Source organism: Elgaria multicarinata, chromosome 11 (genome assembly GCF_023053635.1).
Source record: "Elgaria multicarinata webbii isolate HBS135686 ecotype San Diego chromosome 11, rElgMul1.1.pri, whole genome shotgun sequence".
NCBI classification, from domain to species: domain Eukaryota; kingdom Metazoa; phylum Chordata; class Lepidosauria; order Squamata; family Anguidae; genus Elgaria; species Elgaria multicarinata.
In genome coordinates this window covers 19,995,908-20,067,730 of record NC_086181.1, presented here as the reverse complement: position 1 = coordinate 20,067,730, position 71,823 = coordinate 19,995,908, and the positions used below count along the sequence as shown (strand labels likewise).

Below are 71,823 nucleotides of genomic sequence, written 5' to 3'. Positions count from 1 at the left end.
CCCCAGATTCCCCTGTGCGTCATCTGGACGCACAGCAGGGAAACCGGGCCTCACAACGCGCTAAGGCCTCGTCTAGCAAGGCCCTGGGTGGTATGAGGGATTGACCTGGTTGGGCCCAATCCCATCCACCATGGCACTTTTAGGAAGAGTACAAATCAATGGATGAAAGGATGAGATGGCCACTTCTGCTATGACCAACTCTCTCTATTTCTCTGCTCAGAGTGAGATGGGTGAGTGAGCAGGCCGAGATGTCTACTCACAGTTTCATTCTAGGTAGTATTGTGAGCCCTATCCTTTTTGTTGTGTTGTCCAGAGAGGGAGAGCAAAGCAGAGGAGGTAAGAGAAGTCACTTCCCTGTCTTGCTTGCGTGGTTCCATGCCTGTCCCGAGAAATGGCAAAACTAAGAGGGAGCATCATTATTGGAGGGGTCTGGTGGGTTCCTGGCTTTGGAGTTCCCCTCCCCACGTTCTTTTCTAATGACGGGCCAAGAAAGAGAAGGACAGATCCATTCATTGTTTACGATTGCTTCTCCTCGCCTAATAAACTTTTTTTTTTCATTCAAAAATAAAAGCAGACATCTTAAGCATTAATTTTCAAATATGTGTTTCATGTCACATATAGTTAGGTCTTTAGATTATCAACTGCACTGTGGTAATGTGGAATACTGGGTTTGAAAATGACTGTTCATAGTTACAATAAGTTTTTTTTTTAAAAAAAAAATGAATGAGAGGGAGGAGGGGAAACTATTGGTTAGATCCTGACAATGATAGTTGAATTTAGGCAACCATTAAATCAATGAGGGAAGTGATACTGTATTTTTTTAATACTGTATTTTGTATTTGTGTTTTTAGACTGTTGGTTGTTTTATTATGGTTTTAATTTTTGTGAACTGCCCAGAGAGCTTTGACTACTGGGCGGTATAAAAGTGTAATAAATAAATAAATAAATACAATCATAGAATCATAAAGCTCAAAGGGGGCATTTACTATTGGTTCAAGTGTGCAAATTTTTCAAAGGTACACATTTTTATGCATATTTCTCAAAACTATGCATATTGTCAACAATCTGAACTAATTTCTCATGCAACTCTACCACAATCTATTTGAAAACAGACAAACCTTGAGGCTTTAAAATGGATAATAACTTACTGGTTCCTTGTTTCCCTAGGTAATATGATGGTAATATGATTATCAACTACACTGTGGTAATGTGGAATACTGGGTTTGAAAATGATTGTTCATAGTTACAATAAGGTTTTTTTTAAATAAAATGAATGAGAGGGAGGAGTGGAAACTATTGGTTAGATCCTGACTATGTTAGTTGAATTTAGGCCCCATTAAATCAATGAGGGAAGTGATACAATCATAGACTCATAAAGCTCGAAGGGGGCATTAAATGTAGTCTGTTGGTTTAAGCATGCTTATGTGCATTTTTCGAAGATACAGATTTTTATGCATATTTCTCAAAAGTAAACATATTGTCAAGAATTTTTATTTTTATTTTTGGTCCACAAATCACATTACATGCTTGGAAATATATGAACTTCCACTGCAGAATGTGTTTGAGTCCATTTTCAGTTCCAGGGGTGCAGACTGAGTAAATCCTAATAAAAGCAATCTGAAACTAATTTCTCATGCAACTCTACCACAATCTATTTTGAAAACAGACAAAACGTGAGGCTTTTAAAATGGATAATTACTTTCAGGTTCTCTATATTTACTCCCATTTCCCTAGGTAATATGATCGTGAACATGGAAATAAAAAACCAAACAGAGATTGCCGAATTCATCCTTCTTGGATTTGGAGACCTCCAGGATCTGCAGATTCCTCTCTTCCTGCTCTTCCTATTAATCTACATTTTGACCATGGCTGGAAACCTTCTCATAGTTTTGCTCATTGTAGCTGACCGACATCTTCACACTCCCATGTATTTCTTCTTAGGGAACTTGTCTTGTCTGGAAGTTTGCTACAGTTCAACAATCCTGCCCAGGATGCTAATTAGTTTTCTAACTAGCAATAAAGTCATTTTCTTTAGAGTCTGTATCATGCAATATTATTTCTTTGCTAGCTTGGCTGGCACAGAATGTTACTTACTATCTGTGATGTCTTATGACCGGTATTTAGCAATATGCAGACCACTACATTATGCAGCACTCATGAACAGCAAGGTCTGTCGAAATCTGGTGTGTGGATCATGGTTAAATGCTTTTCTTTGCAGTGCCATAGTAACACTGTTCATGTCTCAACTAACTTTCTGTGGCCCCAACATAATCAACCATTTCTTCTGTGACTCTTTTCCAATTATAAAACTATCCTGCAGTAACACACAGCTGATTTTTACATTAATAGTCCTTCTGTCTTCAGGATTCACTCTTCCTCCCTTTGTCCTAACATTGACGTCTTATGTTTGTATTATTTCTAAAATCTTGAGAATTTCATCTTTAGCAGGGAGGCAAAAGACCTTCTCTACATGTTCCTCTCATCTCACTGTCGTGACAATTTTCTATGGGTCCCTTGTGATTGTGTACATGTTACCAGAACTCAATGGACTGATAGATCTGAACAAAGCTTTCTCTCTTGGTTATACCATTGTGACACCTTTGGTGAACCCTCTCATCTACAGCCTGAGAAACCGAGAGGTCAAGGAAGCTCTGAGGAGGTTTCTTCATAGATGTTGGACATAAATACCAGAGGTTGAAAAATGAATGAAATAAAAGGGGATGAAGTAAAAAAAAAAAGTTCTATGTTCATTCTTTGTGAAATGTTCTGCAGTAAAATGGCTGAGATGCTAATGTGTAAAACAGGAAGTCTCTGGTCCACATCTTGCTACTGCCATGACTTCAGTAGGTGGTCTCAGACAAGTTACCATCTCTCAGCCTCATCAATAGTGCTTAATCATCTCTTCCCTGATTGGCTTTGAATTTCAATGTGGCAAAAGGAGCTACTTCCCAATAAAACTGAAATATAGGGGGATCTGAATCTCTTTCGCCATGACCCCCAACTTTTCTTATCTTGTCTTTGGTGACCAGGAGTGCTGTCTGTCCAGCCCTTCTCCCTTGCTTTCATTATCCGTACTGTGTCTTCCAGCTTGTTTCTTTGCCTTGCCCCCCCTTGCACTTTAATTGCTGCTATGGTAGACTGCGTGCTTCATTGAAGGTGCAAAATGTTGTTTTCCAGCACCTCCATCACTGTGATACCATAGTGTTAGAATTTCAAGGGTCAAGGAGAGCAGGAAAGGGAGAAGAACCTTCTGTCCTACCATTACTGCAACCTAGCCTGGAGGGACCAAGCATTGTAATCTGTTCTTACAAATTTCCTAAGGGTTGAGGAGGGAGTATGGATTTTCTGGGCAGCCATCCAGTTCCCAGAGCTACCCGCACCCTCTTCCTGGTAGAATGCAACTAACCACTGGTTGCCTTCCACCAGGCTACACTCCCGGATTGGTCCCAGTTTGGCTGCACAGTAACATTACATGGTGGATGCATCAAGTTGACGTCACTTGCTTTGAAAAAGTTGGGGCAAATCCCTGGCTTTTTCAAAACAAAGCATTGTGGGGAAGCCCTGCGGTTTCTGCAGACCTGCACCTTTTTCTTCTAACCAACGGGGTACAAATTCATGGGGCTTTCCACCACATGTAGATAGCCCCCCAGACATGAACAGGAATGAGAATGGAGGTTCAGCTATTGTATTAATAGCAGTAAGGTGGAACTCTTGAGATATTGCATCAATGGCAGGGAGGAGAAAACCTTACCTAGGGTGACCATATGGAAAGGAGGACAGGGCTCCTGCATCTTTAACAGTTGCATAGAAAAGGGAATTTCAGCAGGTGTCATTTGTATATATGGAGAACCTGGTGAAATTCCCTCTTCACAACCACAGTTAAGGGTGCAGGAACTATACTAGAGTGACCAGATTTAAAGGAGGGCAGGGCACCTGCAGCTTTAACTGTTGTGATGAAGAGGAAATGTCACCAGGTTCTCCATATATACAAATGACACCTGCTGAAATTCCCTTTTCTATGCAACTGTTAAAGATACAGGAGTCCTGTCCTCCTTTTCATATGGTCACCCTACCTTACCTGCATGCTCAGAACCATTTTCTATGAAAGTCTAATCATTTTATCATTAGACTCTGATGGATAGATTCCCAGATTTCATTTTGTAGGCCATATTTGTATGACCCTTTCTCTCCTACCCTACTTTAATTAAATGTGTTTTCTTCTCTCAGCCTGTTGTAGTATTGCCATAATAAAAGCCATACTAGAAAACTCTAGTGTAGACCCCTAGTTGTGGGCAAAACACAGGAGAGAGGCCACAGCCCGAGAAAGCTCGGTAGAGAGCTTATTGCTTTAATACAAATTTGGTTCTGTGGAGTTTTGAAACCCCTGTCATGGTAATCCTACTCACGTTCTCCCATGAGAACCGTACCTAAACCTTCCACCCACCTAAATCACCATCAGGCATTGTCCCAATGAGAAACTTAGGGCCTTGCTAAACCTACCTTTAAATCCTGGCAGACACATGACACGGGATGGGTAAAGGAAAGCCCCGTTGCATCGGCCATTTTTTTTTAGCTTAAAGGGGCCATGTGCCCAGTGTGCAGCTTCTCCCAGCTACTTGCGAGTAAGCCGCGTAGCCGGGAAAAGCCTCAGAATGTGCTAGACCTTCTGCAGCCCAGGGCTGTGGAAATACTGGATCACAAACAGTGCCAGTGATCCTGGGGCAAGGGAGTGTTTAGCCTGGGCTGACCCCAGGATCCCCTGTGCATCATCTGGACACACAGCGGTGACCCCAGGTATCAGCCCGGGCTAAACCCTCATCTAGCAACAGCCTTCATCTCTCTGGCATTTTTCTCATTGTAGTATCAATGGCCTATCCCTGAACTGTTGATGGATCAGTCTTTTCCCCATGAGAAAGTCAAATAATTAATTCAGATGGGAATCCGTGCAACAATAAGTGAAGGGATGGGAAGCTAACTGAAGATAAGAACAGAATCAGGACATTGGAAGTTCATAACATCACACTTAATTGAGAGAGATGAATATCTCTGAGACTTAGATGGGAATGAAAGACAGCTGGGATTCATTGTCAACCCCCTTTAATTTCAGTAACAAGGTAAAGATGTTTCCTTGAAAGAATAAAATGTTTCAGATCTTCAAATACAGTTGGATCCAGTGAAGCTTTCTTTAACTGAGGAAGATGGCAGCAGATTATATGTGTTGGTGCATGGAAAGGGGAGGTGCAAGCTGACTATTTCTTGTCCTATCTTTAGTTTGAGAGTGACACAGACTACCAGATCAAGGAGATATACCTTCTCTCACACTCAGTGTGTGTGAAAGGGGGGGGGGAGAGAGAGAGAGAGAAAATGGGGGGGGGAGAGAAAATGCAAGCAATTATTTTTCTCAGTGTGTTTTATTTTATATATGACCTTTCCCATACAATCTAGGTCTTTAGATTATCAACTACACTGTGGTAATGTGGAATACTGGGTTTGAAAATGATTGTTCATAGTTACAATAAGGTTTTTTTAAAATAAAATGAATGAGAGGGAGGAGTGGAAACTATTGGTTAGATCCTGACTATGTTAGTTGAATTTAGGCCCCATTAAATCAATGAGGGAAGTGATACAATCATAGACTCATAAAGCTCGAAGGGGGCATTAAATGTAGTCTGTTGGTTTAAGCATGCTTATGTGCATTTTTCGAAGATATAGATTTTTATGCATATTTCTCAAAAGTACGCATATTGTCAAGAATTTTTATTTTTATTTTTGGTCCACAAATCACATTACATGCTTGGAAATGTATGAACTTCCACTGCAGAATGTGTTTGAGTCCATTTTCAGTTCCAGGGGTGCAGACTGAGTAAATCCTAATAAAAGCAATCTGAAACTAATTTCTCATGCAACTCTACCACAATCTATTTTGAAAACAGACAAAACTTGAGGCTTTTAAAATGGATAATTACTTTCAGGTTCTCTGTATTTACTCCCATTTCCCTAGGTAATATGATGGTGAACATGGAAATAAAAAACCAAACAGAGATTGCCGAATTCATCCTTCTTGGATTTGGAGACCTCCAGGATCTGCAGATTCCTCTCTTCCTGCTCTTCCTATTAATCTACATTGTGACCATGGCTGGGAACCTTCTCATAGTTTTGCTCATTGTAGCTGACCGACATCTTCACACCCCCATGTATTTCTTCTTAGGGAACTTGTCTTGTCTGGAAGTTTGCTACAGTTCAACAATCCTGCCCAGAATGCTGGCAAGTTTCCTATCTAGCAATACAAACATTTTCATTAGGATGTGCATCATGCAATATTTTTTCTTTGGTGGCTTGGCTGGCACAGAATGTTACTTACTATCTGTAATGTCTTATGACCGGTATTTAGCAATATGCAAACCACTGCATTATGCAGTACTCATGAACAGCAGGACCTGTCGACATCTGGCATGTGTATCTTGGTTAAATGGCTTTTTTGCCAGTGCCATGGTAACATCATTGATGTCACAGCTGATTTTCTGTGGTCCAAACATAATCAACCATTTCTTTTGTGACTCATCCCCAGTTCTAAAACTCTCCTGCAGTGACACACTACTGATTTCTATGTTGATTTTCTTTCTATCTTCTGCATTTACTCTTCCTCCTTTTCTCCTGACTTTGACTTCTTATGTCTGTATCATTTCTAAAATCTTGAGAATTTCTTCTGTAGCAGGGAGGCAGAAGACTTTCTCTACATGTTCCACTCATCTCGTTGTTGTGACCATTTTCTATGGGACGCTTACGGTGGTGTATGTGCTACCTGAAGCCCAGGAGCTGATCAATCTGAACAAAGTCTTCTCTGTGTGCTACACCATTTTGACACCTTTGGTGAATCCTCTTATCTATAGCCTAAGAAATCGAGAGGTCAAGGAGGCCTTAAGAAGAGTTCTTCAAAAGTGCCAGACATGTAATGATCAGAAGTGAAAGTGACAGACAGACAGACAGACAGACAGACAGACAGACAGACAGTCTCTCTCTCTCTCTCTCTCTCTCTCTCTCTCTCTCTCTCTCTCTCTCTCTCTCTCTCTCTCTCACACACACACACACACACCACACACACACACACACACACACACACACACACACACACACACACACAGAGAGAGAGAGAGAGAGAGAGAGGAGAGAGAGAGAGAGAGAGAGAGAGAGAGAGAGAGAGAGAGAGAGAGAGAAAGAGAGAGAGAGAGAGAGAGAGAGAGAACAACAACAACAACATTGGTTTTGATGCAGTTTCTGTGATATGTTCTGTAGTGGCTAAGAGGTTGATCATTTCTGGTTCAACTCCTCCTTGTAGAAGCACATAGTTGATGCTCTTAGGCAAGCTAATATCTTTCAGTCTTGACACTCCCTCTCCTGTTTGAATTATACTTGACATCAGCAGCTATTTCACATGTAGGATTTCAGTTTCTCATTTATTCCAGTGTGCATCAATAAATTTATAGCTTATTCATACCTAAAGAACAAAATGGCATTGTTCCCTTTAAACCTTAAAGTGATAGGGTTCCACATTGAAGTATAACAAATATCTTCTAAACTGGCACTGAAGTTTTGCATGTTGTGAAATAGCAGTTGATGAAATTTAAGTTGAAGTGCACTCAACAATTCTCATTGGATCCAATGAACTTTTGATATCAAAATTGTCCCTTTTACTTTTTTTATATCTGAATTATTTTATTCATTAAATTGATAGGCTTTATGAAAGTTATTTCCCCCTTCATATTACAGGGAAGGATCTGATATACATTTTATTATGCTGCTGTCAAGATCAAGGAAGGAAGGAAGGAAGGAAGGAAGGAAGGAAGGAAGGAAGGAATATTGTGTTTTCATAAAGTCTAGGGATAAGGTCTTTGGTGAGGTGGGGTCAAATCAGGGATGGAACCCAGCAGGTTGGCACTGGTCAAGCCATAGAGAACAGTGGCTTCAGGTGAGTTCAGAGACAGGTCTGAGAGTGGAAGTCAGCCCATTAGCTGTCAATTTTATTTTCTTCCCAGCTGCCCATATATGTATGCTGTTTAGAGCAGCTGAAGGCATAGTGAACAAGAAAACAGTAGAGCCATATTGAAATTCCTTTACAGTATACACACATGATTTGGACTGTTCCATATTATTCACATTGGATTTGTGAACTCATTCCAGATACTAAGTAAAAAAAAAAAGACACCCCTACAATTCTTGTCCTTTGGAGTTTCCCCAATCAAAAAACTGATGCATAGCACCTAGTGTGCCGATCCATCGTGCACCTCAGCCAGGATGGCATCCCCTTGGGAAGGACATGGGGCAAGCAAAACAGAGCCTGCTCAGTTTCCTTTGTTCTTCCAAGGAGATGAAACCATCTTCACTTGGCTTCACTCTGCCCAGGCTTTCTTTTTGTTTCCCATTGGGGAAGGGATGCCAAGGTGAAGTTGAAGGACTCTGTCAGCACATTAAATAATGGGGCCTCCATGTAATGGCTAAATGTGGTACCTCCTTCTCATGCTGATTGCCTTCCCCATGTGAGCAGAAAATGGCAAATCTCCAATGTTATTTATTTATGTGGGAGGGAAACTCTATTAACCAGTTGGCTGGATTAAACCAACAGGCTTGGGTTCCAGCATCCCTATCCTAACTAATCAATGGTTGGGCTCCATTATGTATATATTTATTTCTCTTCTATATTTTGTTATATTGGTATGCATTTAATCACATGGGTCCCAATAAAGGTATCCCACTAAAGCTGCTGATTCCCTGTAAAGGGCATTTTAGTCATCCCTGCTGATGTGTTCCCCACTTCACTCAAGCTTCCATCCTTGCCTCTATCCTCTATAGCTCTGCGAAGATCTGATTCACTGTTGCACTGTGCCAAACTGAGACTAGGGCCACAGCTAGACCTAAGGTTTATCCTGGGATCATCCAGGGTTCGCCCCTGCCTGAGCACTGGATCCCCTGTGTGTCACCTAGATGAACAGGTTTGACTACTGGACGATCCAGGGATAAACCTTAGGTCTAGCTGTGTCCCAGGATGTGAGTATCTAAGCTAACACATCCCAACAAAGCTCACCTACTGCCTATTAGCTACCAAGCCACACATAAGGTTCTGTTATTGTCTTACACAGCCCTAAACAACTTGAGACCAGAATAGCAAGCAGACTGCCTTCCAGACACCCTTCAAGATTAGGGTGGCCATATTTTGGAAACCAAAAAGGAGGACAACATGGTCCGCCCCCAAGGGGGCGTGTCCAGCACCAAGAGGGTGTGCCCACCCGAATGTAGCCTTCGTCAAATGTCTGATTTTACAGCACACATTTAAGACAAATCTGTTCTACATAACATCTTAATGTTAAAATCACTGAAATAAAGAACAAGTGAGACATTCAATGTATCTGAAATTAACTTCACTCACTACTACTTTTGTAGCTTTTGATGTACTTTGAAGCTTTTGCTATACTCTGTGTGATACATTCTCCCCTTCCCTCAAATATCTTTTCTGACTGTATCCTCACTTGTTGCAAGCTGCTGCTGTTGTTAATGGGGTTCGCTACTGGCCAGCCGGATGGCTGGCTTTTTTATTTTAAAATTTCAATTTTTTTAAAAAAAATGTTTGTATAATTGTCACAAGTTTCTCTACTCTAACATTAGGGTGGTGGTTGTGGTAGTGAACAGTACTTTGCCCATTCACACTTCTCACTTATATAAATTAGCTTCTCAAGGCTTGTGCATTGGCACTAGGGCTGTGCACAGACCCCCCCCCCAACTGCTTCGTGGCCTGATCCGGAACTTCCAGATCGGGCCCGAACCACTTCAGGTCGATCAGCCTATCCCCTTCTCCGCTCTGCAGAGCGATATCCGGTGGCGCTAGAGAAGCCACCAGGTAAGCCAACCCCCTGACCCCCTTACCTGTGTTTGTCACGGTCTGGGCTTCAATTGAGGCCCTGGTTGAAGCCAAAAGAGAAGGCTGCGGCCTCTTCCAGCTTCAAGACAGGGCCTCAATTGAAGCCCATGACGGAGGCAGGTAAGTCCCCTCCCGCCTGCCCCCTTACCTGGCTCAACTGCCACCGCCACATGGATGGTGGAGGTGGAGGCAGGCAAGCTCATCTCCCCACCTCACCCCCTTACCTGTGTCCATCGCAGGCTTCAATTGAGGCCCCAGCTTCAAGTCAGAAGAGAAGGCCTCTTCTGGCTTGAAGCTGGGGCCTCAATTGAAGCCCACAACGGACACAGGTAAGCCCCCCCTCCCCATGCCCCCTTACCTGGCTCCATCACTGTCACCACACGGACTGCAGCGGCACTGGCACTGCCAGATGAGTTTCCCTCCCCCCCACTTACCTGAGTCTGGATCTCTGGATTGAGGCAAATTGATTTGCCTCGATCCGCAGCCCCCCAACCCGATTCATCTCCACCTTTGTCAGAGGCGAATCAGGCCACTCCACTATCACTTCTCCGAATCGAATCGAAGCGGACAACAGCCCTAGTTGGCACCACTTCACATATCCAGACTTTGAACTCCTGCCTACTTCCTGCACAAACACGCAACTCTGAGACCCTTTTCCTAATGCCCTGCATCGCATGCCAGCACCATGGGGCTAAGTTACAATAGACATCTCTGGGTTGTCTGTGCAGCCTCTGTTGTCTTTTACTCTAAGTCATTGCAGACAAACCAAAGCCTCGAGCCTCAAACAATCTCTCTCTCTCTGTGCCAAAGTCTCCCAATGGTCCAGTTAGGGTTAGGGTTAGGCTGCACACTTGTGGCTTGGGATATTGCTTATTGCAGGTTATTGCTTGGTCATGTCATCAGAGGAGGCCTTGCTGGCCATTTCAAAATTAATGGAAACCTGTTTGGGCTGAATAGTATTGCCAGCTGTTGAAACAAACAAACAAACAAACACTGTGTTCATTTAAAGTAGGGTGACCCTATGAAAAGGAGGACAGGGCTCCTGTATCTTTAACAGTTGCATAGAAAAGGGAATTTCAACAGGTGTCATTTGTATACATGGAGAACCTGGTGAAATTCCCTCTTCATCACAACAGTAAAAGCTGCAGGAACTCTACTAGAGTGACTAGATTTAAAAGAGGGCAGGACACCTGCAGCTTTAACTGTGGTGATGATGAGGGAATTTCACCAGGTTCTCCATACATACAAATGACACCTGCTGAAATTCCCTTTTCAATACAACTGTTAAAGATACAGGAGCCCTGTCCTCCTTTTAATATGGTCAGCCTATTTAAAGTTTAGGGATAGAGTCTACAGCAATTTGGATGGATGGAGGACCAGAGTCAGGGATGCACCTCAGCTTGTCTGGTGGGGTCAGGCTACTGGTGTGTTCAGAAACAGACCCAGAAGTAGAATTCACCCTATAACCTGTCTATGAAATGTCTGTCGGTATTAAAGAATCATCAGCTCACATGGAAATGTTGCAGCCCCAACTAATATGAAGAGCTGACTACACCCTGGCAGGAGAAGCCAGATTTTGGTGGACCAGCAGGAGCCAAAGGAGGAAACTTGTAAATAGGGCCACACCCTGAAGTACTCCTGTGCCTTTAACTGCTATGTAGAGGATGGAATTCTGCAGAAAGGGCCATTTCCTGTTATTACAGAAAAGGTCAACCCTCTGTTGAGGAACAAGGTATGCCTCTACCCACCCACCCCGCTTACTGGAAGCCCTAAAAATTCTTGTTTATTCTTATTGCCCATTGTTACCAGTTTATTATACAGCAATTTCCATTTAGCTTTATTATCATTTTATTTTACAGCATAAGTTATCAGTTTACTATACAGCAATAAGAGCACGAGAAGAGCCACGATGGATCATTCTGTTCACACAGTAGCCAATCCTATGCCTGTTGAAAACCCATAAGTGGGACGTGAGTGCAATAGCACTCTCCTAGGCATGTGCCCATCACCTGTTAACGTAGGTGTATTGCCTCTGATACTGGAGGTAACATATAGCCATCAGACCAATAGCTATTGATTGTTTTCTCCAGGAATTTGAAATGCGTTCAGCAATTCTCAATCGATCAAATCGACCTTGCAGATTAGAAATGTTCTTTTAAATGTTGTTTATACTCAGATCATTTCATTTATTAACTTGATAGGCTTCGTTAAACTTCTATTGTATTTTGAGTTGCATTGACTCCCAAGACAGGGAAACTGCCTGACACATAGCTGGAATTTTAAGCTGATCCATTAATTGCGTGAGTGGAGTGCGTAAATAAAGAGACGACAAACAGAAAATGGATTTTAAATAAGGGCCACTTTTATTGAAAATTCAGCAAGAGGTGGAGGCCTAAGCGGGCATCCTATCTTGGCCATCCATCTGGCCTTAAAGGGATCGGGCGAGACATTTGTAGCCAGAGAGGTGTGGCCTGTATTCCACCACCCCCTCTGGCTTCCCCAGGATGGGGTTGGTAGGCCTTCCGGTGTCGCTCCCCCCGTGTTACAAAACTCCGGGTGAGTGAGAAAGGTTGGCCTCAGAGGTAAGCCCTATCTCACCAGCTGTTGCCACAGGGCTCCCAGCTGTGAGCCTCAGACGTTACCCCTCACCACTAACGGTGCCAAAGAATGCTCACCATTCCTATGCTCGCCCACAATGCCCGCAAATAACCGCCGAATCAAAATTGTGACCAGTAACGCCAGATTAACTTAATTATTACTCCCCCCTTGTCTCACAGTGTGAAGTAGGCGAAAAAACTCATAGCCAACTTAGGATATGAGCAAAAAATTCCTACTTGGCCCCCAAACGGGCAACCGGAGAACCCACACTGCCTACAAGGGCGGGAGGGAGGGAGACTCGCGCCGAAGAGGGCGCTGGGAGGGGCAAAGCGCTTTAAATCCTCCGCTGCCTCCTCCCCCGAGTGGCACCACTGAGGGCGCGCCAATAGCTTGCCCCCAGCGCCGCGTCTCTCCGCCCCCACTCGCAACGGCCCCCGCACGCCCATGTGCCAGGGCGTGGCGGATAGGCAATTCTACGGTGATCATGGTGGTGATGGTGATAGAATCTCTGACAAAGAAGAAATGCACTATAATTATAAAACTGAAAGTTGTTCAGAAAAAAGTTGTCATTTAATATATGTCTATGGTAGAGAGAGCAGGATGTGATGTAACATTTTACTGTGCTGCCATCTGGTGGACAGCTATATATCTTTGGAAAGGCAAACCTTGATTATTTACCTTTTCTTGGGAGATTGACTTTTTTTTGCTTGGATTTACCTCTAGTTTTACATGGGGAAACAGATTATGCAAGTTGAAGTCATATGACTGACCTTTCTCTACTCCTCTCCATATCACTGGAAAGACAAACCACCAAGTTAGATTTGCTGATTTGAGCTGGCCCTTTCTAAGCAAACTCTGGAAACAAACAACTCTTCTGCTCGCATGAAGTCTAGGGATGGAGTCTACAGCAGGTTGGGGGGGCTGGACAGAATCGGGGATGGACCCCAGCAGTTTTGGGTGGATTCAGGTATAGATCAGTGGCCACAGAAGCAGATCCAGGAGTACAACACACTCCATCATCTGTCTATGGAACCATCATTCTCTTCTGAGCTGCCCATGCATGTGTGCTGAACAGAACATAGACACAAATAGTTGAAGCCATAGTGAACAACACACATCTGAAACCATATTGTCAATATGCACACAGAGCTTGGGTTGATTCATACTATATAGGCTACATTTGTGAACTGGTTCCCAATCCATCAGCTCACTTGGAAATGTAGCAGCCCCAACTATTATGGAAAGCTGGCTACAGCCTGGCAAGAGAAACTGGATTTTGGTGGACCAGCAGGAGCCAAAGGGGGAAACATGTAAATAGGGCCACACCTTGAAGTACTCCTGTGCCTTTAACTGCTACGTAGAGGATGGAATTCTACAGAAAGGGCCATTTCCTGTTATTACAGAAAAGGTCAACCCTCTGTTGAGGAACAAGGTACGCCTCTACCCACCCCGCTTAGTTGGAAGCCCTAAAAATGCTTGTTTATTCTTATTGCCCATTGTTACCAGTTTATTATACAGCAACTTCTGTTTACCTTTGTTATCAGTTTATTTTACAGCATCTTCAGTTGGTTTTCAACTGGAGATAACTAAGCAAAGAACACTCTGCAAGCTATTTCTAGAAAGCAATACTTTCTCATGAATTCTTTTCAAAGTATACTTGTTGTTTTTTGCTACTACAGGAATTCTTCCCCTGCCCCCTGAAACTGAAGTTATCATCACTGGTAGAGATTCACAAATCTCCTTCATTTCCCCTGTTTTTAAATATCAAATTAAAAATAAAATTAAAATAAATTTTAAAGGGGGGACTTTTAAATGGGAGACTTGGTGGCAGACAAAATGGGTTCTGCTGCCACATCCCCTGAGATGCTGCACAGAGCCAGCTGGTGGGATGAGGGGGAAGCAGGCAAGGACCCACTCCAGTCCCAATCATCTGTAAAGGCCACCAACCACACACTGTGGCTTGTTTACAAAAGAATCCACAGTGTGGAGGTGGTCACTCATGGTGGGTCGGCTTGTGCGAATGTGCCCAATATATCTCTGCTTTGTTATCCTGTCCATTGGATCAGGTGCAGTTCTTGATCCAATGAGAACTGCTGAACACTTTTCAACGTCCACCTTCATCTGTGCATTTTTCAGAACATGCAGGGTTTTGTTAACTGGTTCCCAACCCCAAGTATATTAAAAAAATGCAAAAAAAATTCCCCTATTTTGGAGGAGAGCACCCCATTTATGCACTCCAGTTTTCCCAAACACACATTTGTAGCAATTGTGAAAGGATTCGGTTATCTCTTCTGAAGGGAAACACTACTAGTAATGTAGAATTTAAGAATGAGCCAAAGTGCCCTCATGGAATTTTAGTTCCCCCATTCACAGGCAATGCAATGGAGGACAATTAAATGTGTGTGTGTGTGTGTGTGTGTGTGTGTGTGTGTGTGTGTGTGTGTGTGTGTGTGTGTGTCAAAGAGAGAGAGAGAGAGAGAGAGAGAGAGAGAGAAAGAACAGTGGGGTGCAAAAAGGAGGAGTACTGGCAGTGATGCACTTCTTTACACCTGGTAACTACAGTTCTAATTCTCTGTAAGTCCCCTGGGAACAAAAGATTTATTAATGTTAAATTATCCCCAGTGCATGCATGGGAAATTAAAATGGTGGCAGCCAGCTGCCTAGAAAACCATCATTATTTTGAAATTTATAGGGACTATGGTGCTTTGGGGAAACTCACCCCGCTCTCAACGTTTCTCAATCTTCACTGGGATCAGAAATTGGTAGAAAAATGGCAAGTGGGAAGCACTTTGAGGAGAAAAACATGGTGCTTTGGGGGGGAAAGGGTTTCAGCACCCTCTTTGCTCTCATCCCCACAACACTCAGAATAACCCCAGCTTCCACTCCACAGTGATTTGCCATGACCTACATTCTCACCCATAGTCCATACTGCCTTTGTGGCTATTTGACCCATGTATGGAATCTGTATTTGGGAATCTTCTATCAAGTACAAAATGTATTTTATCTGTTGGCCCCTTCAGGCTTCTATGCTTTCCCCCGCATTGGGCCTTTCCACATTCACTACTGGTGAATCTGTAATTTAATCCTTCCCCTCTGACCCATGTTTCATAAAGCTCAATGAAACAGCACAATCTAGTAGCAAAAAATAATCCTGTGATTATTTGAGATACTGGATTATCTCTCGTTGTTGTTGTTGTTAGCAAATTTTCCAGGGGAGGGTGGGAGAGATGTCCTGGATGTTGATGTTGTCATGTAATGGACCCACAAACATCTGTGAGTGACCAATCATGAGTGTGCAATAAATCACTCATGTAGAGAATCCCATATAGTGTCTTAGTGCAGGAGAATTACAGTAAATTCATATAGGCATACAAAGAAGTTCTAAAAGACAGATTTCATAGATGAAATGGAGCAATGGATTCCAATTAACTGCAAATACTGGTTCAGCAGCAGGATTGCAGACATCCAGAAAACTTAGCTCCCATTATAATTTAATGATGCTATTCAACTCCGATCAGGAGAAAGCCAAACGGATTGGGGTCAGAAAATGAACTGTGACCATTCTTATCTTAAACACACATGTAATTCCAAGGATGAAGTTTTAGTAGTTTCATCTGTTTATTAATGATTATGCAAAAGGTAAATACAGTTTGTTCACACAGTACAATATGAAGACTTTAATCTGTTAGCAAATTCTGATTAGAAGCACTAGTATTTACAGTGGGGGGAATATCATATTTCTTTAAAATACTAAAAAAAGCAACAGCTTGAAAACTAGCACATGTTATAAAGCAAAATCTTATTTGCAAGCAAATTTAATTCAACTTAAACCAATTGGTGATGATGGTGGTGGTGATATCAATGTGTTTTGAAATGTGAAGCAACTGAATAGAAAAAAGACGTAGAGTCTGAAAATACAGTTAAATGCATAGATCTGCAGCAAGCATCCCATTCACTTAAAGAGACAATTACAGTTTTAACCCATAAAAGCTTGTGCTAATTTATTAAAATATCTGAACAAATAAAGCAGGTAGTCTACATGTGTGCTACAATTAACCCTTGAATTGGATTTAAGTTAGTCACAATTAATGTAAATCCCACTGGTGTCAGTGGGATCATTCTAAGTATGATTAAATCTAAGTATGACTACACAATATTTTCAAGTGGAGAAGTTAAGGATATGCTACATAAAACATCTGGAGCTAAATGGTTTCCGTTCTGACAAGAGGGAAAATGAAGCATTGAGCAGAATCACAAAATCCAAATCTCGGATGAAAAGCTGTTAAAGAACTAATAGCTTTTTCATTTCCTGCAGAATTATTTCTTTGTTATTCCTCACATTTATTTTTGCTGCTTCTAGAAGGTTTTTGATTTCCTGCTCCTCATAAGAAAAATTACTGGTGGAATATTTGTGTCGCCAGTCAGCTACGTCACCTTTAAAACAAAATGCAAGATGAAGAAGCAAACCCTTCATTGTTCATTTTGAAACACTTCACATCTTATTTCAAAGGATGTTGCAGAATAACCTCATTATAATTCCATAAATCAATTTCACAAGGTAGCAACTTGACCAGGGCTATTGAATTTGCCTTATAAATTAAGCAGGGATTTGAACCTAGGTCTTCTTGGTCCAAAGCCACCATGGCTTTGATCTAGACAGCTGCCATAGAGGGGACAGATGTACAAGAATTGGATTTCAGTTTGTAAATTTCAGTTTTGTAAACCTCCGAGAGGGCTTCGGCTATTGGGCAGTATAGAAATGCAGTAAATAAATAAATAAATAATAAAATAAATCATCAGCCCTTCCTTGATCCCAATCCCAAATGTAAATGCAAATGGGATTACATGGGTACATGTTTTGAAAAATGTTCCCCCATTCCCAAGCTTGTGATCATGTTTGAAGAATGTGTATTGTTTCAAAAATGTGCACTTTAAGATGCACATCTCTCTCTCTCTCTCTCTCTCTCTCTCTCTCTCTCTCTCTCTCTCACACACACACACACACACACACACACACACACACACACACATATATATATATATATATATATATATATATATATATATATATTAGTCAATGAGTGGGATGGGGTGGGAAAACTTTAAAAATAACTGTTCTATGCACACTTTACCTATTCATAGAATCATAGAATAGTAGATTTGGAAGGGGCCTATAAGGCCATAGAATCCAACCCTCTGCTCAATGGAGGAATCTTCCCTAAAGCATCCCTGACAGATGGTTGTCCAGCTGCCTCTTGAATGCCTCTAGGGTGGGAGAGCCCATGACCTCCCAAGGCAATTGGTTCCATTGCCGTACTGCTCTAACAGCCAGGAATTCAAACAAATGAAAACAACAACTCACAGGCAAAAACAGGAGTGAGGGACCCAAGCTACAAACTGGAATTCAGAGAATCACAGCAAGCTCAGGCAGCCCTGGTACTCCTATCCCTAATCATGCTTAGAGTAGACCCATTTCAAACAATTGGGGCTCAAGCTAATTATTACCAAATTAAGTTGGATTGAGTTCAATAACTAAGCATGACTAAGTCTGTATTCAACCAATGTAATGAATGCCATTAATAAGCACAACCAAGACATGATGTACCTTCACAGTTCACACTATTGAAGAGGGGGAAGTGCATGACAACTGGAGAATTGCCTTTACTTGGAAAAACGTAGCAGTCAAGAGGGTTGTCTTTGCTCTTTTCCAACTCTGACTCATTGATATCAGGAAAGGGAAGCTGATTTTCTTCGCAGTACATGGCTGCTTGCTTGACAGTCTGTAAAAATAGGGAAATGATTGGAGGTGGTCTTTATAGAAATTGCTGCCATTGCAGGGCTTCACATTACAGATGTGTAGACATGTGTGTGAAATTTCCTTCATTTTCTTTTTAATCAGAATCTGCCATATTTGCACGTCCTGGACCCAAAAATGGATTCAAAAGCAATCTGCAGTCAAGGGCCATACATTTCTGAGCTTGTGATGTGATTCTCGGACAAAAGAAATGGATTTGATAACATACGCATGGATGCTTCTGGACAGCCTTGCAATGAACCCACAGCACCATGGGGTATCCATCCTCTTAGCAAGCCACCATTTTGATTAAAACTAGCAGTTCAGGCTATTCCGGGAAGATAATGTTACACAAATGGTGGCTGTAAAGGGGAAATTTATGCAACATTACAGGCCTGAATAGAGCATTCACACCTATAATGTTGCACGAATAGTCACTTTACAGCCAGTATTTAGAAAACATTAATTTTATGGAAAAGGATGAGTTGCCATCTCTGTGGGCGCCCCACAGTTCAGCAAACAGGGACCAGGAAGCTGAGCATGGGGAAGCCCATCCAACTATCATGGCATCCTTATCACTGTCTAGCTCCTTCCTATCTCTCCTCTCTCATCTCACACTATTGCCCCGCTCGGGCTCTTCACTCCTCTGATGCCATGTTTCTCACCTGCCCAAGGGTCTCTACTTTCCTTGCTCGGCTTCGTCCATTTTCTTCTGCTGCCCCTTACGCCTGGAACGCTCTTCCAGAACATTTGAGAACTACAAGTTCAATCGCAGCTTTTAAAGCTCAGCTAAAAACTTTTCTTTTTCCTAAAGCTTTTAAAACTTGATTTTGCTCTGACTTTATACTGTTAGTTTTACCCTACCCTGTGCCTGTTTGGTGCATTCTCTTCCCCTTCTTATTGTTTTATTATGATTTTATTAGAACGTAAGCCTATGCGGCAGGGTCTTGCTATTTACTGTTTGACTCTGTACAGCACCATGTACATTGATGGTGCTATATAAATAATAATAATAATAATAATAATAATAATAATAATAATAATAATCTATAATGGGAACATTTCAGAGTTCCCATTACCTCATTTTCTATCATGCTGAGGTCCTGAAGCTTATATCCAGCTTTATGCCTGGGGATTTTTGCTGGTGTCTATAATTGAAAGCATGATATAGCACTAAAAGGTAATCCAGCATAACAAACTTACTGCAAAAGGATCTCCATCACTGAAATCAAAAGACAGGATGAGTTTCACCTCTCTTTCTGGACGCAGGACAAGGGGGTAAGCAGAATTTATGGCTAAGCCAGCATCAACCAAATGAAAGTCTTCCTTATCTGACAGATCCTTGTCATCCAGATCAGCTGAAGGGAAAGTATGAAGTATGTCCTTGGTCATGTATTTTTAGGAATAACTTCAAATAGTCAGTCATTTGGTACAGTCCTTTCATGGCACTGTAAACACTTCAGCAAAACACAGCTTTGTGAATATCTCCCATGCCAGTATCTTACATGTCAGGCAATAGACTAGCCATCTAGTATACCTGTCTTCTCAGAGGTGAGTCCCCCTGAGTTCAGTGGGGCTTACTCTCAGATACGTGGGTATAGGATTGCAACCTTCATCTCATGAATTCTTAGTTCTGAGAAACATGATCCTTTCCTAAATAATACACTCTGATGCAAACAACTTTTATGATTAGCATCTAGGGCAAGAGTGAGCAGCAAGTGGCCCACAGGTTGCATGTGGACCCCATTGCACCCTGGTGTGCTCCCTACCCCCACCCCACTGAAATTCACAGCAACAACAAAATTAGTCATTTGATACGGAGCTTCTGCACCAAAGCACTCTAGAGAGGTAATCATTTGTCTAGATTGGATTTTGCCTGAATTTGTCAAAACTCCAACTGTATCTGATGTCTGAATTACTTAAGACTGCAGGATAACCTGTAAAATGTCCCACATTTCAAGTGTAAAGGGGCACATTTTATAGAACCCATAATTCCCCAAACTGTCAAATTCCAATGTAGCAGCATGGGCTGTGCAGCCATTAAAGGTACAAGCCCTTTGGACACTTCCGCCTTTATTTCAATTTTTCTTCATTATGTGGTGCAGGTTCTAATCTGAAATTACTTGCCCTCGGCTCTCATGCAGATCATTAAATGGAATAAACCATTCGCTTTCTTTTCCATGAAATATAGGCCTCACCTACACCAAGCAGGATATTGCACTATGGAAACAGTATGAAAGCAGTATATGGTATGTGCCAACAGGCCCCAACAGTTGTCAGTGCACTTCAATACCACTATAAAGCCGTAGTGTGGCTCCTGCTTTTATATACTGCTTTCATACCACTTTCATAGTGGAATATCCTGCTTGGAATATCCATCGTCTCCTCCCATCACAAAAGGCTCCCCCAAATATTGAGAGATGACATTTAAAGGACATATACATGAGTATTTGTGTGTTTCTTACTGTATTTATAAAGATAGTTAGGGATGGTCCCCCAATCCCATGTAAAGAGACAAGACAAGATTTTTCCCAGAATTCTCAGTTTATCACATGGATCTGCAAAATAGTAATGAGGTTAAACCACAAAATATCTAAATGCAAGACTTGTATTAGTATTACTAATCTATATAGCACACTAGAACAAACGGTAAATGATAAAAAGTCTCATACAAAAGCTACAAGAAGCAAACTCTGCATGGTGTCTGCTTCACACATAGCATGCAGTGTAGCTCATCACAGTAATTGCCCCCATTGCATAGCAAGCTACTTTTCTACTTGTTGTGGCTGAGGCTCTAGCTACATATTACACTCATATTAGCATTCCACTGGCGGGTTCCCCATTCCTTACTGATCAGTGCCACACGCACATAAGACTAGAGGAGGAGGGGAAGTGAATAGAGGAGGAGGGGAAGTGTGTCTCTGGTCCCAGCCCTTATGTTGTTCATCCCACTTGCCCTTCTCCTCTGACTTATTATTATTGTTTATTTATATAGCACCATCAATGTACATGGTGCTGTACAGAGTCAAACAGTAAATAGCAAGACCCTGCCGCATAGGCTTACATTCTAATAAAATCATAATAAAACAATAAGGAGGGGAAGAGAATGCACCAAACAGGCACAGGGTAGGGTAAAACTAACATGGAGAGTTGAAGCTCTCAAGTAACCCCTACCCCTTACATTCGGGTGAAGCCAGTCTTACCAAACAGTGTATAGATTGGGCATATGAAGTCTAATGGTTATTATTATTATTATTATTATTATTATTATTATTATTATTATTATTATTATTATTTATTTATATAGCACCATCAATGTACATGGTGCTGAACAGAGTAAAACAGTAAATAGCAAGACCCTGCCGCATAGGCTTACAATCTAATAAGTTAGTGCTGTGTGGTATCACCTGTGTTTGATTTGGAACTGGTTCCAAATCAATTTGGAACTGGTTCAACATTTGTAAGTGCCTCAGTGACCATTTGGTAGAGATGGGTGGGAATAGCATTTCAGTTCAGTTTTGATAAGTATTTACCAAAATTAGCAAAGGGTTTTGAGTGATTTCCACAACGTTAGTGCTAAATTAGGGTTGCCACCTCCCTTTTTTCCCCCTGACAGGCTTCTCATCTTTAACAGCAACATAGTAGGCAGGCATATCATGGTCCTGTACATGCAGGGAATAGCTGCACTTATTAAATTTGGCTGGTGCAGATGGGTAAGAATTTTGTTTCAGTTCGTTTCTGATAAGAAGTTACCAAAAATTGCAAAGCTTTTCATATAAGGCCTTAAACATCTGAATGCAGGACAAAACACAACTGACACATCTGTCCATCTCTGCCACTTTGGAAAGAGAGGTCACCTATTTCAGAGAATTCTCACTTAACATATAGTGGAGTTGTGCTAGGTATGATGGAGCACTTTGCACCTGGTATTAAAGCTATATGTTTTAGAAACTGTGTGCATGTACCTTAGATAAAGAAATTGTTAACTGTTTTAGAGTTAAGAAATTAAATGGCTATATGCAGCTACTAAAGAAGAAGACATCTCCAAAATGCATAGAGCAGAATACATTTTCTTTTTCTGAGCACCGGAGTTCACCTTCTTTTTGTTGTGAACCCAAAAAGGGCCAGATCAGAGAATTAAATGTGAAGCAACAAATTTAAATTAGAACTATCCCATAAAAGATAGTTACATGGGAGGTTGTGGGCTCACCCACACTAGATGCATTCAAGAGGCAGCTGGACAACCATCTGTCAGGTCTGCTTTAGGGTGGATTCCTGCACTGAGCAGGGGGTTGGACTCAATGGCCTTGTAGGCCCCTTCCAACTCTGCTATTCTATGATTCTAAGAACTGAAATAATGATCAAAATCGTTGTAAAAACAAGAACTTTTTTTCATATCTCAGAAATAATCTGGCTTTCATATTTTCATCCCTAAACCTTGTGTCCCAATAACTGAACTCACTCTTCAAACCTGAATGTCATTGTGTTCTCATTTGTTCACAAACATTATGCTTGAACCTGATGGATGTGTGAGTTAATATACTTACTTCCCAGCAAATCTTCATGCATGAGGAGTGTCGAATTTTCAACTATCAAAAAGGAAGAATCACACCACCAAGGTTAAAGGATAAAGCTAAAAGGATTGCAAAGTAAGAAAGATACATTACGCTTCTTGTAAAAGAAGCAGAAGTGAATTGGTTTTGGAATCTTACAAACCAGGGGTGAAGAAATCTTTCAGCCTGGGGGTCAAATTCTATTTTGGAGAAATGGGCACATTCCAGTGGTGGGAAGGGATGGAGCCACAATATCTGAAATGCCATTATATTTTAGCTTAAAGCTCTTACTGCCAGTAAATGAGCCTTGGGAGTGGTATTTTAACCTTTTAGAATGGGGAAGTGCACAAAAACTGGGAAACCACCAACCAGTGGTTAGGGAAAGGGAGTGGAGCAATAGAAAGGCAGTGTTGTGCCTCCATTTGGGTTGAAGGAGGAAAACAAAACAGTTGAGCCTGAGAGTGTTTGGGGAGGGGCCCAGCACATGAGCAAGTCGAAGATAGCTGCAGCTCAACCCAGCTGGACTCACTTATCCATCAGCCTCACAATATAAGGCAAACCTCAGACTGGTTTGGTTGCTGGAAGCAATTGTTGTTTCTGTTGATCCATCACAGTAGCATTCCTGCCAGCTCCTTGACTCAGCTCAGATTATTCCTGAACATGGAATGACTTTCACCATTCCTCAGCATGTCCCTAAAAGCTCCATCTGATGAGCGTTTTATTGCATGCTTGTTACTGGGCACTCGTGGAGTTTTCTCAGGACCCTCACATGACGTTGTCTGCCTCCCACGCCCCTTCCGCCCCTTCTGGCCTTCCTTGCGTAACAAAAAAACCCCTCTTTAAGTCAGATTTTTTTTAAACTCAGAATTGCTGCTTTCTCCTGCAGTGTGCAGGAGAAGCAGCGTCATTGGAACAGCAGACTGAATGGGTCTTGTGCTCGTTGTGCACCTCCCCTTCTTGAAAGAGAAAGTAACTTGTTAACCCCCGGTGTGATGGAGCTTTAAATCTGGCGTTGTTTGCCTTGTCTCCTGACAGATATCTTTGGCTTATTGAGCTTGGACTGTTTAATGACCACTCTAGTGGCTGCTCATCTTGCAACTCCTGCAATTTACAGCAGGCAGCATGGTCCTGTGGGGAGTCCCGGGGTGGGGGGGAGATTGGAATGATGGAAAGGTTGTACTTGTCCCATGGGCCTAAAGTTCTGCACATGTGTTATACACAGATGTGGGATCTACTGAACTTAATGGGACACTTCTGTGCAAACATGCATAGGATGGTCTATATAAGTCTTGTGCTTTTTAATTTAAGTTTTCAAACTGTGGGTCACTTACCTGTAAATTCTATATACAAAGTCTGAGCCAGTGTCAATGTCTTTGACAACCGTTCAGATTTAGCAAAAGTACTGTGTCTTTCCTTCAGGGATATGCAAAGCTTATACGTATTGCTGTCCTTTTTATCTGTAGAAGAAGATAAGATGTGATCAGAACAATGAAAAACATACCCAGCTGATCCAGTTGGATTAAAATCAAGTTGGCCAAAACTATAATCATCACAACATTTATGAAATTTGGTTTCAGGGTTCACTGTCTAAAGACTTCATTCTCAAATATTCTTTCAAATATGAATGGTAAATTCTGGGATGAGGAAGAGACTTGCAGCTTGAACATTACCAGTGAAACAATTAATTTTATTTATAGGCTTGAAATTCCCAAAACTCACTCAGCATCATTGGGGTGATGGAATGCATGGGATTACATCTCTTGCAGTTTGACAAGAGGGGGAATAGTACCTGACATGCCTCTACTATTTCAATCTGTGAGACAACCCTCAGCAAGGCAATCCCCATTGATTTCAATAGGCCTACTCTAAGTAGTAGGCTGGATCCAATCCTTTACATCCCCCCCCCATTTATTTGAAAGAGGGCATGGTCCACACAAGGACTTTAAAGTCCCCATTATCTCGGTGGGTGAATGAATCAGTGGAAATCAAAACAGCTTACTTTAGATGGGCAATGTCCTCATTAATTAATTAATTTATTATTTTATTTACATATCCTGCCTTTTTTCCTCCAAGGAACCCAAGGCAGCATACATAATCCTCCTCTTTATTTTTATCCTCACAACAACCACCCTGTGAGGTAGGTTGGGCTGGGAGTCTGTGACTGGCCCAAAGTCACCCAGTGGGTTTCCATGGCTGAGTGGGGACTAGAACCCAGATCTCCCAACTCCCAGTCCAACACTTCAGCCACTACACCACCCTGGCTCTTAAGAAATGAATAACCATTGAGAAAGAAAGAGAGTATGGTAGAGAGATTCAAATGATCACTTCCAAGCCTTGTGGGTTTTTTGGGGGGTGGGTGGGTGGGTGGGGACACTATCCAGATGGTATATGCTGGTATGAATGATCACCTCTTTCCAGGCCTTCAATTGAATGTGCTAAGGTGAGAACAGGGATCATGGCAGCAGTCCCTACCCATGGACTATTCTTGTACATGAAGAAGAACATAAACAGTGTACCAATCATGTGCAGCTGGACATGCATATATTTCCATAAGCTTGAGGTCATGAGTGCGACCCACTCCCATAATGTCTCTCTCTATCTCTATCTCTCACACACACACACTCATCTATCTATCTATCTATCTATCTATCTATCTATCTATCTATCTGGACCTGTTTGAGGGGGCCCTGGGCAAAGTTCCCTCCATGGACCTCTTCTGAGGTTTCCCTATGGGCTTACCTATGGGCTTACCCCTCCTTCCAAGTTTACTAGACACTGATGTTGGTTTATTTGGAATAATGTAAAAACCCCACTACAGCTCTGGACCCTGCTGTAGCTTTACTTGTTTTTTCTTTCTTTCTTTCTTTCATGTGGTCCACTGAGTAGTCAGGAATGGGGTGAATGTAAAGGTACCGGGGAGGACAGAGTAGGACAGGCCACAGCATTTCTTCTAGGCAACCATTGCCATCTGTCCATCTCAAGTTCTACTGGCTCTGCCTACTCAAATGAAAAATGTGGATAGTGGCATGGAGGCTACTGTGAGCAGCCAAGGATGGCAGAAGTGGTGGTGGACAGCTAGCAATGGTTCTAGAGGAGAAGTATCACTGCCTGCACTACTCTGGCCTCACGTCATCATTGTTCACCCAGAGTAGTACAGTAAGGAGCACTTCCCCTTTGTTCCATTGCTAGCTAAACACAGGGCTGTTGCCACACCACCATGAACTTGCTCATAAAAGTCTGGTTTTAAGTGCCTTGCTCTTAAAAGTCTGTTTTTTTTTAATCCCAGTGTATTCAGCCATATTATGCTTAGTTAGGATAGCCACCTCACAAGTCCCCCCTCTTTAACAGCTATATGGCAGGCTATATAGTACATCATGGTCATGCCTAGGGTGACCAACTGTCAGGATTTCCCTGGATTTGTCCTGGTTTTTGTTCTTTCCATGGTGTCAGGGGGGATTTTCTATAATTTTCAATAATGTCCTGGAATGACACACCTTCCTCTTTAAGGCTGCCATTAGCATGGCAGGAGGGAATGACATGCTTTCTTGAGGCACATCATTCCCCCACCCCAAGCTCCAATTGAGGTCTTAAAGGAGAAAGTGGGTCATTCGTGGACATTATAGAAAAGGCCCCAATTGGAGTGGATTGTGGTGGTGCAGAATGAAATCCTTTCCCCTCCTCCATTCCAATCGGGTTCTTTAAGGTGGTGGGGGAATAACGTACTTTCTGCAGGACTCAGAAAGCTGCTTCCCCCCCACACACACACACACTAGGTGTCCTCTTTTTTGGTTTACCAAATATGGTCACCCTAGTCATGCCCATGCTGGGAGAAGCTGTACCTATTGAATTTGGCCAGTGAAGATGGGTGAGAATTTGGTTTCAGTTTGTTTTTTATAAGAATTTACCAAAAAAAAAGTAGTGGTGGAGGGGATGGAGAATACATCATATTTAGGATAGAAAGGAGTTCATATTTTAAAATTGTGAATGCAAGAGAAAGCAGAACTGACAGAGTTGCCCACTCCCTATGGGACTGGGTTGATCTGTCTAAAAGCCCCCTCAGCAGTCCCTCAATTTCTACTTGCATTTTATGAGTTCCATGAGGCTTGTGATGTGCTCCTCATAGTATTCATTCTCCTCCTCTTCTTTAGCAATCATCAGGAGCTTTATGACATACAAAGCACACTGGCAATGCAGGCAAGAACATCCGGCAGCTTCAAAGAGAGCAGAGGGGAATGAAAGAAGGAAAGAACAACATTTCTATAGTATGATACGTAGTAGAAAAAAAAAAATCCCTTGGCCACATAGGCCATGGCTAGACCAGGCCTATATCTCGGGATTGTCCCTGTGCATCTAAGTGACACACAGGGGATCCCAGGAGCATGCAAGGACGACCCCTCCATTTGCCTGGGATAAACCTTAGGTCTAGCTAAGGCCATTGTTTTAAATGTAAGATCACCCTGCCCAGACCTTGAAGTGTTTTAGAAGATTATTTGATTGTGTGTGTTTTTCTGTGTGTGTAATAGTAAAAAGAGCCAAATTAAGCAAAGTTGGGCTGAATATTTTAATTAAATGTTAACATTGCAAGATTCCTCTCTTAAGACACATGATGACTGGGTTTGCACAACACAATAACCCATCATGGTTGTTTGTCATGTTGTTTGAAAATGAAGCCTCTTCTGTGGGGTGCCTTCTTTTTTCCAAACAAGCTATTCTGAGATCCCGTGGCTTGTTGTCAGATTGTTCATTCCTATGATGGGTTGTCACGTCATACAAACCCAGGAGACCATTTTATTATTTACTCTGTTCTGCTAAATTGAGATAAGGAAGTGGGCTTCCAGCTAATATATCCCACCAAAGGTCATCTCCTATTGGCCAGTCTGCAGGAGGCTAGTGCAGCCAGACAACAATGCTTCTGACCACCTCTGATGAATGCTATCCAATCATAGTGTAATAGACAGGGGATGATAGGAAATCTGTGTGGTGGTAGTTCCTGTTTATGTGTTAGAGCAGCAATCCCCATCCTGGTGCCCTCCAGAAGTGTTTGAATAATTTCCATCAGTCCCAGTCAGCATGGCCATCGAACATGCTGATTGGGAATGATGGGAGTTGCAGTCCGCCATCTGGAAATCACCAGATTTAGGAAGGCTGTGATAGAGGGTCTAGAAAAGGACTACAGTGGTCCCACACCTTCCTCAAGTTTCTCAGTCCTATATCTCTGTCCCACACTTTCCTGAAAGCCTTTATCTTATAGTATCAGTTCTTTCCTGATACTAAAATGTTTGCCTAACTTAAATATTGGCCAAGGCTGCTTCCTTACAAGTTGACCTTCCTACCTTTGACCCCTTAGCCTGTGCTACGTAGAGCAAATATATCTATATAGGATTGCAAAAACCCTGAATTCAGGAGGCCATAGAGTTATCTCACAGCTGGAATTTCAAAGGATTTGGGGGGATTTACCTGAAGCTTGGGTTCCAAAAATCAGCTGCATAATATGATCTGAAAAATGTGATTTAGTGAAACAGTTCAGTTCATAAATACTTCCAAAGCTATAATACTGTTGTCTAAGAAAACAGCATATCACAGATCATTTTCCCCATATGAACCTCCCCAGTCTTTAAGATTATTAAGTAAAATCTTGCCATCTGTACTCCCTTGACAAACATGATGGTGACTAATAAAAGGCAAGACTTTTTCTGTGTTAGGGCTATTCTTATGCATTTTCTTCTCTTCAGTTACTCACTAGGCATACTAATTTGTTATTTCAATAGAAATAGGTAGGTTCTACTAGACTTTGGAGGAGAGCTAATTATTCTGCTATTGTTACTGCTGTTTCATTGTTAATATTTAATGTCACCATAATATATATGCATACATTTAACCACAAAGAGCCTTGTGGCATCTCAACAATTAACAAATTTATTCTACTGGTAGTATTAGTAGCACAAGTGGTCCTACTGGTACTATTAATGGTGAACCCCAGACCTAAGAAACTGATGAAAAATTGCTCCTCCCCCTGGAGCAATTTGGTGAAATGATCCACCCCAACAAATAGGAAGGAAGTCTACACCAAGCAGGATATGATACTCTGAAAATGGTTTGAAAATTGTATATGGAGGCCCTTTCTATACTGTGGATTTCCCGGGGTCATCCCTGGATCATCCCTGTGCATCCAAATGATGCACACGGGATCCTGAGAGCAAGCAGGGACATCCCCTCCATTTTTCCAACTGCTTCTAGTTATCCCGATTTCCCCCACCCCCAGTCCCGGGATGATCCCGAGGACCACAGTTAGTGTGGGTGCCCATCCTGGGAAGGAGCCGGGCTGGGGTGGGGGAGTCCAGGGACATCAAGGGTAGGGGAGCAGGGTCAGGGCTTTCCCTTTTTTTATATTCTTATATTTCACTGGAGCACAATTGCACTTCCAGCTCATGTGTGTGTGTGTGTGTGTGTGTGTGTGTGTGTGTGTATATATATATATATATATATATATATATATATATATATATATATAGGCAGGTACAACATCCCTCTTCCTTTCCGGGATCAGGGAAGCAGGTAAGTCCGTGATCCTCCCTGGGCTCATCTACACCAAGCAGGATATTCCACTATGAAAGTGGTATATAAAAGGCAGGAGCCACACTATTGCTTTATGGTGGTACTGAACTGCACTGACAACTGTTGGGGTGCATTACACATCTACACCAAGCAGGATATAATACTATGAAAGTGGTATGAAAGCAGTATATGGCATGTGTTAATGGGCCCCAACGGTTGTCAGTGCAATACCGCTATAAAGCCGTAGTGTGGCTCCTGCCTTTTATATACCGCTTTCATGCCACTTTCATAGTGGAATATCCTGCTTGGTTTAGATGAACCCCCTCCTTCTACATCCTTAGGTGTAGAAAGGGCCAGAGTGTGTCCTGGGCCTAAATAGTTGTCGCTACTGTTATAAACCATTTTAAAGCAGTAAGTATATCCTGCCTATTCTCTAATTCAATTTATTCATTTATTTTCTCATCAAAGCTTTCATTGGAAGTAATAAATATAAAATACCTATTATAAAATCCATGTCTTTGTGGAGATCTGCAATGGCACTTCCCCATAAGCCTAAAAGAAGAAACAGAACTTTGTAGGAACATAACATTTCTAAGGAAATGCAAGATGTTAATTTGTGGTGGTGTGGTGGTGGTTTTTATGGTTTCAGAAGTAGGGATGGATGGACTCACCTCTGTCCTTTCCAGTTGGAACACCACAACTTGCTGTACCACCACAGCTTGCCCACCCTGGACCCACTCACAGAGTTTCCACACAAACCCTGACCTGCTCACTGAATGGCTGCATGCCGCACAGTTTGATAAGCAGACTCAAGTCTGTTTGACTCTACCTCCATATCAGATACCCACAAACCCCCTATTCAAAAGTTATACAGATGATATCAGAAAAAAAGAAACAGGAGAGTTGGTTGGTCTGCACATGGAGGTGAGGATAAAAAGCAATGGTTCAAAGATGAGGTAGGTAAGATCGTAAGAACATAAGAAGTGCCATACTGGATCAGACCAAGGGTCCATCTAGTCCAGCACTCTGTTCACACAGTGGCCAACCAGCTGTCGACCAGGGACCAATAAAGCAGGACATGGTGTCACTCACTCTGCTAGTGTAAATAATGTTCCAAATATGTGAAAGATGAGAATACAACTAATGTATTCACAAATCATTACACAAGTGGTTGCGGATTACCCTTGTACAAGTCATTGTGTTACCAGTTGTGCAAACCATTGTGCACCAGTTGTGCAAGCCATTGTGCAAGCCATTGTGAAAGCAGTTGCACAGTAATGCAGAATAGAAAGTTCCGGCTACCTGTGGGATCACCTTGTCCCGAACAATCCAACCCGTACACTCAGGTCCTCTGGGAAGAATTTACTCCAGCCAACAAAAACAAGGCTGACAACTATTACCCAGAGGACCTTTTCTTCTGCCGCTCCCAGTTTGTGGAATGGCCTGCTGGGAAAGATTCGTCAACTTAACAGCCTTCCAGAATTTAAGAAAGCCATAAAGACTGATCTCTTCTGGCAAGCAGACCCAGTTGAATTTAAGATGCCTTTTTAATAATGTGCTGCTTTTAATAATGTATTAGTTTTAAATGTTTTAATCAGTTATATGTATTATATGGTGTTTGCATTTGTGTTGTACCCCGCCTCAATCCAGAGGGAGAGGCTTGTAACAAATATTATTATTATTATTATTAATAATAATAATAATAATAGTATTTGAATTTGCAAAATGACAGTGTTGGATAGTATCCATTGTTACACACATACACACGTAAAATATGACAATTAAAAAGAAGGGGGAAAATAAAAGACTTTTAAAAAAATATTCCTCAAATTTAGGGAGAAAAAGATGAAACATGACCATCTTTTAAATATTAGTCATTCACCCCATTAGTTTTAAAATAAGGGATAAAATTCAGATTTACTGTGCAGTTCTAGGCATATTAATTCAAAAGGGCATCCTAGTGGGTTCAATGGGATTTACACCTAGGCATGTGGGCAAAGGGTTACATCCACACTATGAATATGACCTATTTCTAAAATAGGTTGTTTTGAAGCCTTCTGGAAAAGCACGGTGTCAGTCATCATGCTCATGTGCAGACTTAGTGGTTTCTTTATGATTGCTTTCAGGAGACCCTTTTTGACCTGTTGCATTTACCACAATTACAGTGGATAGCAGAGAACCATACAACTGATGCCTGCAAATGACTCCAAGCAGGTCACAAGTGCACCAGTGTCCATGGGGAGAAGGTGTCACCCAGCATCTTAACTGAACTCAAGGTTGGGCTGTGAAGGTTTGAGACCTACACAGGCTTAGGTTTTGTTTAAGCCCGAAGGCCCAAAAATCTCCTGATGGGAAGGGGCATCCCTGAGTTTCATTTCCCCAGTTTTTATGGTTTCAGTTCTGGGGGAGGGTATAAAAAGGGGTGGAGTTAACTGTACAAGAGAGAGGGGAAGAGCTGCAGAGAGAGCCAAGGAGAAAGACTGACAAAGAACAGGCAAGAGAAGGCTGGAAAGGACTCTAGGTCAAAGCCTACAGGTGAAAGAGTAGCTAGGCAAGAGGAAACTGTTTTTATTTCTTTTTTAATTGCCTTTTAAAGTCTTACAGCTCTGTTTGAGTAAATGCCTTAAGTTTATGTGTCTTTGCCTTATATCATATAATCTATATAATCATATATATTAGGGGTGTGCTCTGCTCCGATTAGAATCGGAGAATCAGAAGCGAATTGGCCTGCTCCACCTTGCCCAGAGGTGGAGTAGAAGCAGACCGTGGACCCTTAGAAGCACAGCGAAGAGAAGCAGCCATAGGAGGAGCGCTTCTCTTTTTGCGGAGCAATTCGCCTGCCATTTTGGATCATTTCGCCCATAGGATTGCATTGCGGAAAAGAATAGGGGATAACTGTGCTGTTTTTTAAGCTATCTTTCTGAAATTTCTTGTGCTTAGAGAGTCGTGGCTGGGGGTCATTTTGAGCCTACTCTCAGCATTCTGCGTGGTGTGGTTCACTTGCTATATATTTTTAAAAAATCGGGTAAAAAAAGCAGGAAAGGTACCTTTTTGAAGTGCTGAGAGGCAGAGTCAACTCCCAGTCATGATCACATGATCCCAAAGTTGGAGGAGGAAATAGGCAAAATGGGATACTAGTAACTTGGGATACTGGGAAACTTCTCTTTCTTAGTCTGAACGGACTTTTTCCAGTGTTTTTTTAAAACAGTAGCCCCACCAAATGCACAAACACAACCTGAAATCATATACTAAGCAAATAAATAACAGATAGGAAACACAGCACTGCTACCCACCCTAACCTTGGTGAACAACTGAATAGATGTGGTGCAAGGGGATGAGGTCCCCTAGGGCATGTGGAAGTGCCTAGTGCACACACACTGTGTCCTGCCCTTGGAGGGTCATCAGAGCCCTCCAAAGAGTAACCAGTGGAGACTAATGCCTATCATGAGTTGAAGTGACAGGTAGCTTCTTAAGACTGGTACTTACTTAGGGCCAGTCAAAAATTGGCATATCCCCCTCCCCCTGGGCACATCCACTTTCCTCTTACTGGTAAAAGACAGACATAGCCTTTTTTTAAAAAAAAAAAAAAATATTCTTGTTGTTTATTCAGCAACACTGCTGCTTTTAATTCCACCCCTCCTTTGTTTATTTATTTATTTATTTATTCCATTTTATATTTACACCCCATAGCCCAAGCTCTCCTGGCTTTTCCTCTTCAGTGAAGTCAGGCAGGCTTTCATTGTGGTTCAACTCCTTGTTGTTGTTGTTATTATTATTCCTATTAATATTAATTAGTACTGCTATTATTAGTGTTACTATTGTTGTTTAATAATGGCTGTGATCACAGTGCAGCCAATCAACTCTGAAGCAAGGATCACAAAGCTTTACTCTTATCCTCCTAGCCTCCTAGTTATGGGATGCAAAAGAAAAGGCATCTCTCTGTGCTGCTCCCACCTCACAGGGATGGTTTGCATTACTGGCTTTGAAACTATCCTTGGCTCACTTTCTTTTGCCCCCAGAAATGTCTGCTGCCTGCCTGCCTTCCCTCCCTCCTCCCCTGCCCACCTCGCAGGGATGGTTTGTGTCTTGCTTTGACTCAGGGGAGAAGTCCTTCCTGCGCTCACTTAGACTTTTTAAAGTTCCAAATCAATTTTTCAAGTGTGGAAGAAGATTCATATAGATTTATCTACTCCCCAATTCATGGCATGTTGGGATTTCCTTTGAAATGGCCCCATTGAGCTGTCTGCAGCTTTAAATCCCTGAGATACTGGGGTGTCCTGTTTTCAAAAATTCCCCAAAATCAGGGGAGGCTTGGATTGGCTTGAGTCTTGGCACACGTGTGTATACGTCCATGAGGTGTCATGGTGCCGAACTTGAGGTTTCTAACATGAAAATTGATGTAGTTCTATCATGGGACTTGATTTGGGGTGAGTTAGAAGGTTAAAGCCCCGCCAAAAATCAGGGGATGATGAGATTTGCTTGAAACTTGCCATGAATGTGGATCTAGATGGCATATGTGAGGGTGCCCACTTCAAAAAAAATTATCTGTCAAAATGTCAGAGCAAATCCCATGTCTGAAAATGGGGTGTCCAGTTTTCAAAAATTCCCCCCAAATCAGGGGAGGCTTGGATTTGCTTGAGGCTTGGCACACATGTGTATACATGGATAAGTTATCACAGTTCCGAGTTTGAGGTTTCTAATGTGAAAATTGATGGAGATATCGAAAGGGGTGTGAATTGGGGTTACGGGTGCTGCGTTAGAGGTTAAAGCCCCTCCAAAAATCAGGGGATGATGGGATTTGCTTGAAACTTGCCATAAATGTGGATCTAGATGGCAGCTGTGAGGGTGCCTGCTTCCAAGTTTTTATCTGTCAAAATGTCGGAGTACAGTCCATGTCTGAAAATGGGGTGTCCGATTTTCAAAATTTCCCCGAAAATCAGGGAATGCTTGGATTGGATTGAGTCTTGGCATGCGTGTGTATATGTCCATGAAGTGTCATGGTGCCAAACTTGAGGTTTCTAACTTTAACAAAAAAAAGTTGTAGACTTTTTTGGATTTCAATGCAAGCCTATGGGGGGGAAGCGGAGCTCCGATCCGGATCTGGAGCTGCGCAGCAAACCTGAGCGGACTATAGGCGGAGCGGAGCAGACCCGATCCGGAAGTTGCAGATCTGGAAGAGAAGCAGATCCGGGGGGGGGGGGTGTCCGTGCACACCCCTAATATATATCATTAGGCGGTTCACAAAAATTAAAAACATTCAAAGTATAAAACAACAGTATAAAACCATAATATAAAAAAAATATAATCTAGTAAATATTTGTTGTTAAAACCTGGTGTTCAGGAGTGTCATTTACACCACACCTAAGGCCTAAACCCAACATTATTAAGAGGGGAAGGTAGAAACTTGACATCTGATGGAAAGAAGGGCTCTTAAAGAGGCAAGATATCTTTAAGGAGCTCATCAAGGGGTCCAGGTAAAGGAGAAACCTTGACATGGGCACTGCATGAATTTGATTAGAGTTGCATCCATGCACGTGAGCACTCTATCCCAGCATACTGCTCTCTCCCCTCACCCATTAAGCCCAGCATTACCTCTCAAATAGGAAATCCTTTTTTCTTCCTTATGCGACATCAGCTTGCCATTTTTAAATTTGTTTCCAAATACCTTCATGTCCACAAATGCACCAGGGCTAAAGAATCCAGCCTCATGGGGAGTAAATTCAAACCACATGTCTTAATTGAAAACAAATAAACAACATTAGAAATTGCAGCTGGAAAATGTTGGAAATTGATTACTTTGCTTATAATTAGGTGTCTCTTTTCAACATTGTACTTTTGTATTTAAAAAATGGCATTAAGTAATTCCACTGAAACACTCTGTGCTTTTTGGGCTGCTAGTGAAAGAACAGCCATTTTTCTTCTGTTTTGTAAAATACTATTCTGTAAAGTTGAACATGCACACATTCATTAGGCCATCTTGCTGTGATCTCTTGTGCTGTCCCTGGTTTCAAAGCCAAAGCAGAAACTTCATTAATTGCCTGAATGAGTGCAGCTGAATATGGGTGAGAACTTTCTGCCCCCAAGAGAGCCTGAGCAGATTGTTTCCAGCTAGTTTCTGATTGGCTAACAGGAATAATCTCAGATTTGCTTAGGCTTTTAGGTATAAAACCAGGTGTTGGGGGGTGTACTTTGGTCTTCACAAGCTTTTGTTTTGCCCTGTCCAGTCTCCGCTTTGCATGGTTCACTTCCTAAGGTCCTGTTCTGCTGAAGACCTATGGTTCTGGTACATACAAACAGGTTTAGCCAGTTTTGTTGTTTTGCTTGTTAATGTTCTCTCCAAACATTGTGCTGGTTATTTTCTACATTATCACTTTCCCCTTTTTTTATTTATTTGTTCCATTTATATCCTGCTTTTTTTCCTCCTGGGAACCCAAGGCAGCGTACGTAACCCTCTTTCTCTCCATTTTATCCTCACAACAACAACCTTGTGAGGTAGGTTGGGCTGAGAGTCTATGACTGGCTCAAAGTCACCCAATGAGCTTCCATGGCCGAGTGGGGACTAGAATCCAGATCTCCCATCTCCTAGTCCATCACTCTAGCCGCCACACCACACTGTCTCTCTTTTGTAAATAAACTGACTGCCTATCATAATTGAATGTGTGTGCTTTATTCCAATTGGCCTTGGTATTAAGTCTAGAGATTTCCTCTTGGTTATAGCTGCTGTTTAAGGCTTCAGGCCTAGGGCTTTGAAGTAGAGGGTGCTGGCTTGCGCCCTTGTTTCATAAGCCTTAAAGATATGCTGTAAAGTCTAAGAGTCCCCTGGCTCAGGCTGAGATGGCAGCTGACCTTGCTGGGCTGGTGTTCAGTCTGAGCAACCATTATCTCTGCCAATACTGCTACGACTTAGGGTACCCTCTTACTCCCTTCACTATGGTATTGTTGGACAAATACATACAGGAAGTACTGGTAAAATGGAATAATACATACAATTAACGTAGAGGTCCTGCAAAGATATGGCCAACTCAAGAACATTTAAAAATCGTATAAGCTTTGAAGATCAGGTAAGACATTACAGAGGGAGGATAACAGTTTGTGTGTTGGGGGCCACTTGATGTTAAAGTCATGAAGTCTGCATTGTCAGTGTCTTAATGGCATCAATTTGGCACTACTCCACCACCAAGCCCCACGGTATCACTGATACAGGGTAGCAGCGAATAATCCCCACTGGGGGAGGCAGCACAGGCTTTGTGGCATCGCCTTCCACCCGGGAATGCCCAAGCAAAGACAGATGCTGGAAGAGCTGTGTTGACCTGGCTCAGATGGAAAATTTGGGTTAAGTCCTTGACTTCTCAGCTGCAGATTGGATTCTGAGGCACCTGGGGCAAAGATGGCATATATAGACAGCCCCTTTGCAATATTACACTAATACGTTCAGTTACCTTTGCAGTTTGTACAAATATGTGGAGATGATCCAGCCCTAGTTAAACACTTTAAAGTCCACATGATTTCAAGCTTGATGAGAAACAGCCATATGTAATTGTTCACTTGTTTTTACCTGAGCGGTATTTATTATTGTCATCTAATTTTTCCAAATCCACCGCTGCATAGATGGGATAAGGCACTTTCCCATTAACAGAAACTGTCCTTTCCTCAGTCAAACAGTTATTATCCAGCTGAAGAGAAAAGCAACACATCAGTGTGGGGGTGGCAGGCTTTAGCACCCCAAATCCAGGCCATGGTACCTATAAAGAAAACTACAAGGGCACCATTGGAATACCCAATGTTAATTCCTGCTTTGCAGGAGGGATTTTTCTCAGGGCCACAGCAAGGCAGGGAAAGTCTAGACCTGCTGTGATTAGATTGTAAGCCTATGCGGCAGGGTCTTGCTATTTACTGTGTTATCTGTACAGCACCATGTACATTGATGGTGCTATATAAATAAATAAATAAATAAATAATAATAATAATAATAATAATAATAATAATAATAATAATAATAATACAGATAATCAGCAGCAGCAACCCCCACCCTAGCTGATGCTATTTGTAGCATTTTAGAAACCTGCATATGGAATATGGAAAGACACTTCAACGTTATGAAGAATTTGGCTCTGGAGTGTGGACAGAAGTGTAGTCAAAACACGACCGTTAAAAAAAAGAGAGAAATAACAGCATGCTTAAGGCTTTCCTGAGGTTCAAAGAAGTGCATTATTCTTAACACACCCACCAAAAAAACCACAAAGCTGGGCAGGATCTACACTACTGCCTCATAATGGTTTATAATGGTATTGACAATTGTTTGAGCCCAGGACACATTCCATATACCATTTTCAAATCATTTTCAAAGTGTTATATCCTGCTTGGTGTAGATCTGGCCCTGGCAACCCCTCCCCACAAAACACATTCCAATGAAGAGTGGGCATATTCAGGGGACACAGATTGCTGAGTTGGGGATGGATGCATCTGTTCACCACAGAATTTAAGGTTCAGATCACTCCAGCTTGTGTCCTCACAAGCTTGTCATTCTTTCTTTTTCTTTTTTGTAATCCATAAGAAAAATAAATGCGCTTTTTTGGGCATGTTTTTTGCAGAATGTACACATTAATGCATGCATTTCTTGGGCGCATTTCTAAATACATGCATTTTTACACATTGCTGAAGTAATGTTTTGTGTGCGTCTTTCTTAAAAATACACATTTTATGCACACTTTCCACTAATATGTACATCTTTGTGTGCATTTTTCCTAACGTGAGCTGCATTGGAAGGTCACAAAAGTTTGGATTTGAGAACACAACAGTCTCTAGGCTTGATGCTCTTCGCTCCTCTGGTGCCATGTTTCTCACCTGCCCAAGGGTCTCTACTTCCCTTGCTCGGCTTCGTCCCTTCTCTTCTGCTGCCCCTTACGCCTGGAATGCTCTCCCAGAACATCTGAGATCTACAAGTTCAATCTCAGCTTTTAAAGCTCAGCTAAAAACTTTTCTTTTCCCTAAAGCTTTTAAAACTTGATGTTACTCGGACTTTAGACTGTTAGTTATACTGTTAGTTTTTCCCTACCCTGTGCCTGTTTACCCTACCCAGTGCCTCTTTGCATTCTCTCCCCCTCCTTATTGCTTTACTATGACTTTATTAGAATGTAAGCCTATGCGGCAGGGACTTGCTATTTACTGTTTTACTCAGTACAGCACCATGTACATTGATGGTGCTATATAAATAAATAATAATAATAATAACAAATTGGGTAAATCTGTAAACAAAACAAAAACTGAAAGTCATAGAATGATAGAATAATAGATTTGGAAGGGGCCTATAAGGCCATCGAGTCCATCGAGGGGGAATATGAAAGGTGCAAAAAGGGGAGAAATGAGTTCTCAAGATGCTGAACTTTTTTAAAAAACATTATATTTGGTTGAAAAGCCTGATGCATTTCAGCCTGTATTTTTGCTAGGCCTTCCTCAGGGGGTTGAGAGAAGTAGTCTGCAGAGTTCTTCTTAACAACACAATGTCTTTCACTGATTATTATAATTTGAACTAGGGTGAGGCTGACTAGCTAGAACCTGAACAGAAAAACTCTATGCTACAACACTGTGTTGCAGTCCCACTGATTAAGTTATTTATTAAAGTTATTTATTAATTTTAAGTTATGTTTCTTACTACTGGAACTTTATTCTAGAGTAGCTGATGCATTGTTTGCTGTTTTGGTTGAAATTATGGGAAATGCCTGGAGGTTTTCTTGCAGGTTGTGTCTTGTCAGCATGATGCAGGTCACAGAAACCATTTTCGGCATTTCCTGTCGTTTCATTGTGTCTCTAATGCACATGGTTTAATTTATTTTTAGCTGTGTATATTTATTGTTTTATACTGTATGCTTTTATCTGTATGCTGCCCTGAGATCTTAATGATATAGGGTGGGATTTGGGTAACAATTTGGGTAACAACAAAGTACCTATTGAAAGGAGATCTTATACTTACCTCATGAACCATTGCATAGACAATAACACTGCCCCAGAAATCTGTCAAGGAGAACGTATCATCTTTACTTGGCTCTATAAGGGCCTCAAAGGCTTTCAAGCGATCCCAGCATGAGTTTGCAAGTTTGTCACACAGCTGCTCTTCCAAAATGGGAAGTTCTTTGGTCCATTCCTCTTTTTCATAGATTTGTGACATACACCTTGAAAACAGAGAAATCCCGATAAATGGGGAACAAAACTTTGAAGATCAAATAGGGTCATCTATAGATTTTCAAGATTCAATTCTGAGCCAGGGATGTTTGAGGAATTTGATCTTTGTGAATGCCTATAGAAAATACCTTCATCTGCACCTCTTAGACTAATGTGTGAATTAGAGCTTTTCTATCCACTTGCTGCCCTTCTCTTCTATTATTGTCTTCTGCCAGGACACCTTGGTTAAATGGGACTATTGCACTAGCACAGACCTCAGTCTCACACCCATTTTGGAGGGAGAGTGGGTGGTCACCTCTGATATTGCAAGGGTAGGGCATCAATGCTTACAGTACAGACACTAATCCATCCTATCTTCTCCTGCCATGTAGTTTCCCATATATGGACAGCCCACTTTACAAATAGGACTGATGACGAATGCACAGTTCACAATGCCATCCTTCACACATCTACCAAGCAGTAATTTGCTGTTGAGTTTTATGAGGCTTATTTCCAGGTAGGTAGGAAATAGGATCACAGTCTTATGGAGTAAACAGCTATAAAAATGAGATAAATTAAATACAAAGGCTGTGTTCTAAAAATCCCAAGGTCCAAAGGTCTCCAATGTCTACAAGGCAGTCTGGGCAAATGGAAAACACCCGTGCTATTGCAGCACTGTGAGCTATTCCTGAGTTTTAATATAGTGGGAGAGACAAGTCCTGCTCATGCTGTGTTTCATGTGTGTGCCAGAGCACCTGAGATATGTGTACTAAGACACGTATACCTCTTCCTGTTTCTTCCCATGGTCACACTCCCACTATGCACATTCTATGCACAATTGCCTCCAGGATAAAGCAAGCTGAATGCACTTGCAACCTGCTATGAAATTATCATCCCCTACAGCCTAAACATGATGAATTATCACTCTGTGATGAGTTACAGCTTTTTTTTCAAATCAATTATAAGAGGCAGCCCTAGCGAATTCAGCAGTTGCTTCTCACTCAGCTACTGCTTCTTCAAGTGGTTATCTTAATCTTTCAACAATATGACTCATTTCCACTTACCAGGTAGAGCCTGATACTCCACAAAGATGCATCACAACATCCATCAGACCCTGGTTCTGAAGTTCTCCCAGCACCCCTTGAAGTGCAATCATGGCCCGCAGGCCTCCACCTGATCCCAGCAAAGCAATGTTGGGAATGTTGCTCTGCAGGGGGGAGGGAGAAAAAACATACTTATGGATCTTATTGAATAACTCATGCTGAGCTGTGAAAATATACATATATTGGTTAAGTTCTGAAGGGCAGGAAGATATACTCTTCTTATTAAAAGTATTTCTTGGTTGTGCAGCTTTTTGAAGACCACCAATTGCTCTTAGTGATCAGAATTAAAATGTATGTGCTGGAAAAAAGCTCAAATCTCAGCCACATTGAGTGCTATTTTTGGTAGAAAAGCCAGGTACAAATAAAATAAAATAGAAACAAATAAAACTATGGATATGATGAAATTTCCTGATGAAATTAATGTGAAAAGGTAATCACGAGTAACCTCTCCCAATTATTTCAATGGAAATTTATATTGTAATCCTAGCCATATCAACTCAAAGAGTAAAAACTCCATTGAGTTCAATGCGACTTACTCCCAGGTAAGTGTGCATTGGATTGCAACCTTGGAGTCACAAGCCTTTGAAAATCAGAGGCTGAACGGTGGCTTAAGCATGGAGGGGATCCTCTCCTCCATGCTCTGCCTGCCCTGTATTTTGCCTAGAAGGGGCCATTTCACCTGCCCCTTTGGGGAGGGGGTGGGAAGGGGCCTTGACCTGCCCCTTCCCTCCCCCTCTCCAAAGCGGTATAAAGCAGTGGTATAAAGCAGCTTCGGTGGGCTCCTCCCCTCCCGCCGCCCCACAGACCACCCCCTTTTTGCCCTCTCTATGCTCCATTACTGAACCAGTGTAATGAGACCCATGCTGGCTATGATGCGTCAAGGGAGGGGAAGGGCAGGGCAGGGCAGTTTCTGGGCCCCAATGTCACAGACCTGGTTCTGACTTTGGTTGCCAAAACAAAAGAATCCTATGGCCCTCTAGACAGAGTCTAGTGGACATAGGATTGCTTCCTTACTTAGAGCTCCATCACACCGACTTCCTCCCTCCCCGCTTTGAGTCCACGGTTTTCCCCCCCCCCTCCATTTCCTTAATGATCTGGACCTCTGTCTGTGCCAAGGACTTTTAAAATTGTCAGTTTAAATGTTTTAATATTGGAATATGTTTAATATATTTTTAACTCTTGTATATCTTTATTTATAGGTTTTTAATGTATATGCTTTAAATTTTGTAATGCTGCCTTGAGGCCCAGCATTGGGCAAAAGGCAGGATATAAATAAATGTAATAATTAATAATAATAATAATAATAATAATAATAATAATAATAATGTCGAGCACTGGGCACTTTCACATCTGTGCACTGTTGCACTATTTCAGTTCATGTACCTTTTCACCTGGAGCTCTACTATGCCAGTGAAATCTTCTTCCCCGCCCCCTACATTCTCCTTCCCCCATCAGTTTTTTTTTTAAAAAAAAAATCTTTATTTCTGCCAAATACAATAGTATAGCAGCCTGAAACAGTGCAATTATGGTAAAACAACACACTAAACTTTCCCTTAAGACCATATTAAACAAACTCCAGGGAGAGAAGGAAGGGAGACCATTTCTAGAAAGCAGGAGGGAGTGCATGGGCCAAGACTGTTGCTTCTGCTTGGCTTGGGAAAGGTTTACAGGGTGAGGGGAGAGTAAACATGCACTGCAGCTTGTGTACCAAGCACATCAGTGCCTTGCTGAATTTCTAAAAAAAAAAAAAAGCAAGTCTTTTTAACTGCAAAGCTTCGCAGTTCTAGGGAGGTGTGAGGTTGTAAACCCCCCCATCCCAGTGCATTTTCAGCATCTCTTTTAAGGCGAAAATGTACCTCAGGTGATGCCTATTCAGGAGTAAGAACATAGAGTTAAATGGGACCTCTCTCCCTCCCCCTTCACAGTTGCGCAGTTGATCGGAGAACTGCCCCACCCTCCTCTTTTGTCAGTGAGACCACCCTTAAACACACACACAACAACAACAAAGAACCAGATGGTCTGATAGAGTGCAAGGACAGCAATACATGGGAGGGAGGAGTGCATTTATTTTGCATGAAGAGAGGAAAAGCAGACTTTCCCATCTCCAAAAGGAATAAAAAAAAATGGAGGAAAAGAGGCAAAATGAGTGCAGGACAGGGATGGCATCATGTGAGTACTCCACTGCAAAACCGCATACCAAGCATAGCGAGTGTGCAATAAATCACTGGTATGATGGAGCTAGTCTAGATTCAATCCATTGAGTTCCCATGTTTTGAATGTCAGTGTACCCTCACCACCACGATCCAGCGCTTCCTTGCATCATTTAAGAACTAGTTAATTTTAGAAAATGCATGTTTTAAGTACAAAATTATGAAAGTAGGAAAAAGTTTACTATGACTATCATAGCCCAAAACAGGAGTGACCAATCATTTTGGCCATAAGTGACACATGTGAAGCAGACTTATGGGTTGGGGGCTGCATGGGTTCATGCAAACATATATGCATATGTGCGCGCACACACATGCCAGTGATCCTCTCAGCTACCAGCAACTGTGATACAGATTACTCTTTCCTACATGGAAAGAGTGATCTCTATCATGATTGATGGTGGAGGCGAGAGAATTTTTTAGTGATGGAAGTGGGGTGTCACACTTGAGAGACTGCCATGAATGTCTTGGGATCCTCCAAGCCAGTCTTAGGACTTGGGCAACACAACCATCAGAGTTCATGGAAATCATTGGCAGGGATTTGTCATCAACAACAACCCCAATGGCACTTCCATATCCCTTAGAATATTGCAACATAGATCATGAGGCTTTACCAAATGACAATTGATCCCAAGTTTCTGAAGCTGGATATGCACATTGACTTTTCTTGCATCAACAATTGCTTTTTCTTCCTCTGATATATCTCTGGAAATCCGGATGAAATCACTAGTATAAAAGCAAAAGAAGAAAAGTTAATAATGTCAGAAATGGATCTTCATCGTCCAGGTGAGAGCTCCCGTTCCATTTATTTGGGGTAGGGGAACCCTCTATGAGGCTTCAAGTGTTCTAGAAATTCAAGTGTATCCCTAGAAAGAAAGAAGCTGCACATTGCAAAGATCCAGAATTTTATTTAGACAAGATATTATCAGAGGGAGAAATGAGAGCCACTGGGATTGGGTTTTCCCCCCAGCTATGACTGATGGGATACCATCAGGAGAACTGGGGGAGGAGAGAGGGTGGAGGAACTGTCAATCAAACATGTTGCCTTTCCGTCAACTCCATGGGAGCCCACAGTCACACAACTGTGGTGTTAGAACATGTGTGGTGAGTCCCACCTACAAACTCAACTGTTGAGTGGAGTTTTTCAACAGTGTAGAGAAATGTGTTCTCTGAACTGAGCCAAATAGCACTGGCCTGGGTAAGACGAACAAGAGGGAATAGGGAAGGGGAAATGACAAATGTTTGAGTTTGTGAAGAATGTCCAAACATCAACTTGATGCTTATCTCTTCTCAATTCGTGCTTGCATTTGCAATTGCTCTTCATTTTTCATGAATGGAAAACTTGCTATCAAGCTATCAATCAAGCCTTCAAGTGGTGCAAATAATTCTCAAATTTGTACACATTTCCAAAATTGCACAAATTTCCTCCATAGACTTATTTATTTATTTATTTATTAATAATATATCTTAGCCACCTTTCAGGGCAGTAGCCCTCACATAGTGGCTTACAATGATAAAATTCATTAAAAAAACAGTTACAATATTAAAAGCAATAAAAACAAAAACACAATAAAATAGCAATTAAAAACAATAAAACCCAACAATAAAATCAGCAACAACAATGGCAATAGTAGCAATAACAGTACACATCATGGTAAATTAAAATGCTTTCAAGGCCTTCTTAAAAGTCTGCAGGGATTGTGCAGGGCGGACCTCTGATGGGAGTTTGCTCCAAAGGTGGGGGGCCACTGGAGAGAAGGCCTTCTGCTGTGTTGCTCTCACAGGGTTGGCTGATATGGGTGAAAGCAGACCTTCAAGTAACTTGGTACTAGGGATGTGCTCCGCTTCTAATCGGACCGGAGAAGCAGGAGCGGAGCCGGGGGCTTCGCCTGCCCTTAAGGCGGAGGCGAAGAGGATTGGGGGGCCGGCGGAGTGTGGCGAAGAGGATCGAGGTGAAGGCGGATCCTTCGTCTCGATCCGGAGCTCCGCCGGAAAGGTAAGTGGGGTTTACCAGGCCCTGCCGCTGTCGCCGTCGCCCATGCGGCGACGGCGGCAGGGCCCGGTAACCCCCCTCCCCGCCCTCATCTTCCTGGTGGAACCGCGGGCTCAATTGAAGACGGCGACGGACCACGGACGGAGGCAGGTAAGGTCCCCCTCTCCCTTGGTCCTTTACCGGGCTCTGCTGTTGGGACTGCCTTGAGTCTTGGCTTGCATATGTATCCCTGGACAAGCTATCATGGTGGTGAGTTTGAGGTTTCTAAAGTGCAAATTGACGGAGCTTTGGAAAGGGGTGTGAATGGGGTGCCCGATTTTCATAAATTCCCCAAAAATCAGGGGATGATGGGACTGCCTTGAGTCTCGGCGTGCGTATGTATCCCTGGACAAGCTATCATGGTGGCAAGTTTAAGATTTTTAACGTGCAAATTGACGGAGCTATGGAAAGGGGTGTGAATGGGGTGCCCGATTTTCATAAATTCCCCAAAAATCAGGGGATGATGGGACTGCCTTGAGTCTTGGCATGCGTGTGCACCCCTGGATAAGCTTTCATGGTGGCGAGTTTGAGATTTTTAACATGCAAATTGACGGAGCTATGGAAAGGGGTGTGAATGGGGTGCCCGGTTTTCATAAATTCCCCAAAAATCAGGGGATGATGGGATTGCCTTGAGTCTTGGTGTGCGTGTGTATACCTCCATGAGGTGTCATGGTGCCAAACTTGAGGTTTCTAACTTTAACAGAAAAAAAGTTGTATACTTTTTTAGCTTAATGCAAGCCTATGGGGCGGAAAAAACGGAGCTCCGATCCGGATCCGGAGCTCCGAGCAGAGCGGAGTGGACATAGGCGGAGCGGGGGCGGGGCGGAGCGGCCTGATCCACAAATCGTGGATCTGGAAGTGAAGCAGAGCGGGGGGTCCGTGCACACCCCTACTTGGTACCAAACCAAGGCTAACACATGGTTGATTTAAAACGTGTGCATTTTGAGAAAGTTATGCATTTAAAGACAGCTGCATATTTTGACAAAGTTGCACATTTTTCAAGTGCACTTCTTTGTGAATGCAGGCTTAGGAATTTGTGAACACTTTTTTGGTATGCTTAGTTTCCCTAAAGATAAATTGGTGAATTGGAGAATTAGCTGTCAGGAACTTTGTAAAGCTATTAAAGCTTCACCTGCTTTTGACTAAAGCCAGACAGAGGTCCTATACTTTATTTGTGGTTGTTTAAATCAAGAACCAAACAAGTCAACATAGTATTAGAAGGAAGCAAACAAAGGCTATTTCAATCAGAAAGAGGAACATGGTTTCCACTTTGTGGTAGATTTCTTACCTTTTCACTTCCACTTTTTTTTTCGAGTAATCCATGGCTTTCAGATTTTTTCTGTGACAAAAAAGGAAACAGTTTTAGAAAGTTTCCTATTGTGTCATTAAATACCTGCATTCAAGGTGGAAAGAGCACAGAAGCCAGCAGGCATTTCTTCAAAATCAACATGCATAGAACAGAGTGCAGGGGGACAAACTAATATTCTTTACTAGATTAATAAATCATTCTGGAAAGTTGGCATTCTGGATCCTGTGGATAGCCTTCATTGTGATGGGGTGTTACTCCTCTTCACAAAGTCATCCTCCTTGAAAAGCAGGTGATTGAGAGAGATGCCAGTGGGGACGGGGCTCACATGCTCCCTCTCCTTGCATGTTTACTGTACTTGAATTGAGAATGCCAAATAAGACTAAAATGTTGAAAGGGTCGTTGGTCTAGCCTCCTTCGGCGTGGAGACAGAATTGATCCATGATCTCATTTGTACAACTTTTGGTGTGAATGCAATATCAATTAGATAAATCAACAATGCATGCATAAATCTCTTTTGTCAACAATCTCTCTGTGTGAAACCAGAAATGCCTTACACCTATGCCCAGGGCCAGACTATTTGGCACCCTAGGCAAGGCGAGCTACTTGCACCCCTGCCAAAAAAAATTGCCAACATCAATTTTTAAGAACAGATGTTTTGTAGAAAAAATAAAAAGCACAAAACTTGAAACTGCTAAATTTATTTTAACTTGCAAGAATAAGTAACAATAATCAATTTTTGATTATCTTTGGCAAATCCAACAAGGGGGCACCCACCATCTCGCACGGAGACTGAAGGCGCTCGGAGGGGTGCAAAAGCACTGCTTTGGCTTAGCCCCTTCCTTGCTTGCATGTGGACGTCCATGCATGCCCCACCATCACACACAGAACAAGGTTTTACAGGGGGTCCAGGGGACAGCGTCTTCCTCTTGTATTACTCCTGTGTTTTCCCACCTCTCCTGTAATTTTTCTCTCTCCAGTAAAAAAAAAAACATTAAGGGAAAAAGATGGAATAGGTATGCCAAACCTTTAGATTCATAGCTCTCAAAGCCCTCTTCCTGGAAGCATACCTAGGTGACAATCCTATATTCAGTTACCTGGGAGTAAGCACCATTTAACTCACTGAGGATTACTTCTGAGTAGACATGTGTATGATTGCCCTAAGTCTAACTAAACCAGGATTATTTATTTTTAAATGAAGGAAATACCTATGACAAACACCTACTTACTCATAAGTAATGCCTCAAAGCAGTCACCACACTTCCCTGGCCCACGCCACACTCCCAAGTATTTTTCTTAGAATCCAGTTACCCCGTTTCCTTTTGTTTCAGAATTAGAGCAACCTGTGTGCAGCAGCTCTTGCCCAGTCTGGTGCCCTCCAGATGTGTTGGACTACAACTCCCATACTCCTCAACCAATTGGCTCAGGAGTGAGGGATTTTTAGTGCAACACATCTAAAGGGCGCAGTTTGGGGAAGGCTGCGATACCTTCTCTCTCTCTCACCCACCCACACAACCCTGTGTCCTGCATGAGAAGAGTTTGATGTCGTGCTATGTTGCTGCTTGGGCTTCAAAGGCAAAGCAACTGCAGCTATTGATTAAAGCGGACATTCTTGCCCTCTCTCTTTCAAACGGGGTCGTGGATTTGCCCAGAAATGGGGGTCTGCGGCATTTGGTCCTGCTCTCACCTTTCACCTCGCTCCCTCCAACAACAACAACAGGAAGTCCAGCTGCCTGCAGACGAGAGGGACATGCCTGGAGCCATGGGCAAGACCATGGAAAATGGCATGTATATATGAGAGAGAGAGAGAGAGAGAGAGAGAGAGAGAGAGAGAGAGAGAGAGAGAGAGAGTTTTGTTAGGTGTTGCAAGTATTTCCTGCCTGCTGTGTCTGCTCGGCAGGGCTGTGCCAATTCCAGGCATCTGCTGGCGGTGGCAGCCACCGTTCTCAGTCATGAAGCGTCTGCGCCGGCTGGGAAGAGCCTGCAGCGGTGCTGGAAGCGGGCGACAGGTTGTGAGTCCCAGAGGCTGCAGATCTGACAGGCCATGCTGCGCCCCTCTGAGATCTGTGCCCTAGGCCACTGCCTTATTCGCCTATATGGTAGCGCCGGCCCTGCTTATGCCCAGCCAAGCCTGGGCGTGGGAAGGAAAATTACGGGTGACGGTGGTATTATGGGACATGGAGGTTAGCCATAGGGTACCTCCATTTGACACCACTCACACTAGGATGGGATTCACAAGTATAAAAGCAGACTCACCCCTCCCTCCCAGCTGGCTCGTTTGCTGTGTGGCTTAACACTTCCCTGTAGACAGTGTGGGTTCACTGGTTTTTTCGAGGCTAAGTAGGAACATTTTGCTCATAATCTAACTTGGTTATGAGTTTTCTTGCCTACTTCACACTGCAAGACAGGTAGGGTGTTATAATTAGGTTGATTTATTTCTTCACATTTGTTGGGTAGGAAGATAGGAGCGAGCATCTGGTGCGAGGTATAAATTGGTGAGCATTCACAGGCACCATTGTTGTGATAGGTAATCCCTGAGGGCCAACCACTGGGAGCCCTGTGGCACCAGCTGGCAGGATAAGGGTTAACTTTGAGGCCACCACTCCTCAAACCACTCAAAGCCCTGCTGCCTGAGGGGGGGTTTAACACCGGAAGGCCTCTCTACCCCTGGAGGGAGAAGCCCGTCTGGTGGCAAATGAACAAGCACCACTTGATGGGCAGTGATTGCCTCACCTGATCCCAACAATGGCCTCACAAGTGGCCAATAGATGATGCCCGCTTAGGCCTTCTCCCTTGTTGCAGATCTTTTAATAAATGTGGCCCATATTTAATCCCACTCTTGTGTCTTGTCTCATTATTTCTCACCATTCACTTCTGTAAGCCATGAGCCAATAATCTGTAGCACTAGGTTATGCCACAACCTCACAGAGCAACGCCTCCCAATCATCCCTATTCATTTCTCCCTCATTCTGTACACTTCAACTGGGTTTACACAACACAATAACTCACACTCACTGGTTGAGTGTGGATTATCCTTGAACCACGGGTTGTTGTATTGTTCAAACCCAACTGTGCTAACAAACCATGTTTTTTTAACCCAGAACAACCCAGAGTTCAGAATCCATCCAGAAACCATGGTTTCTTACAATGGCTTGCTCAAGAACAATAAGCCACATCGCAAAAAAAACCCACTTCTGTTTCAAACTAGTACTGTGCTGGTTTGTTTGGTTTTTTGTTTTTGTTTTTCAAAAAAAATCTATTTAGGTTCGACCATTCGTTAGAGGGAGGGAGGGTGAAAAGAAGTTGTGCCTGGAAATTGTCTCTCTCATTGGAAACTTGAGTATTTTGGAGAAATTGGTGAGGGTCCAGGGCTTCAGGGCTTCCCTAAATGTAAGGAAGTGGCCATTAGGTGGGTGCTCTTTCTTTAGGCTCCCCCCTACAGTTCTATCTTTGCAGTCTCTCTGGCTGCTTCAGTTTGTTGGAAAGTCCCCTAGATGATCTCAAGAGGTTTTGCCTTATTGGAAAGGGGAAGGAGAAAGAGAAGAAGAAGAACTCAGCTTTTCAGGCACTCAGCAGACAGAAGTACTGGAAAGTCCCAAGCAAGGAAGTCCTGGTTAAATCCTCTAGTGGGCTTTCCGAGAAGCTGAAGCAGCTGGAGAGGCTGCAAGGACAGAACTGGGGGGAAAAGGTAAAGAAAAAGCACACAACATCATCTCTCTCCTTTCAGTAAGATAAGCACTGAAGCCCTGCACCCTCAATTTCTCCAAAATTCTCAGCATCCCAACGAAAGAGACAGAAAAACAACTGCCCCTTTCACATGAAAGCGAAGAGGTTGTAAAAGGGCAGGTAGGATTTCAGCACAGCACTAGTTCAGACAACACAATAACCCATGGTTCAACGGCAACCCACGGTTCAATGACAACCCATATTTAAACATGGAGTGTGGGTTATCATGTCATGTGAACCCAGTCTTTGTCTTTTCCTTCTTAAAATTCTTGCCCTTGTTAGTTCAAAATCATTTCCAGCTTGGTAGCGCCTGATTGAGATTAAGTACAGGTCATAAGTGGCAATATAGTAACCTGCAATATACCACTCATCTCTTTATTGTGCTCAAATGGAAGCACAGTCAGTATAGTCCACCCAGCCTCAAAGCAGTAGCTGCACTCATGTCAAGCCAATTTTCTTAACCATCAAGAGCCATTAAAGCAGTCACTCCCTACCACCATGGTGAGATGATATATCACAGTGGGGGGTAGGCAGCTTCAGAGGCAATTTCCATCCCAGGGAACCCCCTACCGCTGACAAAATTGTTGTTGCTGAATTTTGTGAACATTTGGCAGTTTTTTTTAAAAATGTGCATTTTGCTTTAAAAGGAAGTCGGTGGGCAATGTCTGTTTTGCTTTAATGAAAGCTTACTCTAGAATCATTGGGGGAACATGATTTTGTCTGGATTTTCATATACATTCCCCAAATATATGCATCAATGTTGCACTTTTTTTTAAAAAAATGTACTCATTTTTCTCCCATTGATTAAAAGGTGTTTACACAGCTTTTCTATGCATATTTTGCAAATAAACACATTTTTTGAACATATTTTGTCATCTTCCATGGATCGCATCACTACCTTGGAAATGTACAGACCAAGTGCTGATTCTGTTAAGGTCTGTGTTCATTTGATCAAAAACACACTGAAGATAATTTCTCATACATCCCTGTCCTTTAGGCAACTGTACTGAATTCAATGGAATTAATGTGATTTTTATTTACTTTTGTATGGGCTGTGGATGACCATCCATAGCTTACTAATGAATAACTTCACATGACCATCAGGCACTACTGTTATGAATATGTGATCCTGTGTTTTATCTTAATTGAAAGACCGTTGCTCAAATCCCTAATCAACTAATTTTGCTTGCTCTTCTACCCCACTGGATGACCTCAGGGTCTATTATTATTATTAGAGAAGCAGTATTTTTTTTGGATTACTTTCTTCACATAAGTTGATAAACCTACTTTAGAAAATCAGAAGAGCCATGCTGGAACACATTAATCATCTACTGCGGCATCCTGCCTCCCACCTTTGCCATCTAGATGACTCTTGGAAGCCCACAAGGGCAACTTGAACACAAACCTTTTCCCACTATTGTTTTTCCATCAGCTATGAACTGTACTGCATGATCACCCAATCTAACCTAATTTCCAGGATTGTTGTACCTTATTTGAAGCATCTTAGTGGGACACCATGATGAATACATAAGCAAGTGGATAGATATTTTTTTTGGGGGGGGTGAGCCAGGTGGAGCACTGACAATCATCTGGATGGAAATGGTTGTTCCTCTGTTATTACAGGCTAATCACTATACCATGAGTTAGAACAAATACTGTTTTATGGATCATTCCCTGCTCCTGCCCAACAAACCCTAATGTGAGAAGAAATACACTTTTTCCCCCTATAAAAATGCTTAAGTCTGGGCTTTTGTGGGTCTTCCCTGGAGAAGGGAATTTCACAGCTGATGTAGCTGTGTATGGCCTTTTATTTCAGCCTTCCCCAAACTGGCACCTTCTAGATGTTTTAGGATTCAACTCCCATCAGCCCCAACCAACATGACAAATGGCCAGGAATACTGAGATTTGTAGTCCTGAATATCTGGAATGTATCAGGTTGGAGAAGGGTCCTCTATTTTCTCTGAACCTAATCAAAAGCGGAGACAATAGCCACAAAAATTCATACTCAACTTGCTTGTTCTAAGGAGACCATATTCACCTGAGGTTCAATAGGAATTTTCTTCACTCTGCCTGAATAGGTTTTGTGGTGGAAGGAATATATAGGTGTAACCATAAGTAAGGAATCTGGGTGAGGCACCGGAACTTTGTCAAATAAGGAAGCCCTTCTTTTAATGAAACTTAAGAATTTATTGGTAACAACTTAACCATTAACACACTTTGAGTCCCTGAGTTATCTCAACTTTTGGCTGCACCTTCCAACTGTCCCAATATAATCCCCACCTCCTGTGTATCAGGGTTTTTAGCACTCCCTCCATTCTTTCCCGAATGTCAGCTAGCATAGCACATCATCCCAACTCCCCAGAATAGGTTGGAAACAAGGGAGCTCCAGCATAGTATGGGGCCATAGGGAGGGCTACAGGGATTTGTCTTGCAGGACCCTGTCTGTCCCCACCTTCCATGCTTGCCTAAGCCCTCAGATGCCCTTTTCCAAATCCTGTTCATGAGGCCAAAATAATGATAAGTAAGGAATCTGGGTGAGGCACCAGGACTTAGTCAAACATGGAAGCCCTTCTTTTTACAAAACTTAAGTATTTATTAGTAAGAACTCTTACAGCCATTCTGTCCAACATCACCTTCTCTTTCTTATCTTCCTCAAATCCCTCGAAAACCTTCCTCCTTTCCTTTTTCTTCCTCCTCCTCCTCTTCTCTTTCTCGCTCCTCTCTTAACCACTCCCAACTGCCACTCCCTTATATTCCCCTCCTTCCATTACCATGATAACCCATGTCACATGGTCTTATGTAAGGATTTACAAGAGTTAGACCATATCTATACAAACAGAGTTTCAGGGCACAAAAAGGAAAGGGTGCAATTCAATGTTATGGAACAGAAATAGGATACATTAGACCCCAAGGCTCCAACCACAACAGCAGATATATTTACCAAATGGGGATGGTTCTTTTGAATGTTACACCTTCAGCAAAAGTGATTGCCAGTCATCTAATCTTCAGATGGAAACCAAGCCTGAACCTTTTCCAGTCAGCTCATGACAAGGCAAGATGACACATGTTCTAGATTCTTGATGGTAAGGAGTTCTTCTTTAAAGCTCAAAAGTCTGGATTCAACACACTTAGAGACACACTTGGTTGTCTTCTCCTGCCTTCTCACTCACTTAATCTTCCCTTTGCTTATTCTGTTTTTATACCCATCCCTTTCTCCAGTTTGGGCAGGTCTTGCCCTCCCTCCTCTTGGAGATAAATGATCTCATTTGTGCCACTCTTTGGGTACATGCTACATGCGGTTACTTTAATCAGGAATATGAGCATCTCTCTCAGCATCTGTGTGAAAGTGGAAGTCATGAGCCAAAAGGCAAGTAGTGCAGGGTGATCCTATGACTTGACTTCCCAGAACAATGTTTCCCCATCATCCCAGTTCAGCTCTCATCCATTCAGCACATTTCCCCTTTCCCCTCTTACATCTTAAGGTGGTGGCCCATTTCCAGCTTGTTAGCAACTGATCAAACTTAAGTACTGGTGATAGCCTGTAATGTATTACTCATTACTTCATTGTTATCAAATGCAAGCACAAACAGTATACACTCATAGAGCCAGTTTTCTTAAAAATCGAGGCCTGTTAAGGCAATCACTCCTTACCCCCATGGTGAGGTGAAACATTAGAATGGAGGTAGGCAACTTTGGAGCAATTTTGATGTAGCCAATAATAGCCTAAGACAAAGTTTAGCTCTACTGTTTCGATTCTTTGCTTTCTTTCCTGCCCTGTGGGTCCACTTGGGCCTAATCTACACCAAGCAGGATATTGCACTATGGAAGTGATATGAAAGAGGCATATAAAAGGCAGGAGCCACACAAAGCAGGATATAGCACTATAAATATCAATGGGCCCCAACACTTGTCAGTGCACTTCAATACTGCCATAAAGCAGTAGTATAGCTCCTGCCTTTTATATACTACTTCTATACTGCTTTCAAAGTTTCAATGTCCTGCTTGGTGCAGATTATCTAGGGTGACCATATGAAAAGGAGGACAGGGCTCCTGTATCTTTAACAGTTGTATTGAAAAGGGAATTTCAGCAGGTGTCATTTGTATAAATGGGGAACCTGGTGAAATTTCCTCTTCATCACAACAGTTAAAGCTGTTTGGTGTGGCTCCTGCCTTTCATATACTGCTTCCATAGAATCATATCATAGAATAGCAGAGTTAGAAAGGGCCTACAAGGCTATCAAGTCCAACCCCCTGCTCAATTCAGGAATCAATGTATATGGGGTTCCCATGAGAGATGTTCATGCAATGAAAGTCAGGACACTCACACATACTCCTCAGCCATCTCATAAGTAAGGTAAGCGTCAGAACTCTCAACCAAACCCATGAGAATCTCTCTCAACCCTTCCAGAAACTGACCAGGCCTAGACCCGCTTAGCTTCTTTAAGGTTGCAACATCCCATACCGCTTTCATAGTGCAATATGCTGCTTGGTGTAGATGAGGCCTCTGAAACACACATTCTGAGAAATTTTTGCTCAGCCCATTTATTTATAGATGTATGATTTCTTACATTTCTATACAGTCCCATAGCCAAAGCTCACTGGGCTGTTTACAGGGTTCAGCACTTTTTCTAGAGTCTTCCACATGTTACATTTCTGAGGGGTGATTGTGGATACATTTAATGTCTCTAATGCTTGTGCTGGCAAAACGACACCTTTCATGAAATCCCATTCATGAAAAGAGGGGAGGGGTGGTGTTGCATCATACTCCAGAGAAAGGGTGGAGCTAACACTGGGCCAACAACTGCCCTCCAATTTCCTGAAAGTTTTCTACCCTTTGAAAGAGGCTTCCATTTTTCTGCCTCATTCTCAAGGCATTTTAAATTAATTTTGAATGTGTGTTGGTAGTGTTTTTGACTGTGAGCTGGATGAGGGTACAGTCTGTATTTTTCTTTTTATTGAATTGCACATCTCACCATTGCTCTGCTCTCTCCCAGGCTGCCTGCACTTCTTGATCTGAAAAGATCCTATGTGAGGAATGCATTCATGGTGTCTTTCCCTGGGTAGGAAGAGCTGGAAGCCAAGGAGGCTACAGCCTGTGAGAGAGATGTTCCTGCAATGAAAGTCAGGACACTCACACATACTCCTCAGCCATCTCATAAGTAAGGTAAGCGTCAGAACTCTCAACCAAACCCATGAGAATTTCTCCACAATTTCTGTTCCTTCGAATTCGTTTTTGAAAGCAATTTCTTTTCTATGAAACTGAATGGGAATGGTCAAAATTCTAATGGGAGAAATTTTCAGCACAGCACTAACAGCAAACGTTTAAAATGTTAGGCCATCCAGTTTGGTGTATCTTCAGGTTTCTTACTTCCTCGTTTTTGAAGAGATAGAAAAAGAGGAACTCTCTTGCACTAGTTTCTTCTGTTTTCACCAAAAGGAAGCAAAACAGAACAGCATGCACCTGAAAGATTAGAATGACATATCTTTCAATTTCCCAATTAGCTTCTTTGAGCTCATTCAATAATAATTCCCAAACAGTTTGGGGGATTATTATTACTGGAATTTGAGCCCTGAATAGCTGTAATTTCACAGCATTTTGGCGCTCAAGTGAACACGGGAAACCCTTAATACTAACAAAGTTCTTTTGATTTTGAATCCTGCCTCCCTCTTTTTGGAGTGAAAATGGATTCATGATCTCAAATTTATCTTCATGTAGGATGACCATATGAAAAGGAGGACAGGGCTCCTGTATCTTTAGCAATTGCTCAGAAAAGGGAATTTCAGCAGGTGTCATTTGTACGCATGCAGCACCTGGTGAAATTTCCTCTTCATCACATCAGTTAACTCTGCAGGAGCCCTGCCCTCCTTTGTATCTGGTCAGGAGGGCAGGACTCCTGCAGCTTTAACTGTTGTGATGAAGAGGGAGTTTCACCAGATGCTGCCTCCATACAAATGACACCTGCTGAAATTCCCTTTTTAAAGATGCAGGAGCCCTGTCCTCCTTTCCACATGGTCACCCTATATCCATACAACATTTTGGGGACATGCTATATTGGTTTCAGAAATCAGTGATATGTGCATGGATGTGTGAAACTGCAAGCCTCTAGCAGGTATGTGAAGCCTCTGGGAGTCTGGGGGGTCCTGTCCCCCCGGAACACCAAGCGGCTCCATCCCTTCTCTACAATCCTCACAAGTCCTACCATTGGAAATGGATACATTTCCATGTTTCAGGGGGTTTTTTTTATTGTGCAGTTGGGCACAAAATGTGAAGTTGGGGGGAAATGTGCAGTTGGAAATCTGATAATGTGCAGTTGAAAAAAGTGGTGAAAAAAATAAGGCACGTATTATGTGCATGTGTTTATTAAGAACTTAACAATAGACAAAGTCAGGGATGGCCTGTAACAGAAATTATATAAGGATGCAGGTGCAAGAGCCCTTGATGGTGTGACTGGTGTTGTTGGGTCCTTGTGACAGTGTTGCCTGAATAGATGTAGGGGCAGTTAGCACTTGGGTCTATTGCATAGTCTGTGTCTTTGGCCTGTGTATTAGCCCTGATGGTTGTGTGCTATTCGAGGCAGTAAGGCTGTTAGCACCAGTTGCTGGGGAACATGGGTGGGAGACTGCTGTTGCACCATGTTTTGCTTGTTCATCTCTGGCCGATGGCTGGTTGGCCACTGTGTAAACAGAGTCACTGTTCACATAATTTTCCATGTTCTGTCTTGGGTCTCAGGATGAGGAATTGTCCCAGGCATGCCACATTTTTAAGGTTTTGCTTTCATTTAACAACAGTTTTATGTAGGGGTGTGCACGGACCCCCTGCTCCGCTTCACTTGCAGATCCGCGATTTTTGGAGTGGGCCGCTTCGCCCCGCCCCCGCTCCGCCCACTTCCGCTCCGCTCCGCTCAGAGCTCCGGATCCGGATCGGAGCTCCGTTTTCCCCCCCATAAGGTTGCATTGAAAGATAAAAAATTAAACAACTTTTTTTCTGTTCAAGTTAGAAACCTCACATTTGGCACCATGACACCTCATGGATGTATACACACGCACGCCAAGTTTCAAGGCAATCCCATCATCCCCTGATTTTTGGGGAATTTTTGAAAATTGGGCACCCCATTCACACCCCTTTCCATAGCTCCGTCAATTTGCACGTTAGAAACCTCAAACTTGGCACCATGAAAGCTTATCCATGTGTCCACATGGACGCCAAGTTTCAAGGCAATCCCATCATCCCCTGATTTTTGGGGAATTTTTGAAAATCGGGCACCCCATTCACACCCCTTTCCATAGCTCCGTCAATTTGCACGTTAGAAACCTCAAACTCGCCACCATGAAAGCTTATCCAGACGCCGCATGCCGAGACTCAAGGCAGTCCCATCATCCCCTGTTTTTTGGCGGGGCTTAAACCTGCAAAATTTGGAATTTCCAAAACTCCAAGTGAGCGCAGGAAGGACTTCTCCCCTGAGTCAAAGCCACACACACACAACATCCCTGCGAGGTGGGCAGGGGAGGAGGGAGGGAAGGCAGGCAGGCATGCAGCTGGCATTTCTGGGGGCATAAGGAAGTGAGCCAAGGATAAGCCAGTAATGCATATAAAATGGAATAAATAAACAAATAAACAAAGGAGGGGTGGAATTAAAAGCAGCAGTGTTGCTCAATAAACAGCAAGAAGAATTTTTTAAAAAAGGCTATATCTGTCTTTTACCAGCAATAGGGGGACGTGCCCGGGGGAGGGGAAGCAGCTGCCAGTTCAGCTCAAGAAAGCCATTGATTCACCAACAGCTCTGAGATTGAGAAGGAAACGCTCACTTCAACTCATAACAGGCATCGCTCCACCACTAAGAAGTAAACGCTCACTTCAACTCATGATAGGCATTGCTCCACCATTTTACTCTCTTTGGAAGGCTCTGATGGCCTTCCAAGTACAGGAGAGAGTGGGGGCACGTCCACAATGAGATGCCCTAGGGGAGCTCATCCCCTTGCACCACATCTTTTCAGTTGTTCCCCAAAGTTAGGGTGGGTAGCAGTGCTGTGTTTCTATCTCTTATTCTTGGCTTAGTATATGATTTCAGGTTGTGTTTGTGCATTTGGTGGGGCTACTGTGTTAAAAAACACTGGGAAAAGTCCGTTCAGATGAAGAAGGAGAAGTTTCCCAGAATCCCAAGTTACCCGTTTTGCCTATGCCCTCCTCCAGCTTTGGGATCATCATGACCGGGAGCTGACTCTGCCCCTCAGCCCTTTGAAAAAGGTATTTTTCCCACCGATTTTAAAAAAAATTCTAGCGCGCGACCTGCACCATGCAGAGAGGTGAGAGTAGTCTCAAAATGACCCCCATCCACGACTCTTTGAGCACAAGAATTTTCAGAACGATAGCTTCAAAAACAACCCAGTTATCCGCGATTATTTCCCGCAATGCAATCCTATGGGCGAAATGTTTTCAAGATGGTGATCGGAGTGCTCCGCCTGAAAGAGGAGCTCCGAAAAATGGGCGCTTCTCTTCGCCTTGCTTCTAGGGGTCCGCGGTCCACTTCTACTCCACCTCTGGGTAAGGCGGAGCAGGCCAATTCGCTACTGCTTCTCCGCTCCTAATCGGAGCGGAGCACATGCCTAGTTTTATGGAAAGGATTTTGTCATGAGAGAGACCCAACCACAAATTACACAGATACAGCTCTCAGGTGAGCTGAAATGTCCACCCAGAATTTGCTGTTCCATTCTCAGGTGTGGAATTTAGAGCAGCCATGTTGGCTCTATTTTGTGGGTCACGATTCAAACCCCCAAATTATGTAAAGCTGTTTTAATTAGGTCATGAAGAACTTGTGGGTTGCCCATCCTGTGAGTTCACCAAGTGCTGCCTGGCTGGCCTTGTTCTGGAGGAGCCGACCTAGCCTAGCAGTGGCAATGCGTACTTCTGGAGCCTCCAGAAAGTGCACAACTCCCCAGACATGCTAATGGCCACCATTATAGTAGAAGGGGGGAACCTTTTTGCAATTTCCCTAAGGCAGGGGAAATTGCATATTTTCTCCCTCCACTCGAGTGGCTGGGGAGGAAGGGGCTGGAAAAAGTGGCCCCAGCACCTTTCTGGAATGGGTGGGCATACTGAGCACGTCAGGTCTCCAGCTGGCTTGAGAGGGGCAGGGCCCCAAGCTGGTTCAGAGGTAAATGTTTCCCCCCTTCTTATGCAATGCTCACTCAGCTGCAACCAGCCCGACCAGCTCCATATATAGGGTGAGAGCTGTGAAATATCTTGCATATCTCAGCCCTGAACACCTCATAAGGATCACTGTGCATGACCATAAATATGGAGGATGCTCCTCCCTTATCTTTGTGTATGATCACCAAGGTCTTCTGAAGAGACACTCCTGGTGGTGCCAGATAGGTTGGAGATCTGCTTGGAAACCACCAGGAACGAGGCCTTTAGGCTTGCATCCATGGCACTTTGGTTTTTGTATTTGTTTTCAGGGAAGCCACTGATTAATTGATGACCCTGCTTTTATTGGCTTTTAGGGGAGAGTTTGCATTTTAATTTGTTGTTTTCTCTTGATGTGTAATTGTTTATATATCGTATAATAAATAATTAAGCAGGCTGTCTCAAACCATTGCACCATCTAGCCCAGTTTCATTCTCACGGTTTTTCCAAGCTTTGTCACCTGACGTCCTTTTACCGGGGAACTGAAACTGGGAACATCCAGCAAGTTATCAGCCCTCCCATAATGAATGAAGACCTGCAGAAGATATCTTCCACTATCTAACCTGTTCCATAAATGTTCTGCTCATAGATGCTCGTCTTAACAAGATTTCAAGAGACCCATTGTTGTGTTGTGAATCCAACAGAATTCTTGCAACAGGTCCTGAGAGAGGTCAACCACCCAGTCTGATGATTTGTGATGACCATAGAACTCTCTTATCCACTGCCACCCACGCTCTTTCAGACCTTTGTATCTTTAAACATGCTTCTCCGTTGGTGCTTTGACCTCTTCCCTCAGAACATCAGGAGAACTAGATTAGATATGAATCCTATGGTACTTTTCCATTCATTTTACGATATATCTGACTACAAATAGAACAAACAAATAAGCAAGCAAAACTTACCATGCTTGACTTTCCAACCAGAATTCTCTGACTATATCTTGCTATGATTTCTCTTTCCACAGAGAAGACGTAATTTCTCTGGGTGCTTCAGCCACAGAGTTCTAAACTAAGGATTTAGAAAACACTCATTACATATAATATAAATGTAAATATGTACCCAGATTGAAACTTTAGGCTGTAATCCTACACTCACTTACCTGGGAGTAAGACACATTGAACTCAATGACACTTATTTTTAAATATATCTGGATTGTGGCCTTAATCCGATTTAACATGACTGTTTTCATTCTCTTAAACATTATACATTATTCTCAAAGATTAGAAAAAAGTGAATTTAATACTGGCAAATTCTCAAAAATTTAGGGTGAACTGAGTTTAACACTTGGAGAAAAAAAAGAGTAACGAAGAGAATCCGTAACTGTGTTTCCTCCTTCCGTAGTCACCAGATTAGGTTTTATTTTGGGGAGCAATAGCCACCGTCAGCTTCTACTCTGCTTTGTTGGTGAAATGGCAGGCATATGGATGGAAATAGGGGGAAATACTTGTAACACTCTTCATAGCACTGCTCAGTGCTTGATTGATTACTTTTTGCTACCCACTCACCCGCCCACCAGACAGTATTTGCTGTAGGATGTATTGATTTATTCTGCAAACAGCTTGTCCTGCATTTTTTTTTGTAAATCAATGAGCATGTTTATTCTGTCCATTAAAGATAAACTAGATAAACATAACAGTCCTACCTAATGCATTTCCAAACAGTTCAGTTTTGCCAGCTGCAACATGAAATGGCAGTCTGTGCACTACATGGTGCCATAATATTCATGCAGATGCATTTACACACATGTGTGCAAGGGAATAGATGACAGTGTTTACAGAGATTTATAGAGTTTTCCATTCAATTTCTAGAGAGGTCAAGGGGGAAAGGATGAAATTTGAAGTGTGGCAATGCTAGCAGTTTACACTAATATATATTCTTTAAAGGCAGGAGGAGGAGGAGGAGGAGGAGGAGGAGGAGGCGGCGGTGGCAGCGGCAGCGGCAGCAGCAGCCATTTACCAAGGATGGGTACCATAAAACAAGGATTGCCCTTAGTAAAAGGAGAAGGCATAAATGCAAATGCACCAACTGCATGCGGACATGGCTTTAATAACTGCAAAAAGGCTCTTTGGTGGGATGGAGCAGAAACATTCCTGCACCAGATCATTTGCCGTGTCTCCTAGAAAGGATAGGGGATGATCCTGGGTGATGTTAAAGATGAAACATTTTGGTAGTCCTGAAATTGACCATCTCTATTGCATAGTAATGTGGTGATCATGTATACCCATATAGTAAGAAAAAGAGCTATATCTAGGGGCAGAGCAAGTGACTATTTTGCTTCCTACAACATTCAACAATAGTCACATTTTGCCACGTGCAATTCTGCTCTGACCCATTCCCACATCCGTTTTCAAGTTTTAAACCAAGGGCTCATCTACACCATGCAGGATATTGCACTATGAAAGTGGTATGAAAGCAGTATATAAAAGGCAGGAGCCACACCAAGCAGGATATAGCATTATGAAAACAGTATATGGTATGTGTCAATGGGCCCCAACAGTTGTCAGTGCACTTCAGTACCGCTATAAAACAGTAGTGTGGCTCCTGCCTTTTATATACCACTTTAATAATTCAATATCCTGCTTGGTGTAGATGAGCCCCAAGTCTGCAGAGACATTTGCATGCATTTTTGTTTGCAACTTTCCCTAATGTACACATTTTTGGTAAGCATTTTTTTTCTATTTTGCACCAGAGAGCTGCATTGCAACATTCAATATTTAAATTGACCCATATTGAAAATAATAATATCAGCCCCATCCTCAGGTGAATGAGATTGGAATCCAATTCCTTTATTCACTTTGCAAACTGGTATTCAGCACAACAGGTTAGCCCTCTAGTGGCCATTTTGAAATATGGTGGTAGCACTGGACTTCATGTTGTACTTCAAATGGGACTCAACAAGTCCAACAGGTATTACAGGAAGTGCTGCCAGGCCAGGAATCTTTGAACTCTTACATTGCATCCAGCACATGCACTGTGTATTAAAACTTGTTAAAGCAAGAAAGACTTCTGGTCCACCTTGTATGATTAATAAGGTAAGCACAGCTCCTTGTCACTTACCATAAAAAAAATCTCTTTGAATTTGGGTGAGGGGGAGAGAACGGACATCCAAAATAAGGGAACGTGTTTTGAACCAGTCTTAATTTGTACTCCAATTTTTCAGTCCCCATCAAAGCATTTACCTACTGCACCACACTGATTCCTGAGAGTTCATAGAATCATAGAATCATAGAATAGCAGAGTTGGAAGGGGCCTACAAGGCCATCGAGTCCAACCCCCTGCTCAATGCAGGAATCCACCCTAAAGCATACCTGACAGATGCTTGTCCAGCTGCCTCTTGAATGCCTCTAGTGTGGGAGACCCCACAACCTCCCTAGGTAGCTGATTCCACCGTCGCACTGCTCTAACAGTCAGGAAGTTTTTCCTGATGTCCAGCCGTAATCTGGCTTCCTTTAACTTGAGCCCGTTATTCCGTGTCCTGCACTCTGGGAGGATGGAGAAGAGATCCTGGCCCTCCTCTGTGTGACAACCTTTTAAGTATTTGAAGAGTGCTATCATGTCTCCCCTCAATCTTCTCTTCTCCAGGCTAAACATGCCCAGTTCTTTCAGTCTCTCTTCATAGGGCTTTGTTTCTAGACCTCTGATCATCCTGGTTGCCCTCTTCTGAACACGCTCCAGCTTGTCTGCGTCCTTCTTGAATTGTGGAGCCCAGAACTGGACGCAATACTCTAGATGAGGCCTAACCAGGGCCGAATAGAGAGGAACCAGTACCTCACGTGATTTGGAAGCTATACTTCTATTAATGCAGCCCAAAATAGCATTTGCCTTTCTTGCAGCCATATCGCACTGTTGGCTCATATTCAGCTTGTGATCTACACAAGCTGAATATGAGTTAGTAGAGTTGCCAGATTCATTTGTTGTGGGGAGAACGTCTGGTGAAAACGTATGGCCTATATTGTGGAATTATCCTTCATGTGCAATTTTAAAGGGTTAAGTACTTGCTTTCATTATATCCCAGCTTTCTTTCATCATAGAGCTCACATGCATAAACAGGGTTCCAAGCACTTCCTCATCCAGGCATTGAATACACCCATACTTCCATAAATTCAGGAAGTTTACTACATCATGTGCCTTCAAACCATCCTCTAGTGGTGAAATTCTTATTCATATTGACACACTGATAATAGTAATGATTTGTGATAATAATGATTATTAATAATGGCTAAATAGTCGCAATAATTGACACATATTCATGTTCACTTTCTTTAATGGAGCATTGTATTACATATTTACAATTGCTTGTCATTGATCACAGGTTTAATCTGTTGTTACGTTAGTCTAACAGACTTTTGCTAATTTGTTTCACCTATTTTCATGTGTGTAGTGTATTTTGCTATAGTTTCTACAAGAGGTGTGTGACAATCCCAGACTATGATTCAGCTCTTCAGAAAATGGCCCACATTAGCTCACTGATTTGGAGCCTCTCCACTCTGCTTTGGGTAACAAACCTGAGTTAAGAATAAAAAAAATCTGAGGTTTCATGACTCCCATTGACTATCAAGGGAAGTTAAAAAAATTGGCTATAGCATTTTTTCTTGGTCATAACTGGATGTCATTTTCAGGCACAGCAGCCACTAAAGATGGTATTACTCTTTCCAAATTTCAGGGGGGAGGAAAATAGATGTAGGGGTCTTTGTGCTACACACCTTTGTAATTTGACTTTTGTTTTAAAGGAAACTACTTTATTTCCAATTTAGTGGCGGAACTGGATGGAAATAACATGGATGGTTTCCCTTCTGAGGGGAGAACACCTGCAAAATTTCAGAACTATAGCTGCAGAGCCGTGTGTGTGTGTGTGTTCAAGAGCTGCCTTGATATTTCAAGGGTATCAAGCAAAGGAAACCCTTTGCTGGACCAGTGTTCTGAAAATGACAGTCTAAACATGTCCCTAAATATGAAAACTGGGCGGGGGGGTTATATTTGTTGCAGTTCCAGGGGGAAGGGAGTCCTCAAATATTTGTGGGGGAAAGATATTTGCCTCACATTCCCTCCCCACTCCCAATGATTTTTTTGGGCAACATGTATGAAATTAGCACACATAACAGAGGTCTCCTCAGACAAGAAACCTGCAAATTTTCCGAAGAATGGGTGCAGGGGCTAAAGAGTTATGATGTTTGAGGAGTGCTATTTATGGCTCTTTCATTGTAAAATATGGTGGCATTATTTCTTTATTGCATTTGTATCCTATTTTCCCCCTTTTTAAGGGACCCAAAGTGATGTTCTCCTCTTCTCCATTTTATTCTCACATCAACAACCCTGTGAGGCAGGTTGGGCTGAGAGTCTGCAACTGACCCAAAGTCACTCAGTGAGCTTACATGGCAGAGTGGAGACTAGAATTCAGATCTCCTGACTCCCAGTCTTAACACTTTAGCTGCTATACCACACTGCCTCTGTTGCATTGGAAGAAGGGCCAACTCATGGCCCCATCCTTTCCCTACCATGTTAGATTAAACTGCCCGCCCAAGTTACACAAAACAGAAGGGATTTCAGGAGAAAGGCCAATGACTAAATAAATAACACTGTAAATTATACATTAATAAATGCTGATGTGATGTAAAATATACTAAATAAAACCAGAAACAAAAGAAAAAATGGGATCAGAATGGGATGGGATAAAAAATGTTCTGAAATCCATAACAAGGGGGAATAGCACTATGAAAGTGGCATGATCTACACTACTGATTTATAGTGGTATTGAAGTGCACTGACAACTGTTGGGGCCCATGACACATGCCGTATACTGCTTTCATACAGTTTTCATAGTGTTATATCCTGCTTGGTGTAGATGTGGGCCCCAACAGTTGTCAGTGCACTTCAGTACCACTATAAAGCAGTAGTTTAGATCCTGCCTTTTATATACTGCTTTCATTCTGCCTTCAATACACAAAACAGGGAATTTCAGGTGAAAAGAGAATACATAAATAAATACCCTTAAATCTTTTTACTAAACTTTGTAATCTGGTCTGTGAGCCTTTGTTTTGGCTGAAGAGCAGGGTAAATAAATAATAAAAATAAAAATGGTAATGAAGAAACTCTGAAGGAATACAAAATGTACTGAATGAAATGAGGAGCAAAGGGAGAATGCAACCAAAATAACGGGGGAAATGCAACCCTAACCCTTACCACCACCCCCAACTTTCATTAGGAGGAAAGAAGAACGAATGTGTGCTGAACTTCCTAGTGAAAAAGCAAAGCAAAAGACATGGAAGGGGGGAGGGAAAATACCATAAATATACACACACAAACCTGTAGGAAACTTAATTAAAGTTATTTAATTTCTTTTTCCTAACTAGAAGAGGGGGAAATGGGTTCACTGCCTAATTCTACACAAAGGCACACAGAGCCAATATAGAACAACTGAGAAATCGGAGGGTGTTCCAAAGAGAAATCACTGGCATGGAAAAGTTGAAAGAATGACTGAGAAGGACTTAGTTAAAGCAGGAACAGTGAAATCATGAACAAACAAAGCCGAAGGGGGGAGGTCAGGGGTTGGGAGTTGGGTTCATTGAGATTGGACAGGTTGAGACCTTACCTTGGACCCACTCACACATGTGAAAGTCCATTAATCATTTACTCATGGTTCCATCCATCCCAAGTGTATCTTCACTGGAGTAAAGTGGTTTGTAGCTTGCAACTTAGAGCATCATCACATGAGCATTTCATTGCACGCTTGTTACTGCCCACTCATGGTTTTCAAGCATCCTTTAGAGGATGATGTCTTCCTCCCATGCATCTCCTGCTCTTTCTGGCCTTTGTTCTGTCACAAAACGAAGAGTGTTGGCCTGGGCGCCGTGAGATCCGGGTTCTAGTCCCCACTTGGCCCTGCAAGTTTACTGGGTGACTTTGAGCCGGTCACAGACTCTCAGCCCAACCTACCTCACAGGGTTGTAGATGTGAGGATAAAAATAGAGAGGAGGAGAAGGAGGATTATGTATGCAATCTTGGGTTCCTTGAAGGAAAAAAGGTCGGATATAAATGTAATAAATTAAATAAATATATTTTTGAAATGAAATTTTCCACCATTTCCCCGGAAAAACACTACAGTTGAGAGTAGGGATGGACGCACTCACCTGTGTTCATGCTTATCAAGCAGCCAGCGGCCTCCCACTCCCTTGCCAAGCTGCCATTTTGCATAAAATGACAGCTTACCAGTGAGTGTGCACGCGCAAATGGCAGCTGAAAAGGTAGCATTTATGCAAAATTAGAGACATGTGCTGAGTCGGGCAAGCATGGGGATTCACAGACTAGCATCTGTTGGGCCCAGCCAGTGAGAAATTCCCAGATCTTGACCCACCCACCCCAGTTGCCTGCAACATCCCTAGTTGAGAGCCAGTGTGGTTAGAGTGTTGGACTGGGACTCAGGCGAATTGGGTTCTTGTCCCCACTCATTGACTGCCAGTATGAGGTACCTAACAGGGTTGTTGTGAGGATAAAACAGAGAGGAAGAGGAGGGTTTGGGTTCCTTGCAAGAGGGAAAAGGGAATAACAACAACAACAACAACAGCAATGGGAAGACCAGCCTGGATCAAAAAGGAGCATATTCAGGGTGCTTGCTTTCCCCTCCCTTCAATAAAGAACACTCATCTTCAACTTCCCAGTGTCAGTTGCAGTAGTGAGAGGAAGGACACAGCTGGTGATGGTGGTGATGATTGTAATCTCTCATATTGTTAAGATCCTGAGAATCATTTCATCAAAAGTTAAGGGATAAATACACAAAATTTCAAAAAGCATAAATAAATAGGGGTGTGCACGGACCCCCCCCCTCCGCTTCACTTTCAGATCCGCCATTTTCGGATCGGGCCGCTCCGCCCCGCCCCCACTCCGCCTGTGCCTACTCCGCTCCGCTCGGAACTCCGGATCCGGATTGGAGCTCCGTTCCCCCCCCATAGGGGGGGTTACCGGGCCCTGCCGCCGTTGCCGGCCATGCGGCGACGGCGGCAGAGCCCGGTAAGGGACCAAGGGGGAGGGGGGTCTTACCTGCCTCCGTCTGCGGTCCGTCGCCGTCTTCAATTGAGCCCGTGGTTCCAGCAGGAAGTCTGGGCCGCAAGCGGCCCAGACTTCCTGCTGGAACCACGGGCTCAATTGAAGACGGCGACGGACCGCGGACGGAGGCAGGTAAGGGAGAGGAGGGGGGTTTACCAGGCCCTGCTGCTGTCGCCGCATGGGCGACAGCGACAGCGGCAGGGCCCGGTAAACCCCACTTACCTTTCCGGCAGAGCTCCGGATCGAGGCAAAGGATCCGCCTTCACCTCGATCCTCTTCGCCACACTACACCGGCCCCCCAATCCTCTTCGCCTCCGCCTTAAGGGCAGGCGAAGCCCCCCGCTCCGCTTCTAATTCGCCGGTCCGATTAGAAGCGGAGCACATCCCTATAAATAAATGCCAAAGCTGACATGGTAAAGTGAACTTTACCACTTCAAAATGCAGATGGAGTTGGGGTTACCATTACTGAATGTTTCACCATGATAAAACATGCAAACAACTTTACTGCAAGTTGAAAATAAATAAATAAACAAAAACAAACCCTAGCACATAAAGCATTGTTCTTTTCATACCCTGCTCTGTTTGTTTTCTGTTTGTGCATGTGGAAAGGAGAGAGCTTGTATCCAGAGGGGGATTAAAAATGTGATATCCTACCTGCAGCTGAAATAGTACAGGACATTCTACCACCTCAGGAGTCTAACACTTCATTTACACATCACAACCCCATTGATGTGTAGATTTCAATTGGGTTTTCTGAAGGAGAAAGTGGTCTGCAGCACACAGAACTACTGGAATATTCTTCCTTCCTTCTTTCCTTTCATTGTATTTCTTTATTATTTATTTTGTTACTGAGGTTGGACTCCCTGAGTTATTCTCAATGACACAAGTTTGCCTATGGCTTTTGTGAGGGCCTCCTTAAACTCTCTGTTTCTCAGGCTATAGATGAAGGGATTGATCATGGGGGTCAAGATTGTGTAGAAAACTGAGAAAACTTTGGTCAGATTCTTCAGTGCATTGGGTTTTGGTAATATGTACACAATGATTAGGGTTCCATAGAAAATTGTGACCACAATAAGGTGGGAGGAGCAAGTGGAAAACGCTTTGCTCCTGCCACTGTTTGAAGGGATTTTCAAAATGGTGCAGATGATGGAAACATAGGAGGCCAGGGTCAACAACAACGGTGGCATGGTGCAGATGGAGCCCAGGACTGACATCAGCATTTCTGTCTGCTGAGTGTCGCTACAGGAGAGCATTAGCAGCGGTGTGTAATCACAAAAGAAATGGTCGATTTCATTGGGGCCACAGAACTTCAACTGTGAAGTGAAAAATGTTGTAAATGCACTAGCCACTATGCCAATGATCCAAGAAGCGAGGGACAATTGAACACACAAACTCCTGCTCATGAGGGTTACATAATGTAGTGGTTTACAAATAGCTAAATAACGGTCATATGACATTGCAGATAAGAGGTAGCTTTCCGCTCCAGCTAAAAAAGCAAAGAAATAGAATTGGAGAAAACACCCGCTAAAAGAAATCCCATGGTAGTCAGTTATAAAACTGGCTAAAATCCTAGGAAGGATGGTTGAGGTATAGCAAGTTTCCAAAACAGATAAGTTCCCCAGGAAGTAGTACATGGGTCTGTGAAGGTGGCAATCAGCCAGAACTACTACCGTTATAAGGATGTTTCCAGCGATTGTCACCATGTAGATGGCTAAAAACATAATGAAGAGGAGATTCTGAAATTCAGGTAGAGTCTTAAATCCCACAAGGATGAATTCTGTCACCACCGTTTCATTAACCCTTTCCCTTTTTGCCATTGATGGTTTCAGCCAACAAATAAAGTTCCTGGAAAAGAAACCAAAGCCATAAAATAAATCATTAAGTAAGTGAATGGAATTGCTCTAACTACATAAATATTCCAGTTTGGATAGTACTCCAAACTAATGTATCAGCACTTGAGTAGGTGGTTGCCACCACACTCATATCCTCCTTGTGAACTTCAGTGAGTCTTCTGGTTGGCTGCCGTGGGAACGGAACGTTGGACTAAGTAGACTTTTGGTGTGACCCAGCAAGGTTCTTCTTATCTTCTGATATCCACAGTGGCCAGATACATTGTATTGGGTATAACTTATTTCTGATGCAGTTACAAAAGCTTAGAAGTGCCATTGCTAACACTCTTGAACCCCTGGCAGCTGGAGTGTGAATGAAAAACATAGCTGGGTATTATCAAAACAATGTAACTTACTTGAGGGAGAGATGGGAAGGTTAAACAGTCCCATGCTGCATGTACAGGAAAGCAATGTGTGTTGTTAGAATTAACTTATTTTTAGGTCGTATCTCTAATGCAGTAAAATCAAACAAACCCTGATGTCCCTAATATAGTCTTCTTTTTTAATTGCTATTGTTTATACAGTGCAACTGGGCCAACTCTATTTGAATTAAAGATTACAACACATTTTAAATTTGGCTAACATTTGTTTCAGCTACCAACAGAAGCTTTCAAGAGAGGCAAGGGATTTTCTTGAGTATAGTGTTAATACAGGAGATTAGTAAAATATTTTCCAATTAATTCCCAAAATGCTCTTGGATATTAGTTAAGAGTGGTCACAACCATTTTACTGCAAATTTACTGTTGCTCAGCCTAATTCCAGAAATAGGTGGGTTGATTTTAATTATTCCTTCCTTCCTTCATTCATTTTTTCCCCTACTGGGGCCAACCAGGTGCCTCTGAGAAGCACAGAAGTAGGACAAAAACAATAGTTGTAACTGAACATCTCATTAATGTAAACATGTGATGGTGAACCTTTTTGGCAAATGTGCCTCAAGGCAAGCCCTAAGTGCCACTCTAGAGCATGTTAATGTACAAATGTAGCCCACTATACCTTGGGCAGGTTTTGACTTCAATAGACTGAAGGTGCAATTCACAGAGGGGTGCTCTATTCAAACCAAAGGCTTGACAGATTTTTTTTTTTAAAGCAAATTAAAATTCTTGGCCCTATCTCTGATGATTAATATCTATGATAGATTTTACCTTCACGTTGATGAGATGTAGATTGAACTTTCAGACCAGATACCTTTAATCATTTTTGTTTCCTGGACTCAGTGGGACTCTACTGTAGTGTTCTGTCTGAGGATTGCAGGATAAGTGCCATATGGTGCTGCATAAAGGAGCAAGGTATTAAAAAAAACGAATCTGATACCTGCCCAGCCGGCATGGCTTGGGCAGGAAAAGCGGCCGTTGCGGGTGGGGAGGAGGGGAATAAAGGTCTCCCATGTCCTATGCATGTGGGCCACATGAGGCAAGGGTGGGGCAGAGCCTATAAAAAGCTGGGCCCACCTCAAATCGACTTCTCTGGCTCCCACCCTCCTTCCCTTCATCTAGTATGGGATTTAGCTAGTTGCTCCTTTTGGAGGCAGGGCTGAGTAGGATTTTTTTCCTTCGCAATAAATGGTGGAGAGGTTTTTGCCTCCTCCATACTGGAGGTTATATGAGGAGGTTGGGGAAATAGGTTGATTTGCTGTAGGGATGTGCAGGAATTTCATTTAGCAGAATAGGGACAGTGACCACTCTGGCACCTTTAGGTGATTGGCATGTCCAGAGGTCCTGCTCATCATGAATTTTATGGCTCCCATGTCAGGATATGGTATGCTTTGGAGATCCTCCTGCCTCATCTATTCAGAGTTATACGGCTCTGAGTGGGGGTGACATAGGGTGGTGTCCCCAAAATTTCAAAGTGTCTCATAAGAGAATGGCTGGGTTACCCGACTCCTGTCTTAGGACAGTGGCTCACCCATAAAGACAGGCAAGCGGCCTGAGATAAGGACAGAGATTCCCACACTTTAACATGCAGATCCAGGGAAGGGTTGAATATCCTTTATTCTTTAATAACAAGGTCCTAGTTTATCCCAAGCTCTGGAGTCTTTATTCCATGCTTCCTTCTCCACTTGCAAAGGAATAAGGCAAAGCAAATACCAACTGCCATAAGTACTTATTAAAAAAAAAAAGTCTCACAATACACATGTATCTAGCACACTCTAATTGGTAGTGGCCCTCAGTTTTCAAATACATCAACCAGAAGTCTCTCATAGCCCTGCTGCCAAAAGCTCTTTTACCTAGATAAGGTACAGATTAAAGATGGGACTTCTGGGAGCAAGACATGTTCCTCAGCACTATAAAGAGGGCCCTCACAAAATGAGAGAGGACCATCGTAACTGTAAACATATTCTACAGCACCGAAACAATTACAAAAAAATATATGTTACCTTCATCAGTACTCAAGCTAAAAAGATTTCAGGGATCCCATACTGTGTTGCAAAACCAACAGAATATTTGCAAGAAGTCTTGAGAGAGGTTAAACTCCCAATATGATCATTTCGTAATTCTTCTAGAACTCTCTCTCTCTCTCTCTCTCTCTCTCTCTCTCTCTCTCTCTCTCTCTTCACACATACACACACAGAGACCTTTGTACCTTCAAACAAGTTTCTTCCATTGCTGCTTTGACCTCTGCTCTCAGCATATTAGGAATCCTAGATACAGATGCTATGGTACTATTCCATTAGCTCCACAAAATGTATGTCTATGCAATAAAAAAAAAACCCACTACATGATGCTCAAACCTGCATTATCTGACTACATCCTGTGCTTATTTATCTTTCT

At 42.6% G+C, this 71,823-nt stretch overlaps 4 protein-coding genes across 4 annotated transcripts; 2 read left to right on the top strand and 2 right to left on the bottom strand.

The window, feature by feature from the left end:
• The first annotated feature begins 1,748 nt into the window (after positions 1-1,748).
• LOC134406719 (olfactory receptor 6B1-like) lies at positions 1,749-2,684 on the top strand. The gene has a single exon (XM_063138249.1). The coding sequence runs from the start codon at positions 1,752-1,754 to the stop codon at positions 2,682-2,684; it is 933 nt and encodes a 310-aa protein (XP_062994319.1). The 5' UTR covers positions 1,749-1,751.
• Positions 2,685-6,009: 3,325 nt separating this feature from the next.
• LOC134406717 (olfactory receptor 6B1-like) lies at positions 6,010-6,966 on the top strand. Its single transcript, XM_063138248.1, has one exon. The coding sequence runs from the start codon at positions 6,010-6,012 to the stop codon at positions 6,964-6,966; it is 957 nt and encodes a 318-aa protein (XP_062994318.1).
• Positions 6,967-16,790: 9,824 nt separating this feature from the next.
• On the bottom strand, positions 16,791-60,107 carry LOC134406716 (cytosolic phospholipase A2 gamma-like). Its single transcript, XM_063138247.1, has 14 exons — positions 60,029-60,107; positions 46,199-46,249; positions 43,493-43,604; positions 40,633-40,775; positions 39,381-39,579; positions 36,966-37,083; positions 35,003-35,143; positions 29,909-29,962; positions 24,187-24,312; positions 22,850-22,891; positions 20,768-20,860; positions 19,506-19,660; positions 18,114-18,288; positions 16,791-16,942 (listed from the first exon to the last, which is right to left on the bottom strand). The coding sequence occupies exons 2-14, from the start codon at positions 46,231-46,233 to the stop codon at positions 16,791-16,793; spliced, it is 1,545 nt and encodes a 514-aa protein (XP_062994317.1). The 5' UTR covers positions 46,234-46,249; positions 60,029-60,107.
• A 7,904-nt stretch (positions 60,108-68,011) lies between these two features.
• Positions 68,012-69,001, bottom strand: LOC134406715 (olfactory receptor 2AP1-like). Its single transcript, XM_063138246.1, has one exon. The coding sequence runs from the start codon at positions 68,981-68,983 to the stop codon at positions 68,012-68,014; it is 972 nt and encodes a 323-aa protein (XP_062994316.1). The 5' UTR covers positions 68,984-69,001.
• Between the last annotated feature and the right edge of the window lie 2,822 nt (positions 69,002-71,823).

What these genes read in the sequence shown, in the direction of transcription:
- LOC134406715 (XM_063138246.1), bottom strand. Translation starts at nt 68,983, where the DNA reads ATGGCAAAAAGGGAAAGGGTTAATGAAACGGTGGTGACAGAATTCATC.
- LOC134406717 (XM_063138248.1), top strand. Translation starts at nt 6,010, where the DNA reads ATGGTGAACATGGAAATAAAAAACCAAACAGAGATTGCCGAATTCATC.
- LOC134406719 (XM_063138249.1), top strand. Translation starts at nt 1,752, where the DNA reads ATGGAAATAAAAAACCAAACAGAGATTGCCGAATTCATCCTTCTTGGA.
- LOC134406716 (XM_063138247.1), bottom strand. Translation starts at nt 46,233, where the DNA reads ATGGATTACTCGAAAAAAAAAGTGGAAGTGAAAAG. An exon ending in AAGGATTTCCTATTTGAGAG is followed by an intron (nt 29,963 to 35,002) that starts GTAATGCTGGGC and finishes TTCTTCTTTTAG; the next exon opens with GCTTATGGGGAAGTGCCATT. An exon ending in GCATGAAGATTTGCTGGGAA is followed by an intron (nt 20,861 to 22,849) that starts GTAAGTATATTA and finishes ACTATTTTGCAG; the next exon opens with ATCCATGTGATAAACTGAGA.